The sequence below is a fragment of the Telopea speciosissima genome, chromosome 1 (genome assembly GCF_018873765.1).
Source record: "Telopea speciosissima isolate NSW1024214 ecotype Mountain lineage chromosome 1, Tspe_v1, whole genome shotgun sequence".
Classification (NCBI taxonomy): Eukaryota; Viridiplantae; Streptophyta; class Magnoliopsida; order Proteales; family Proteaceae; genus Telopea; species Telopea speciosissima.
Window position 1 is genome coordinate 5,800,195 of NC_057916.1, and position 53,845 is coordinate 5,854,039.

General features: G+C 38.6%; 3 protein-coding genes across 8 annotated transcripts; 2 read left to right on the plus strand and 1 right to left on the minus strand.

Moving 5' to 3' along the window:
- Positions 1–1,982: 1,982 nt before the first annotated feature.
- Positions 1,983–23,643, minus strand: LOC122648903 (potassium transporter 7-like). Of its 2 annotated transcripts, XM_043842206.1 has the most exons (10): positions 23,253–23,643; positions 19,096–19,324; positions 18,746–18,994; positions 18,530–18,580; positions 12,774–13,034; positions 10,940–10,992; positions 10,503–10,617; positions 7,092–7,346; positions 4,926–5,448; positions 1,983–2,962 (listed from the first exon to the last, which is right to left on the minus strand). In XM_043842206.1, the coding sequence occupies exons 1-10, from the start codon at positions 23,499–23,501 to the stop codon at positions 2,425–2,427; spliced, it is 2,523 nt and encodes an 840-aa protein (XP_043698141.1). In that variant the 5' UTR covers positions 23,502–23,643; the 3' UTR covers positions 1,983–2,424. The 2 variants fall into 2 exon arrangements, with proteins under 2 accessions (XP_043698141.1, XP_043698142.1); XM_043842207.1 differs by lacking the exons at positions 10,503–10,617; positions 10,940–10,992.
- A 4,559-nt stretch (positions 23,644–28,202) lies between these two features.
- On the plus strand, positions 28,203–33,262 carry LOC122648904 (serine/arginine-rich splicing factor SC35-like). Of its 5 annotated transcripts, none has more exons than XR_006331141.1 (10): positions 28,203–28,356; positions 28,443–28,521; positions 28,640–28,719; positions 28,828–28,894; positions 29,556–29,627; positions 31,193–31,402; positions 31,494–31,680; positions 31,764–31,915; positions 32,111–32,614; positions 32,729–33,262. XR_006331141.1 is itself a non-coding variant. In XM_043842208.1 (8 exons), the coding sequence occupies exons 1-8, from the start codon at positions 28,281–28,283 to the stop codon at positions 31,767–31,769; spliced, it is 777 nt and encodes a 258-aa protein (XP_043698143.1). In that variant the 5' UTR covers positions 28,203–28,280; the 3' UTR covers positions 31,770–32,075. The 5 variants fall into 5 exon arrangements, 1 of the variants encoding a protein (XP_043698143.1); XR_006331140.1 differs by having other exon boundaries at positions 32,111–32,335; positions 32,434–33,262; XR_006331142.1 differs by having other exon boundaries at positions 32,106–33,262.
- A 6,577-nt stretch (positions 33,263–39,839) lies between these two features.
- On the plus strand, positions 39,840–52,389 carry LOC122648483 (PRKR-interacting protein 1 homolog). The gene is made up of 2 exons (XM_043841690.1): positions 39,840–40,178; positions 52,065–52,389. Exons 1-2 carry the CDS (start codon positions 39,912–39,914, stop codon positions 52,338–52,340), a joined length of 543 nt encoding a protein of 180 aa, XP_043697625.1. The 5' UTR covers positions 39,840–39,911; the 3' UTR covers positions 52,341–52,389.
- Positions 52,390–53,845: the final 1,456 nt, after the last annotated feature.

The window sequence follows — 53,845 nt, forward strand, 5'->3', positions numbered from 1 at the left end:
ATTTTTTTTTCCATTGAACAAACACATGAGGTGTACCATCACATCAAGAAAGAAGGGTATAGAGGGGAGGAGGGAGAAGAGTAGTACTTTTGGAAGAAAAACAAGTCTTGTCTTATCCCAATTAAATGGGGTCAGCTACATGGATCTTAAAGAAAATAAAATAGTAGAGATAAAAGGATCGCAACAACAACAATAACACATCAGACTCAAACAAACTAACTAGGGTTGGTTACATGGATCCTTTCCCTCCAATCAGCTCTATTCAACATCGTATTTGAAACAAGACCTAAACTATGCATGTCTTTCCTCAGCAAGGATTATTTTAGGCCTACCCTATCTCTTTCAGAACCTTCAATCTGAATCAAGTCACTCCTTCAAACTAGAACATCTGAAGGCCTCCGTTGAACATGGTCATACCACCTTAAATGACTTTCCCATAGCTTGTCTCAAGATCCTCATCTCTCCTTATTTAAGTCAAAATCAGTCCAATCTTCCCAGATGAAAGAATTTTAAATGAGTATAGGAGTGAATTTATATTGGCAGTTTGAATCATTAAGTCGTCTGATATCTCAAATTTTAATCCATACGCTTACCAAAAGAGTTTATTGATCTGAATTCTCACCATTCAGGAATTTTTCAACTCTTGAGAAAGAGGCATGAAAACTATATATGAAAGTTTTTCTAATCAGTAGTTTGTGGATCTAATGACTCTAATATTATTTCAATAGTTTGGAGAGGAAAGACATGCGTATCTTAGGCTTTATATTAAGTATAACCTCGAATAGAGCTGATTGGAGGGCAAGGATCCATATAGCCGAACTTATTTAGTTGAGATAAGAATAAGTTGTTGTTGTCGAAAATCAATTATATGAATTATCCTTTTACAAATTATAAAAGTTGGATTTGATATTTGCACTTATATTATAACTTTGATGATAACATTTCATTACCAATGACAAATATCATTTATAGCCTATCAACATCTTTATAAATTTATATTAAAATCCCAATACAATCTCTCTTTCCTTTCAAAATTCTTGTACTTTAGCTTAATGTAGGATACACTTAAAAGATGACTTGGAGATTTATAAGAACAACTCAATCCATTTAATATATACTGATATCATGGGTAGAATTCCACAAGTACCTAAATTAATTTTTCTTTTTTCAAGCATTCAATTTTTAACTTGATATTAACATATATGAATATATAAAATTTACATATAAATCACACAATTAAAGAATTTCTTAGAAGGGCAATCAAAATGTTGCTAGAAAAGAAATAAAAAATTTAGGTACTTTTATATACAATTAACATAAATTTCCAAAAACCTTGTGTAGGCGGCTAAGAAGAGAACTATATAAAAGAAAAAACAAACTTATTTTATATTAATCCTTGATGAAAACAAATTTTATTAGCCTTACCAGTATTTTTGTACACCCAATAAACTGGAATGAAAAATATTGATGTTCACCACTCTTGCCCAACAGTATTTTATACTCATCCAAGTGAGTCTTGGTATGTATCTCCATTTCCATTTACATACTCTGGAAACCAGTCTTCCATGAGGGAGGATATAAAAGAGAAACAATACTACTCTGCTATCTGATTGTCCACTAAAAAAACTTTAAAAAAAAAAAAACAAAAAACAAAAAAAACCTGTAAATCATCGGGTACCCTCCTCCCTCTTCTTTGTTCCTTTTTTAAATTATATGGTCATTTGGGAAGCAGGGTTAGGCAGAAAACTACCAAAAAATATTAGGAAATAGCTTCATCCTATGATAACAAAACTAGTTTCATAATGTCCTCAAATACCAATAAGCTCATTTGAGAAATCATTAGGAAACAAAGTGGTTTATGTTCCCAACTGCAAAAAGAGGCAAGATGATCAACCACTATGATGATTTTACGATTATTCGCTGTGAACATAGCAAAGGTAACAATATAATCAAAGAGGAGAAGTGTCAACAGCTCATAATGATCAGCTCGCTTGTAACAACTTATGCTTGGATACAAAGGAATTTATTTTACTACAAGAAGAGCTACATTTAGGGTTTGGGATGGGGGGGTGCGGGTGGCTAATTCACATCACCTTAAAAATAGTAATTACAAGGTCTACCTATATTTCTCTTCTTACAGTAAACCCTAAATGAAAAACTACAAATTCCAATTAATAGAGTGAGGAAACTTCAGTGGTTGGCATATCCAAACCCATGTTGCATTCAAGTGGACAAGAATAGCAGTAAAAGATCATTCTATGGCACCACATCTGACCTGGACTCTGTTAATGTTGAGTGCTTCAGCACTGAACCAAACAAATTCATTTTGATCCATGGCCCTTTTGAACTCACCACCACAATCAACCTTTTATGTCCAAAAATAGTTGAAATCTTGCATTGGCCCCCTAAATTCAACCTTAGACATCAGACCATGTAGGTCATGCTGACCTGCATCAGATTTGTGTGAGGCACACTCAAATTTGCAATCCCCCTTCTACAGTTCTTTCTCAAAAATGCATAGAAGTAGTTTATGACCAGTTTCTTGATAAACCATGAGTCTTTCCTTGCTCTAATATCTCCATGTCCAAGAAGATAAACAACCCCAGATTCTTTGGCCTTCCGTATGAAGGAGAGCTCCCATTCAAGACTCTGCTCTGTATCAGATACTGATAGGTCTGAGACATGGACCGGCCTCACCTCAGTTGAGGTGCCTACTTCTGAGAAGGTCCTGTCTGAGCAGTTGAAATCAGCCAAAAGTGGAACATTAAGTGAGTAAACACTACCATTGGGAGCAACTAGAACCCTTGAACTAGATGCCTCATCTTCAGACTCCATGTCATCATCCCCATCAGTCTCCAATGACCTCTCCTGAGCTTCACGACGGATGAACTTCCCGAGGCTCTCAATTAGCAACTGCTCAAAAGTCTGATGATTCTCTTTACGCACATCCTTGTAACCGTACCTGTTCATAATGGAAAATGTGAAACAGAAGTTCAAAGGCATTAGGTTCACCAAGAAAAGTGGGTTAATAAAATGCTCAATAAAATAACATTAAAGAAGTCTGCCCCACCAAGGCTGAGGACAATATGAGTGTGGCATCACAATCACTTGACGTTACTTCCACTCCATATTTTTTAAAACTGAACCAAACTGGCAATCATTTTTTTTTTGGTTTGAACCTCCAATTCAGTAATAAGAACCTATGGTCCACACACACACAGACACCTGATTCATTCTCAATGAATTTTATATATTTAAATTGATTTTTTTTTTTTTCAATTTTAAAGCATTATTCGTTCAGACCCATAGGGTTGGGGAGGGGGTGGGCAAGCATTGTTTAAACTGACCCCAGATGCAAACAAGTGGAAAAGTCCATAGTTGTCATAATCAAATCAATGAATCCCAATAAGGTGTTGTTGAATAGGGATTCGAATCATGAATGGTAGAACTCAAAATTATTCCCCAAAACAATTGGAAGAAAATGCAGGAAATTATAGGAAAATATAAAATAAAGGGCACTATCCATATAAGTTAATGCATATCCAATTATCCATTTACTGAAAAACATAGAAGTGTTGTTTGGAAGCTCGTACAGTGATACGGACATTGTACAAGACACATTATATTCCTACATAAACATCCCAATGAAAAGTAAGAGTAACAACCACAAGAAATTAAGAAAACAAAGGAATTCAAAAATCTCTACTAAAACCTCCTCAAAACACCTCCATCTGAAGGTTCTAAATCGGACGAAATAAAGGAAATAAACAGGATCAAAATCCCCAGACCCCGCAGTGGCGAGAGCCTCGTGCACTGGGTACACCTTTTTTCTAAATGGGATCAAATCCCATTGTGTATTGAAAAAAATATCTCCATTTTGTGTTTTAGGGAAGAAAAAGCTTGACAATCCCCGATTCTGGCTAAAAGGAACTCAAAATAGCACTATTGTGACCAAGTTACAGGGGTTAAAGAAAAGGAAAAGAATCGAAAAAGGAAACCAGATAACCCCCCATGGTTCTGCTCCCTTGTTCTTGTAATTTTCTGCTGTACAGTGAAGTTAATGGACTGAACTACAACTTTCTGGAAGCTGTTCACTAACTGCAGCCCCTAAGATCTGAATGGTATTTATCTCCTAACCTGATCTTTAATTCTCGTTCACCTATTTTTATGCTATAGTTCTCTGTATTGGCAGAGTTGCTGTCTTAACATGAATGTTGGCTGAAATTCTAGCTATGCTTAATCTTACAATTTTGGGGATTCTTGAAGGTTCATGCATTTAGTATTTGAGTAAGTGCTGCCTGAATTTGACCCCATGTAGTATCTCTCTTGCTGTCTATCTCACGTATGCATTCTATGTATGTTGCTGCCAGCCTAACTAGACAATCTCTAGGTGTATTTGGAACCTACCTTAGGCTAGGATTGTTGCCCTTGTAGGAAAACTTAGTCTCTAGGTTTTATCCTACATCAAAAACGTTATCTCCAAAAGAAGGTACCCAAGTAATCTAGTAATAGCATCCCAACCCCCACCCCACCCCCCCACCCCAAAAAAAAGAAAAAAGAGAGAGGCTAATCTACAATGAGAGCTCAATTGGTGTACAACCTATTTTTTGTTCTTTTCTATACATCACCTCTTAGGCATAACCAAATCCTTCAGTAACCCACAAAGAGTTTTGATTGCTTATTTTGATCAATTCAGGCAATACTCATTTCAAGAGTTAGTCCAATCCCAACACAAAATAATACAATGAAAACATATTTTCTATGGATGGTTGGTGATTAAGGACAATGAAGCCCAAATCCTCCATGACCCAAAAATTAATGATGGTAAACTCTAATGATGTTTTGATATATTTTCTATGATGAATCAATTCAAGGATCAAAATCCACAGAAGACCTTTATGACTGACTAGTGTCCAGAACAGTACCTAGCAATGCAGCGGAATATGTGATAGCTCTTTGGGCAGACCCGCCGGAACAGAAATCTTTCACTTTGAGGCACTACAGGAACTGGAACATACTTTATGCACACGAAAATGATCATAGAGTGGATTGCAGGAAGAGTGGTCAAGAAATGGCCAAATATTGCTGGTGTACCCTGAACTAGCTCATTATAAAGCAAGCCAATACCAGGAGCTCTAATTGTCCCAAGGTTGCAACCAAGCTCCCGCAACAGATCCATTGACATCTTTTGTTTGACTTCAGTTTCATACTTGAGCTTGCTCCCATAATTCCAGATGTACATTATCAAAAACAAAATTGCCCCAAAAACCAATATGACCCAACTTCCATCTCCCACACTCCATAAAACTGAAGAGTAGAAAGTCAGTTCCAACCCGAGGAAGAAAACCAGAAAACTCAGCACAATGATGATATTTATCTGCCATATAAGAAGCATAACAATGGGTAACAAGATTGTTGTGGTCATCATCACCCCAAGCTCCGTAATGCCTGTAAAAATGATTCGCATCAGAAGTGGTTTATTCTTTAATTGACAATTTGAAAGGACAAAAATAACAAGAACCAAGAACTTTACATACGACAGCTGTCAAGACAAGCTGATCTCATGACCAGCCATATGGATGGCTAATCTTGGCAAACCGACTGTTGGATGGGTATTACATGATATAGATCAGCAGGATAGGTACTCTAAAAAGTACCAAAGAAGGAACAAAAAATCACTGAGTCAGAAACTCACTGAGTTGACTCAGTTGAAGGGTGATCTGGTTCACCTAAAACCAGAATCGATGGGACTTTGTCTAGGATTAGTTTTTATTGTTTATTTGTATAGGCTGGAATATTCTTTATAAATTTCATTCCTTTTATTAGTTGGTTTTCTTTCAGTTTTAAATTCGTAGTATGATTAGGAGATCTCTTTTCCAACAACCAGAAGCCGGACTCCCAGTTTGTTTTGATCTGTTTCTTTTATTTGGTTGCTTCTTATTGGCTAGTAACCATTTTAAGGCCAATATGATTCAGCCTTTGCTGTTTCTATAAAAGCTTTGCAATAGTTAAACCCTCCCATCAATTTTACTATGAATAAAGCATGGCTTTTTTGGTTCTTCTTCTGTGTGCCTCACAAACTGGTTGTGAGATTCAACTACCCCATTGGTGAGACTCCAATACTGCTGGTGGGATTCTAGTAAGGCTAGGTGAGAATCCTGGTCATGTCTTCTTCTTCTAACCTTCTTCTTCATTGATTAATCTCCGCAACAGGTCAGTAGTTTCTAATTCTATTCTGTTATGTTCCTGCACATACTATAAATCTGGAAGATTTCATTTCCGTGCTTATCACCATTGCTACTTCAATTCTAATCTCAGACTTTACAAAAAAAAAAAACTTCATTCTGAATTTATTCACAGTTTTACTTTCAGAATCTGACATCAAATTATTGGACTCCTACTACCACAAGGATTTCTGATATCTTCATTTACTTCTTTAAATATTCATTTCTCTTTATTGATCTCTGTTATACTTTTTTACTCGGAATATTGTTCTAGTAAAATTGTTGGGTTTCCCTAATGTTACTGCAAATGTGATTATATTTATTTTCTGCTTAATCCTCTCAGTTATTAGTTATTACTGACATTGATTTTGGTTTTAGAAGTCTGATCTCAAGTAGAATTCTTCTGAAACATGAGATCAGACCTTTGGATCAAGTTCCAGAGATAACTAGAGATTGTCCTACCCTTCTTTTGCATCTCCAGATTGGCGAGGTAACTTTATCAGTGTTGATCTGGTACAATTAATAAGGGTTCTATGATTTCCCATACCCTGAAGTTTTCAGGATCTGAAAATATGGGATGTTAACTAGTTATTGGATGCCTCAGTTCTGCATTAGTTCCTTGGAGAGTTGCCCACAGAACCCACAAAAGCAAATGATGAGGAAGACCATCTCATTGAAAGAAGAGTTTCTCGGTTCAGTTGACAGGAAGCCTAGCGGTGCAGCTTGGGTACCTTGGATTAACCCTTTGTTTTAGATACATCAATATAAACAAGCGTACAGACCTATATATATTTAGAAGAAAAAAACACCAAAACCAAGAAAGGAAGGGGCGAAATAGATAGAGTATTATAGTTAACTTTAGATTACCATATGCATTTCCGATCTCATTTATGCTTGAAAAGCTGCAGACAAGCACCACGCAGGATACCAGTAGAAACCAATTAATGACTGGAATGTAAATCTGACCCATCAACTTTCGAGAAGTGTGAATGATTTTAAGGCGAGGAAAACAACCAAGCGCTGTTGATTGTTTTATGCATGAAAATGTGGCTGTTGTCATTGCTCGACTAGCAATCAATGCAGCAATAGTAGCTATGAAAAAGACTGGCCAGAATGCACCACCTGTGAAAGCAAGCACACGATATGAGCATATGAATATTTTTTGGAGACATGCTGGAAATTTGTACAAAAATATATATTATTAAGCGCAGACTACACACTTCAAAAATAGGCCAGGCACCTTTATTTTATGAGAATGAGTAGTTTCGGGTATGAAACATTTCTGTTGAAGTACTGTTCATGTGACACTGTTCACGTGAACAGTGATTTGGTTGATATGTGTATCTTCTATTTTCCTAGTCCTAGTTGGAGACCTAGTTTCTAATTATGTCAAGTCATAATTCTACTGTGAGTTGTTAGTCTTAATTTCAGTTTGAGTTGTTAGTTCTAGTTCTTTTCCTATTGTAACTTGGAATCCTATCATGATTAGGAATTCCTAATCTGATTAGGAGTTCCCCTTTCTATTGTAATTTGAGATTATAAATACAAGCATTATGAGGGAGACTGATAAGTTTAACAGTTTTCTCATCTTCCTCATCTTTTCTTCTCTCTAAAGTTTCTGGTTACAGGTCCTAGGTTTTCTACATGGTATCAGAGCTAGGCAACCAGTGACTGATTCTCTCCAAGATTGCCGTTTTGAGAGTCAGTTTGGGTTTCTGGTTTGAAGAAGAAACCCCTAGTTCAAAGAAGAAGAAGAACTAGGGTTCCATGTTCTGAGTTCGTATGACTTTCGTATACTGCTGGTGCTGAATTATTTGATTTTACTCTGGTTTGCTACTGCTGGTTCCATCATTGATGTGCTACTGCTGGTTCCATCGTTGATGTTTGAATATCTCTATTGAAGATTTATTCAATTCTGAAAACTCTACATCAGATTTCAAATCTGATTTCTGCTCTTCTACTGAGATGCGTTGCAGACTACATACTGATTTGTTGATCGATTAATGAGGAACCTGGTTCTGGGCTGTAGTTGCTTTTGAAGAACCTGCATTCGTTGAAGGTACAAACCCTTTTGTTTTTTCTCTCGATTTGACGGTGATCGAGGGGCTGAAGTTCACGACCTGCCCAATTTTTGCTCAGTTTCTCTTTGCTTGTCGTGAGGAAGACGAAATCTTCTTCACTGTTCTCGTTCGCTGGTTGTTAGAGGTTTCTGATCTCCGCCGGTCTTGAATCTGGTCTCTGACGCCTCCTTTCCCTGGTTTCTCGGTTGCAAGGTTGAAGCCGTTCTTTCCCAGATTTCTCGGTTGCAAGGTTGAAGACGCAACCTTCTTTGTTTTTTTTTTATTTTTTATCTTGGGATTATATGCTGATCGAACTCGTCATTGTCGCTGCTGCTGTGTGGTTCGATTGGCTCAATTGATGGACTTGAAGGTGTCTTCTTGGAATCATGGTATTTCTGTTGGAATAGTAAAAGAATTCTTCATTGCTTCCTCTGATGTGATTGATTTCTTCGCTACTTTCTCTGATGTGATCGAGTCATGAGGTTGAAGACGGTACTGTTGGTTAATTCCTTATCTCCAATTCTGCTGCTTCTTTCATTCACTTTGGTCCTTATTTTATTTCCCCTTTCAAGTCTATCCCTAGTTAATAATTGGTAATTCCTTTTGTATCCTTTTCTTTAATCTATCATGAGACCCTCCTCTGGTTGGTTATTTACAGAACTGCCATTACCTTTTTAATACATTCTCCTATTTGACTACCCAATTGACCCTTGCAAAATTCTGGTTTATTTACGGAACTGCCATTACCTTTTTAATACATTCTCCTATTTGACTACCCAATTGACCCTTGCAAAATTCTGGTTAGTTACGGAACTGCCATTACCTTTTTAATACATTCTCCTATTTGACTACCCAATTGACCCTTGAAAATTCTGGTTTATTACCAGTTTGCCCTTTGGCTTGGATTGTATTTAAAAGTGGATTTCCACCAAATTACAGTCATGCCATCCTTTTTTCCAACACCGTTCCCTTTCAATAATTCTAATTCATATCCCAAAACATACCTTTGGCATATACCCATAACCCCTTTGGAAGTTCATGGTATTTTCTAATTTGCCATTTCTTCCTTTTCCATTACCCTTAGCACCTCTTGGAAAAATTTGGAATATTATGTTTTTGCCTTATCTCTTACATCATCTCTGTTATGTCCACGTGTACTACACGTGAGGGGGGATTATGTACAGTACACCTACAAACATTGCAGAACGCAAAACTTGCAGGAACATTGGTGCAAAACATAGAAGATCAGTGTTTTCCACCATTGCTATTGGGTATCCTTGTTATTGGGTTGAGTTTGCCGTAAGGGGGAGATTGAAGTATTGAAGAGTATTGAAGATATTTGGTTGTTGCCTATTTGAGGACTTTCAGTTGGGTTGATACAGTGTTTTTCCGCTACCTAATTCAGCTCGTTTCCGCTACTTGCTGCTCTAGCTATTTAACTTCAAGATTTTATGTCATTACGACAATCTGAGATTCATCACTGGTTAGCTATTGAAGATCGTTAAAAGCTGCCTTTTTTTGGAAGAAATTCTAGTCCCGGTTTGCTGATCATGTTTGTCCAGGTTTTGAAGATCAATTATTTCAAGTTCTTGAAGGTTTATTTGGGAGCTACATTCATCTGTCAAACTGGATTCTGCTGCAACTTAGTTTCTTCTCATTTTGTTCAAGTTGGGCATTAATACCTTGTATGCGCCAACTTGAGGGGGAATGTTTGCATTATTATGGAGTTCTTTTTTTTTTCCTTTTAGTTCAAGCTGGATCTTCTTTCTTTACTTATTTGTATAATCCAGCTTGAGGGGGAGTGTTGAAGTACTGTTCATGTGACACTGTTCACATGAACAGTGATTTGGTTTATATGTGTATCTTTTATTTTCCTAGTCCTAGTTGGAGTCCTAGTTTCTAATTATGTCAAGTCCTAATTCTACTGTGAGTTGTTAGTCTTAGTTTCAGTTTGAGTTATTAGTTCTAGTTCTTTTCCTATTGTAACTTGGAATCCTATCATGATTAGGAATTCCTAATCTGATTAGGAGTTCCCCTTTCTATTGTAATTTGAGATTATAAATACAAGCATTATGAGGGAGACTGATAAGTTTAACAGTTCTCTCCTCTTCCTCATCTTTTTTTCTCTCTAAAGTTACTGGTTACAGGTCCTAGGTTTTCTGCAATTTCATATTGGTCAGTAGTCAGAAACTCAAAATGCAAGGCATTTCAAGCTTACTTGGAATGGAATAGAAGAAAACTTGATCAGATACAGTTAAGTTCTCCATGAGGTACGCAGCTTGACCTAGGTATCCCAACAGAAGGCAAGGCAGAACCAGAAACACAAATGTGAGCTGCAACAAACATCAACAAAACAATCAACACATGTTTCCTTTTAATACAATTATTGTATACTCATTCCAAAGAGGGAAAAGAACAAGAAAGAACATATTTCTTTTTTTGTCTTCCCCACCCCTCCTTGGGAACCAATCTCACTAATTGTTTGGGGTTCAACCAGAAAAAAAATATGGTCTACAGAACAACAAAAGAAGCCGCCGGAACAAAAAGGCCCCATAAATTGTAATATCAACTACTATATACACCAAATAGATGATCAAGCAACATTTTCCCCCTTTTGCTTGGTAGCAAATGCATATTTATTTTGCACTGCTTTACCTGAACTGATCTGACTGAAAAGTAGCAAAGATCTGCAAACATAGCCTCTGAACCTGAAACATAATTAATTGATCATCAGTCATCCTAAAGGAAAGGGTGCAATGGGAGGAAGAGAACAGTATCTTTCAGTACTTAATAAATTCTATGATGAATTTGACTGCATCTGTTGATTAAAAGACAAATTTGTGAAATTTTACAGGAAAAGCTCCACTATACATTGCCAATGTTATTTTAAAGTAAGAATCCAAGTTTAAACGGCCTGGCATTGAGCCTCTTAAAAAAAATCAACAGAACTAAGATTTTTCAATAGAAAAATAATTTTCAAAGTAGTTGTTCAGTTCCAGTCTGTACGGACCTTATCTTACAGTCAATGCCTTCAACAGGAATTAGAGCACAACTTTGGCATAGATGATTAGCACTGCTTTTTTTTTTATCACACCTCCGATGCAGTACCGGAAGGTACCATAATGTCCAACTTTCAGGAACTTCATGATTTTAAATAGTGACTGTTATCTGAACAACTACTAAACAGTTTCCAATCACAAAATAAACAAATAAATTTGAAAGGACATGGTTTCTATAGAAGAGCATGTGTAGAGAGGTCAACCCTTGAGATGATTTTCTCCACTATTGGAAGTTTACTCACTTTACCCTTGAGTCAAGTGTTAAGTTTCATTGGAGAACTACGACAACACATAGCACAATCAACAGCTCTATTTAATCAAGATTCAAATGGTTGGGAAAAGTTTCAATACATGGTGGGCCATATGTTGTTGCTTTGAAACTCGACAGATAGCCAATCCACATGGTACACTGTCTATGAACTGTTACAAAACAATCGCCACATAAGCAGTGATTTGACAGCTGAAAATACAATGATAGAAAATTTCACCACATGGTCTGATGCAGAATTCCAGCAAGAAGAGATGATGGACTTGTTGATTTGGGTTTGGTTTAGTTTTGGCGTCCAACTGAACCTATGGTTCAAGTTGGATTTGGTTTAGTGTGCTGCCTCATTTTGGAAAAAAGCCCTTGCTATTGCTGGTCCTGCCCCAGATGATCCTAATCCTTTTCCAGGGAGTGGCTTGGATGGACATGTCTTTCTCAGGCAGCTCAATTTGTGACTCAGTGGGCAAGCTTGTGTTTGGTGCTACTATTTATCATATTTGGATGTAGCGGAATCTTTGTAGATGGACCTCCAATTCTCGTTCCTTAGACTCTATTTGGAAAGCCATATTTTTTTATGTGAGCTCCAAGCTTCACTTGTTCCCTCACAGACCAGTAGTTGACTCCCCAAGGAACAGGCATATTGTGCTCTCTCTCTCTTCTTGTTTCTTCTTTCCCCTCCCGATAGGGCTGGGTGTTGTTATATCCCCCCCCCCTCTTTCCCTGTGTATTCTCCTCCCCCCCCCCCACACACACTCTCCCTCTCCTTTTCAGGGTTTTGGTAATGAATTATTTATTCACCAAAAAAAAACTTTGGGGAAATGAAGACCCTCGGGAGACCTATTAAAACTGTTAATTTGGGGCTTATCAGACTTGTTGCTTGTGAAATAACACCAGTTTACTTTGCTGGTTGTGTTCATATGCAATTCTGCTTGTGGGTGGGATATTGTAACCTAGTTGTTATTAGGTTCATCCAATTATGGTTGGTGACATAGCTGAGTTGAACTATGAAATTTGACAATGAACAGCTTTATCGCAAAGCTATGAATATGACACTCAGGCAAAAGAGAGAGATACCATATTAGATCTTTGAAATAATTTCTGGAACAATTACTAATAAATAACAATATGAATCCCCAAATCCGAATCTCCAGATTGGCATTGTTACCTGTTGCACACAGAAGACAACCCCCAAGGGACAACCAAGCATGGGTTGAGTTCCTTTTGAAGAAGTAATAGATGTACACGGGATTAAAAGCCCGAAACACACTTCTACCATATTTTATTAGGTTGTAGACCCCAATTCCCCCAAGGGAACAAAACCATATGAATAAAGCAGGGCCTACAGCAAGTCCTACTTTGCTTGTCCCAAACTTCTGTACGCTGAACAAAATTATCAGAAATGCAACTGAAATCATCACCACCTGATCTGCACAAAATTGGAGGAAACATTTTATTAATATGACCTCCTTGTAGCCAAAGAATTGCAATCAATTAGGAATATAAGTGACTCACATATATGGTTTGGGGAAGGCAGAAGAATAGAAGATTAGCAATCCAACACATCAGAAAACTTCAACAGTGTATAATGAATACAGAGCATTTCAACATATAATCCAGTTAGACAACTTGCCAAATTAAATTGATCCAAACATTTAGATAACAAGACCAACAACTAGGGCCATGACAAATGAATGTCTAGAAACGGTAACCTCATTTCTAGGCCTATTTTGTGTCTCCTAAGAGTGCCAGAAGTTATAACAGCACCAAAGAATATTTTAGCTTAGGGGTGCAACCAGGCTGGGCTGCACCTGTTTTTTTCTAAATCCAGCCCGACCCTAGGCCCCTTTAGCTCAGCCCAGGCCCAGCCCAGTTCCAGCACTGCCGGTCTCAGATCAGCCCAGCCCGACTCTGAAAGCCCAAGGTTGACCAGGTTGGGCCAGGCTTTAGCTGCCCCTGTTTCTACCATTTCCTAAGCTTGTCTACTCCCCCCCCCCCCCCCCCCAAAAAAAAAAAAAAGAAAAAAGAAATGGGACATCACCAATACCAATCATCCTAAACTATGTTGTTAACCGGTTATAACAATTCAGGAAAATATAGACCAATAACAGATCAACATGTAAATATAGACATTAAAATAAAAAATAGCTTTCATAAACAAACTTCGAAGTTTTTTCAAGCAACGTGGATCAGGTTTATGTCTAAGTTACATAAATCTAATTCACTTTATTTAATATTATATCAGTGAAAATAAATCTAACTTAATAAATCTCATCCTAGCATTAATATAGAAGTAGTTCAACTAAGAACCACTCTACAGTAGGATCAGTGATAGGCCAACATTATATTCCAGCAACAATGGTTTCTAGTTGAATGATGAACAAATCAGCAGTATTCTTACAATGAATTAGCACCAGTCAACAGCAGATTCAGCAGCAGTATTATCCAGTTTATAGATCTTCAAACCAGCAACAAAATAAACATTCAAGCAGGTATCGATTGGAGGAAGAAAAAGATTAAAAGGGATAAGGGTTGGATCTAGTCTCTCGCTCTCACCTGAGGTATCTCACCTCTCAGGAATCTCTCCCACTTGACTGCCTCTCACAGGGTTGGAACAAGTTCTCTTTCTAACTCACCGTTGGCTGCTGAATACAGCCTCCTACCTTTATTTATAATATCAATTGATTACAGTCATGGTTTACTTCCGTGGTGGAAGGGAAATCCCACACAAACTAGAATTTTGACAAAGTAAATCTAATTTATGTAGTTAACTGAAATAGAAAGAGTCCAAGGAATAAAAACTACTAATTACATAAACAAATCTAACTAAATAAAGAAACTATATTAAAGCTACTATAAGTCCCTCACGCAAGGACTAGATAAGATATACATTTAAAATCCAAAATTATAGGAAACCATCACATCTCTAAGCAGCTGGGCCCCACCAGAAAATCTCTCACACAATATGGCTTCTTGGCAGCATCTTTCTAACATGCTGGGATAATGGGGGATGAACCTGGACAGGTTATTATTGGTTTCTCTAACCACCATCAATCCACATCAACTCTCCCCATCTTGAAAAAAACTCGTCCACAAGTTTGGTAGGGATGTCGAATCAGACTTGCACAATCATCCTTCAATGGGAAGTAGATTTCAGCAACCGCTGATCTTGTCTACCGCCCCTCCTTAGATCTGATACCAAATAATGTAGAAGTAGTTCAACTAAGAACCACTCTATAGTAGGATCAATGATAGGCCAACAGTAGATTCCAGCAACAATGATTTCTAGTTGAATGCTGAACAAATCAGCAGTATTCTTCCAATGAATTAGCACCAGTCAACAGCAGATTCAGCAGCAGTAGTCTCCAGTTTATAGATCTTCAAACCAGCAGCAAAATAAACACCCAAGCAGGAATCGATTGAAGAAGGAAGAAGAAGATAAAAAGGGATAAGGGTTGGATCAAGTCTCTCACTCTCACCTGAGGTATCTCACTCTCATAAGGTCTCTCACCTCTCAGGAATCTCTCCCACTCAACTGCCACTCACAGCGCTCATGGTCGATAGATCAAGTTCTCTTTTCTTACTCAACGTTGGCTGCTGAATACAGCCTCCTACCTTTAATTATAATACATAATGTAATTCTAGATGGCTGGAATACCAACAAGAACCAATAACCAGGATCTGAGAAGGGTTATGGGAATTGACTAGGTTAAAATAGATGAAATTCTGAAATTGGTTAGGGTTAGATGGGATCTACGGTTTGAAGGTAGGGTTAGGTTAAGTTAATTAAGGGAAGTCTTCCAGTGAAGGTCCTGAGATGTTTTATGGAGGTTGGGTATGTAAACCAAGATGAATATTAAATTAGGGTTTGGATTTCTGGGTTTTGGGAAAATGGAATGTAGGAAAATCTAGGGTTTAAAGTGGTCAGCTAGGGCTAGAACCAGAATCGAGTTTCCCTTATGGTGTGGGGGAAAGATCGATTTTGATAGGTCGGTTAGGCTGGACAGAGTTTAGAGTATGGGGAATGAAGTTCGGGTATGGGGGGGAATGTTAGGGTTAGGTTTAGAAGATTAGAAGAAGAAGGGTTTGGGAATGGGGATGTGAACTTACTTGTTAGCTTAGGGTTCCTTAAACTTGATGCAGAAAATCAGCTACTGAAATCCTAACTTCAACTTTCGGCTATGGCTGAATTTAAACAACTTGAAAGCTTGATTGCAGATTGTAGGAAGATCGTAGGAGAGAGAGGCAGTAAAGGCTATCTCAGCCTGGGTATCTCACCCTCACAGCCTATCTCAGCATTAAATCGTGGGAGGCTCTCAAGAGCTCTTACATATATATAGCCTTATGGCTGGACAAAACTCTAACTCTAACCATGACTCATAACTGAAATAGGAATACTAACTAGGACTTCTAACTAGGATTCAAACTTTCACTACAAATCCTAATTAGAATTACAATTCAATAAAAGACTAAGTTAAAAAAAAAATAACAAATTAAAAATCCTAACTCAACCCACGATTTTAATTGCTGATGTAGGGATTCCCCCACACCTACCCGATGGCTACTCATGCTGGTGTAGGGAAGAATCCCTACACCTGCGGCTGATTTTAGACAGCCAATTTACATCACAACATAACAAATTTATTAAAACTTGAAAATGTACAAAGATGTACAAAGCTCATAGAGCAGAATCCAAACACATTCATAGTTATTAAGGCGACGCCATGGCGTCCAGGCTCCTTGGTCGCCTTGGACGCCTTGCCGCCATGGCAGTGTCGCCTTGACTTTTGCCCCTCTAAAACGCCATGGTCGCTTTCCCGCCTTGATAACTATGAACACAATAGAATGAAAATTCCCCCAAATCATCCAAATTACAGAAACCTTAAAAAACACCCCACCCTATCCCAGCAAAGGAAGAGAATTCCCTGACCGACCCACCCCTATCCACCCCTTCCCAGGAGAATTCATCAGCCATGTCATTTGCTGACCTAAGTTTCCAATTGAACCTTTTCCATCTAGCTTTATAATATTTAAGGTCTCTTCCTCCTTTATTCTACAGATTTCATATTAAATTGGGCAGTTTGAATAGTATAATCAACCTGATAGAAGGATAAACAACTTTGTCCAATAGAGCAATAACGGAAGAAACTCCAATCACTTGCTCAAGAAAAACCTCAATTTTAACCTGTTGCAAAATACCCAAAAGCTCTTGCAAAGGGCCGTACCCAATGCACAAGGCTCCCGCATTTCGCAGGGTTTGGGAGAGGTAGATGGTAGGCAGCCTTACCCCCTTCACGGAGAGGTTGATTCTGAAGACTCAAACCCGCGCCACTGCACTGGCGGTAACGAGACCTTGTGATGCAGATTCATCACCAAAATAGGCTTATTTTATTAGGAATAAGTCTAGGGTTGGGTTCTATACATGTTGGGCCTTTGGTCCCAGGGGTTTTCTATGTAATAAGCCACTTTTATGGGCCTAAAGTAGGGGTACATAGGTTGCATACGGGATTAGCTCTATACTTAGTTTATTTTCATGTTTTGGTGTTTTAAATTGAACGGGTCCAAAGCTAGTTTGAACTGGTGGTTCAATTTAAGCGACTCAAGTCACCTTCTTTTTTATTTAATGTAATTTTGTTTTTCTTTGGGTCCACACCTGCCACGAATTAGTCAAGGGAGGTGATATTAGAGTTAGCCGGCTAGGAGTATTTACACTCCTAGGCTGCATAAGAATTGGGCCTTTGGCCATTATAAATAAAAGGATTCGGTGGGGGAGTTATTCTCACCTCTGAATTTTTTTAAATTGCTATTGCTGCTCTGCAACTTTGTTTCTTCTTTGAAAAATTGCTTTGTATTTGATCAAAGCTGATGGGATTGGTGTTTGATCCAATCGACACCTTGCGGTGTGAAGCCCGGGTGGTTCTTCTGAAGCGCTCTCCTTCAAGTTATTTGAAGATTTCTTTGAAATTCTAGTTAAAGATTCAATTTTTATTCAAGTTTCATCCTCAAACAAGCTGCTGCCAGGAGTAATCTGCAACTACAATAAGTTTGAGACATCCCCATCCCCATCCTTCTTCTTCTAATCCTCTACAACCACAACCCTAGTTTTCCCCTTTGTTATTTTCAGTTTTCCCATACCTTAAATTCCCCACAGACCTAACCAGCCATCAGAACTTCATCAAACTTCAACCACAACACCACCTGCCCATAAGGAGAACTCGATCTCCCTTGCTGCCCATCCCAACCACTGAAACCCTAATTTCCCCCATCTCAAATCAAAACCCAAAACCCTAATTTCTGCCCAGCCCAAACCAACCATCAGAACAGTCTACAAATCTGACTGATTATCCCTCGTACCCTCCTAAGAAAACCATTCAAGTTTGGTTAACTTCTGTCCAGCCAAACCCTAGAAATCCATGTTTTTCGCTTTTCCCAAACACGAAACCCTAACCCTAACTTGTTGCCCATTCAAGTTTACACACTTCCATCCATCAAAACATCTCAGAATTTCACTGATAGACTCCCCTACCTCAACTTGACATAACCCATACATCAAACCCTAACCCTAATTTCACCAAAAACCTTATTTTGACCTAGCCGACTCACCTGTTCATAACAGATCCTGGTTGCCTGGCTCCTAGTTGGTCTCCTACCAATCTAGGACTACATTACCTTGTGCGATGGCCCTCTACCCAAAAGCTCTTGCAAGGACAAAAAAAAGTCCTAAAACATATTCTCCTCCAGAAATTTTTGAAATACTAGAGATAACTGCATAGTTTCAAAGGTGACTACTGCTGCAAACAGTACACCAAAATATGTTTTTGAGCATTAAATTTTTTCTATAACTGAGCACCAGGGAGTGAAAGCAATAAAGGCGATGCAGAATTTTTGCAGACTCATAGATATAATCAATAGATATGGCATCACCTTGCTTAATTCCAGGTATTCCAACCTTTAGACCACCCACAGCTGACATCACTGCATTCAGAAGCAAATAACTTGGAAGATCAAAGGAAAAGTCTTAATTAAGAACGCATGCAAAAGAATAAACCTAAGCACACCTAACATTTGCAGTTATAACATCAATATTTTCCCATGACTCCATAAAACAACTTGAACATGAGGGAGAACAGCTATGAGAACCTGACATTGCTGGAGTAACAACTCCATTGGCTATCACCATAGAAGTACCCAGAAGCACTAACATCAGAAGAAGTTTTTTCAGTGTTAGCGAAGACTCAAGCTTCTCCTTAATTTTCAGTGACCTCTCAAGTTCTGGAGATGGAACTTTTAGCCTGAAACTTGAAATGCGAGCATCAGATGGTTGCTGATTTGGGAGAAGACTGACATTTGCATGCCTACAAATCAATGAATATAAAGCAAATGTACCACCTGCACAAGTCACATACAAAAAAATTAGCTTCACTGGAAGCAACTATTTAAGAGAGAATTTATAAACGAGAAAGCTGATATAAAATGGCATGGTTTCGTACCTTCACCATCATCATTGGCCCAAAGAACAACAAGAATATACTTGATCAGTGATATCAAGATTAAAGTATATAAAACCAGCGACAAGGCTCCAAGAACATCTTCCTCCCCATGAATTGGAGACTTGTTGAACATAACACTGAAGGTATATAATGGACTTGTTCCAACATCACCATATACAACTCCGAGTGTCTGAAAAGCCAGCACGATCTTCCTGCCTATGGTAAAGTCCTGCATTCCGAAACCATTCAGATGGCTCTTCACCCAAAAAGAAAAAGATAGCATATTGCAATATTTCTTTCTCAGCTTATCTCCAACAGAGATTCTCAACCTTGCATTTCCTACGACACAATTTGACAATATCACATTATATACTTAATTTGAAAGGAGTCAGAATATCGATCAAAATTGACAAATTTTGGTGAAATATTCCAGTTTCACCAAGGGTCATAATTGGAAGAATTGGGTCAGAATCAGCAAAATTTGACAAAAGATTTCAGTTTCGCTAGGAGTTGAAATCACACCTTGGATCAACTCCAGTCCACCCATCCTAGGTCCTGTGAAAGCAGGACTTCTACCAGATTATGGCCTTTTCTCATACTTAATTGGATTTCCGGTCACTTGTTTATCAGTGTCATTAAGGCAATACAGGGTCCTTGCCTCCACTTGGTCCAGGCACACCATCACGCCTTGGTCTAGGCACACCAATTCACAAAGGCACTCACATTCTGCGCCTCTGTGCACCTTTTGTTATGCACAAAATACCGGAGAAGCATGCCTCAATGAAGTTGACTCCAGGGACCTTATCATTTTTCTTTTTCTTGTGTAATGCAGGTGTCATATAATTCTTATAAATGGGCTTTTCTGTGAATATGCTCCAAGCTGCATATTTCTTGTTATTCTAACCTTGAATTTGAGTAATACCCTAAATTGCAAGAAGAGAAGAAAACCTCCATGTCTATGACTCTCTCGGTCTTCAATCTCTCATCATCCAGCCAAAGGCAGGTATTTATATAGTTTTCTACCTCCTCTCTTCACTTCTTTTTCTTCTCTTCTTCTTCAACCTCTTCTTTCCCTCCTCCCAGCTGCATATCTGACATCCCTCTACTATTTTTTTTTCCTCCTTTTTATTTTCTCTTTTCTTTCTCTTCTTCTTCCTCCCCTAGTCTTCGGCCAAGACCAGCCCAGGTGCCCTGTTTTAGTTTTTGCATTTTCCCTTTTCTTCCTCATAATTCACACCCTCCGTTTTCTGGCTTAGAGTTAGTTCTACCACACCCCCCCCCACCCCTTTTGTCTCCCTTTCATCAAATCCAAAACAAAGAAGCTGTAACTTTGAAGTTCTTAACCAATCCTAATAGGGTTTTCAAGCCTAGAGAACATAATTGAGGAGCTCTAGCTCAGCTCTGGCTTCCGACTATTACAATATCAAATATTGTTTCGTTTTTGTTTCAATTGTCCTGTTAATTTAATTAGGACTTCTACATGTCCCAGCTCAGGTGAGCCACCTCGCCTTGCATCCTCACTTCATTCAAGCATGCATCTTGCCTTGCACCCTCAATAACACCAAGTTTTATAAAGTACCTTCGACAGAAACACAAAAGAGAGCACAACTCTCTGTTCAAAAAGAGGGGGGGGGGGGGAAGACTCATGAACACAAGAAAATCCAAGAAATAGGTCAATCAAGAGGATCAAAAATTTTAACCCACTACATGTTAGGGTCAATTAGAGCCCAAAATTGTCACCAAATTGTTCCATCCTTGCACAAGAACATCAAGCCTAATGAGGGTAAGAGCACTACAAGTATAGCTGTTACCCAGTTCTGTTGATGAACTCAAAATCATTAAAGTCCAATTTACTTTTCTTCTCCTGCCTCCAAATAGAAAAGCCAATTCCAATAGCAAAAATATCAACTCATATCAAGGATCAGGTTAAGTCCCAATAAAGAAAAACTGCCAAAGTTGAGAGTGATACAGAAAGATGTGATTCATATGGAAAGGATTAAGGAAACCATTTAAAAATACTGCAGGTATTGCAATTGAAAAACTAAACCAAGTCAACAAGTCTCCCAAGGAGTCTTTTCCTGTTTAGGCATCCATCTGATATAATTGTTGTTTCCTTCTTGGAAAGGAGAAAGGTTCACCAATAAAGCCAGAAGATGAACTGGAAAGCAGGGGAGTAAGTTAGAAATGAAGATAACCAATATCTGTGTGGCAAATTGGGTTTTTTTTTTTTTTTTTTTTTGGGGGGGGGGGGGGGGAGGGGGGAGCAGATGAACAGGACACAAGTTTGGCGTGTTAGAAAGGACTTATCAGAGAAAGGCATGGTGAATATCATGATGCTACAGATACTGGAAAATCAATTGAGAGAAGGCCCTACAAACAATTACAAAATTTCCAATTACCACAAAGAAAAATTCACTACAAATGCCACCAGTGACAGCTTAATGGGGCATCAACCCATCTAACAGAGAACTTCAAATGTCACCAAAATTAAATAGAATATAACCAAGCAGATAAAAATTTGACCTATTTTTTCCTTTTTTTAATGACCAAGCGAGATAGAGAGAGAGGGAAGAAAAGAAGAAAATGGTACAAGAAATACAAAAACCAAGAGGAGTGGAAGAAAAGGTCAGAACACTAGAGCAAAAAACATTCCGGAAAAAAAAAAAAAGCGACTAGCATAATCACTCCCTTCCCAACAAGCTCCACAACATCATGAGCTGACAAGTTCATGGAATAACCCAGAGGACGGTTCTGCCAAATAAAGAGTGAGCATGAGAGCCTCCACATACCCCTTACCCGGCTGCATCCATCCAGCGAAACTGTTGGAGTCACTTTCCCCTTTCAACTGACTAATATGTCTATGAGCCAAGCTTGATCGAAAGAAGAGTATAGAAGCTCAGCCCTCATAGAGTCTCCATCATCCACTGGTCCCAAGAATGTAATAACACTCACCCATTACGATCTCTGAGTAAGCATAATACACTCCTCTTATAAGCACATGTCTGAATGACTCAATCCGATCATAGCGTAAAACAAACAATGTAAATCGCCATATGTCAAATGTGGAGACAATGACGAGTGGAAGATGAGTGAGGGGGTTGGGAAGCAGACTACAATGTACAAATTGAAACAGCAAATCCCAGTCCTGTGGTATGGTATTTCATCAATTCACATTCGGCATAATTGTGCAAGTATTACACATAAGAACATGAAACTAATATTGGAAACACAAATTGACCAATATAGAAGAAGGCCAGAGATAGTTTATAAGAGTTTGAATCATGTTTTGCAGTTTCCTCAACATTACAAGTTAATAGACACTGACCATACTGTTAATAATGTAGCTAGATATGTGAACTCCATGGTGCACAAGCCTCTGAGTAAGTTAATTTGAAGTCAATCTATATTCAAAACGTAGACCACTAGTAGAATGGAACCTTTTCGAACATTTAGTATTAGAAGTATTCATGTGTATAAACACAACATAATATAGTCTATCTCATGCAATTCTAGATTCAGCACCAATCAAAAATTTTCAGCAACGTGGATTTCAATCAGTATTTAACTTCTTCGATTGCCATGGAGATGAACCAAAATATTCAAGCAAAGCAATTGGAGACTTCATATGCAAAAGGAACAAATTTGGAACCAGAGCCCAATAACTAGATTATTCTCTCCTGAACTAGAAAAATCTGTCATTGAACCCTTCCCCGTGCACACCAAGTAACATTCCAGTATACTCATTAACACTCACTATCGCAGGTAGCTCTCATGAAGGGAACAGGGTTCAAGCCAACCAGACTTCAGATAAACTACAGGCGATGAATAGAATCAAATGTTCATAAATTTGATGGGGCATAGAAAGAATTAGATCTTACTGCATTCAGTTGTATCAATTCTGCCCCGTCACATGTGGACATGAAAGAGTTGGACAACTAATTCTTTTTTCCACAAGGAAAAACAATTGAGAGACAACAAGTTTCAATCGAATTAACTAGCACATAGCTACCACATTCACAATGAATATTTAAAAACTAAATTCTGTCGTAAGAAATACCAAAGTGAATATTTAAATATCGTGGAGCATAGAGCCACAGACGTAGCAGATCGAAGCCAGAAAATAGGAATGAGCCCCAAAGAGAGAATTTTAGACGTACATCGTCGTCGTTTCTCTGAGCGCCATGGACCTCGAGGGCCTCAACATCGAAGGAATCAATCCGGGGACCCGTCCTGATGAGCCTTTGCTCCGCATTTTCTTCTTCTTCGGAATCGAAACTCATTTGGGGATGTAAATCCTCTTGGTCTTCAGCATCCGAATCGTCTTCATCCTGAAAAACCCATCTCGATTCGGACGAATCCGTGGCAATTAATCCAGCTCTACGCCTCACTGAACCTTCTTCCGCCATTAATTCTTCACTTGCAAGACTTTCACCCAACAGAGAAGCTCAACATGAACTTTAAAACCCTAAACAAGCCCACGTCATACGATTCGGAAATGAAAAACTATGGAGAGATCAGCCACTGAGAAAACCAATCCAGAAATAAAAAATTCCCTGAACCTGACAATTCAGGAACAGAGAATGTGGGATTACGGAACCGAATCTTGCATTAATCAAAGCAATAGTAAGCTATACACGTTTGTTTCCTTCATAAATGCTCCTCCAGTTCGTTATTTTGTTTCTTTGCTTCCGTTATTTCTACATTCCATTCTTCAGACCTGACTAGAGATCGCCAATCTCGGTAATGGTCAAACTCACGGCCCACACAGAAACCACAATCGAGAAAATCCAAGCGAAAAAAATAAATCATTCATAAATGACTTTCTTTTTTCTTTTTTGTTTTGGTAAAGGATTCATAAATGACTTTCTATGTTTGCTATATCGATCGTAATTCTTATATGGATCAAATCTAGAAAGAGACAACATGAACAGTGGCTACGTGATTATCAGAGGCTCTAGTAGCCATGTGAGCCTTCCATCTAGGGGTGTCAAACGGTGTTTTTTTTTTTTTTTTTTTTTTTTAATAGAAATATGTTAGAGAGAGGGAGTTCAGGTTCATCTTAGCTCCAGTCTCTATCATTGATGTTGCCACATCATCAAAGTTCTAACTTTTTTTTTTCTCTATTTAACTATTTTTTGAGAAAATAAGCTTAAGATTCTAGAGGAAAAAATTTCTTTCCCTTAAAATAAGAACCCTTGAAAAAAAGAACCCGTTGACAAAGCTTAAAACGGACTTAAAAAAAATGAAAAATTATTAATGTAACAAGGGTTTCTTATTTATCCAAACATAAGAAGACGTCAACTACCCTTTTGAAACTATAGTAAATGACATAATTGAAAATAACTTTGTAAAGATAATTGTGTAAAATCACATGCACTACTAAAAATAATAAAAATCTAGAACTTTTAACTAGATTTTTTAACAAGGGCTTAAAACGTAATTCAACACAACCCATCTTCCCCAAAATCATCTATCCAACACCTTTTGTCTCCAACCATCAACCAAGCCAACGTCATTCCCTTCCGGCAAAGCTTCAAGTGACCGGCGAATTCTGGAAAGAACGCCACAACAGCATTCTAGGTCGTTGGACGGCAAATCATCTATTTCCTTGATAATTGAAACTTGGGGACTTAGCCATTGATCGAGCAGAAAGAGAGAGAATGAGACTAAAAGAGACGGAGAAGCAAAGGAACCATATGAGATTTTTGTTGTCACCGTTTCTGTCCACCAGCCACCAATGGTCGTTGCTCGCAGGTAATCTCTGCCTATTTTCCCTTCCCTTCTCTTCTTTACCACCAGTTCTACAGTCCTCGTTCAAACAGCTGCATTTCATGATTGTATGGAGCCCTTTGTGATCAGATCCATTTGATTAATTAACACATTTAATCAATCACAGTTGCTTGGCTTTGAAAATCTGCACTCTAGTATTCAATTTTAATGTGTTCTGATCATGTTCTAAAGTAGGAAACCGATTTGGGTTCCCTGTTGGCCTGTTTGATGCCTGCTGCTTAATTTTGGTTGGATGATCAATTGAATGTTTTCTTTGGCCATTATAGCATTTTACAAAGCTGAACAAAAAGCAAAAAGGTTAAAAAAATGAGTGGAGGCAAAATATGATGGAGTCAAAGTCCAGGGATCATATCATCACACTCTTTTCATTTTGAACAGAAATTAAGTTGTAGTCTTGCAGAGGGATTGAAGAACCGGGGGAGAAAATATCAAAAGACGAGACCTCAGAGGATTCTCCGCCGGATCATACGTTGCAGCGGTGGCTGGAGCAGCCAAACAGGAAAGCAGGGTTATCGTCTCCCTCAAGTTCTCGTCTCGACCCTGAGTTGGTCCTCCCTAAGCCTTTAAATAAAGGTTAACTGGAAATTGAAACAGTGAAACCACTAAGCTACGTCGCTGCCAGAACGAGAAAGAGAAATAGGGTGCCTTCAAGGAGAGCTCGGTCCCTGTCGCTGCCGGAACGAGAAAGAGATATAGGGTTCTACCAAACAAAAAAAACAGAGTACGCAGTGAATATTATGAAATGACAAAAATGCCATTTTAAATACCAATTTATAATATAAAATCTTGAGATTTTAATAAAAACATGAAATGTCTAGTTTACCCAACTTATTTGATCCATAAAAATATGAAATGTCTAATTTACCCCACTTATTTGATCCTTTAATGTCCCATTGCTCATTACATATTGATCTTTTCATCATTTTGTTATTTTTCCAAATGTAACCCACCCTTGTTACATGAATAACAACACTAAAAAAATATATTGGAGTAATTATAGTTATTTGAAACATATCTAAATATTCTTCCCCTTTTCTAATTGATCTTATAGACTTATACTCCAAAAAACTAAAAAACATATTTTTAATTTTTTTTTAATAATATTGTATAAACTTATAAGGCAATTCACGATTTGAATTAAATGCACTCATATTGACATAAATACCAATTTGAAATGACATAACAGCCTCTGCACCTCTTATCTGATGGAGTTGATGGGAGAAATAAAATCTCCTGTTTAGGAACACCTTTCCCAAATTATAATCAATCTATCACAATTTGGGTTACTGTTTGCAACCATCCCATTTTACTTGCTAGCCACCACTACATGATACTTTCATTTGGGATTGAAAATTGACATGTAAGTAGAGACCTTGGGGTTTTTGGTTGTCCACTAATTTTTGGATGCATCTAAATTTCCACGGTATAGGAATTATGTGGATACTAGATAACTTTTTGTTTCATGTAAAGAAAAGCAACGTTTGTAGTATCCCGAAGGGTGCAACGATCATTTCACGTGGCCTTGTATCTAGGCATAGGGGCCACATGTCGTATGGAACAAGATAGTGTTCTCTTTCCCTTTTTAATAAAAGTAAGAGTAAATCTTTTCTACATGCTCCACTTAAGAAACCTTACCTAGTTGGGCCCACCATGTGAAAGTCTGAAAGATTAGATTGGGCACAAAGTGGATAGATATAATTAAGGATATCAAAATCAAATCGAAACCGTTTATCGAAATCAAACTGAACCGTTTAATTAAAATAAACCCATTCATCCTCTGCTCACATGGAGAATAAAAGATTTGAAAACTTAGAACTATAGGAGAAAGCAATGTCGTAATGCATTAGGATGCATGTTGATACACATGATGATATTAGATTAAATTAGGGTGTGAAATCTGAGATATGACAAGTCTCTCTCTATCTAACAAACCACATAATATATCCATGAGGTGTATAATGGTGACACAATTTCAAGAATCGCGATAAGATTGGCGGATCGGCTAATCCCGATTCAGTTGATCAACTTGTTCAATAGTTGTACGAAAGAATCCTAAATGCCATGAATATAATGATTTCAATCTAATCTAAGCCTCCTTGTACTCTCTTTAGTTTAGTCGCTCTTCAGTCAACACCAACTTATCAATAAGAAACAAGGTCATTGATCTCCAACTCAATCTCGGATTCAACCACCCCATCCAACAGGAAGGGATCTTTCAATCTCAATTGATCAACATTGAGGACGAGGTGCCAAACAATTCTAATTTGTACGCATTCTTCCCAACCTTTTCACAAGTTTTATCCACGAGTTAGAATTCCCATCATTATAACTATAGGCGGACCTCTTTTAAAAAAAGTAATATATATATATATATATAGGAAAAATATTACTACAATACTCTTGTAAAGATTGCTAAAATATATATAGGCTTTGGCCAATTTCTCTTAAGAAAAACCTAATTTCAATACTGAATTTCCTTGACTTGGGTCCATTTGTTAAAAAATATTATAAAAATTATTTACGCTACCAAACTTAATTTTCATTATGCAATCTATTTTGTTTAGTAGTTATCAAACAATTTTATTATTTGATCAAAATGATTTTTAATGATAATTTTTTTAAAACATGTCAAAATGAAAATAAAATGTGATACCAAAGAGACCCTTAATAGTAACTATTATCTTTTCTAATTTTACCCCACAACTAATGGCTTTTGACGAATGTCAAATAGGGACCTTATAGTAAAATCATCACGACAAGGTCCGAACAATATCCACACAATTTTCCTTCAGTCGGACAACCTAGGTATCCCTGGAATTTTCACCCATACTCAGTATTTACGGAAAAGGAAGTCACTAGGGGAGTGACAATAATATCCTAGGTTACATATCCACTAATTAGAGTCGTTGAAACGGTATGTTAACGTTGAAGATCACCTGCTTTCATTTGATCAGACGGTTCCATCCCTATTTCGATAGGATGTTTGGCCTATCTCTTACAAAGAACTGCTGTATCGTTAAGCATCGGAACACTAAAAAATCTAAGGATATGTTAGGATGTCAAGAAAAGAAAAGACAAGATAAAATAGTATAAGATAAAAAATAACGATGTTGGATTTATGTGTATCTCTTCTCATATTCAAATTTTTTTTTGAATATTTTTTATTCTCTTTGTTTGGCATCCAAACATAGTGTACAGAAAGAAGGGTACTAGTGTAATTTACGTGGAATTTAGGGGTTTATTCCCAAGGAAGCACCTCGTCAGTCTATCTCCTATCTGTCAATACATGGTAGGGAGACGCTATTAAAGAAGCTATTTTGTGAGTCTGTGTTGAAAGGGCCTCAAATCGAAACCCTAACCCTTATCGCTCAAACATCGTCTGTTCAGTCGCAGGAATGTCTCATTTCGGGAGATCTGGTCCTCCGGATATCAAAGATACATACTCTCTTCTCGTTCTCAACATCACTTTCAGTAAGTAACTAATCAATTTTTCTTATTGGGTTTTAATGCGTTCTTTTCAGATTCATTTTTTTTCGCGTTTTGTTGTTCTTCATCAGGAACCTCTGCAGATGATCTCTTCCCGCTGTTCGATAAGTATGGGAAGGTGGTTGATATCTTTATACCGAGAGATAGAAGGTTTGAAGAGGCTAGAACGCTTTCTTGTCGATTTTGTCTTCTAAGACTACACACTTGCAAAGTCTATACGTTAATCATATTTTCGTGTTGTTTATGCTTTATTTTATCGTGTTATCAGAACTGGGGATTCACGTGGGTTCGCTTTTGTTCGATATAAGTATGCCGAGGAGGCACAGAAGGCGGTGGAAAAGCTCGACGGTAAGTACTGTTGCTCCAAGGCGGGTTTTTTCTTTTCAAGTGCGAACTATGGAAAGGGTTTGTGTTTAATTGACGAACTAATTTACCCTTTACAATTTCCTTTTGTAGGAAGGAATGTTGATGGCAGAGAGATTATGGTTCAGTTCGCTAAGTATGGGCCAAATGCTGAGCCAATGTAAGTAGTCAGTTTGTTTCTATTATTCTCACATAGGAATACTAAGTAGTCAGTTTGTTTCTTTTCTTGATGCATGTGGTATTGAAAATGTCAGATGTAGTTTAGCATGTAGAAAGATTTTATGTTGCTTATTAGTGATTGTGCTGGCAGCTTGGTTTAAATGAACTCGTAGTATTCTAGTTTATTTGGACCAGGAATGAGTGTGTTTATTCTTTCCCTAAAAAAGAAAGGATCTCGATGGCTTTGAATATTTGATTGTAAAAATACAATTGTCATTGTTTGCTGTATATGTTTCCTCTTTGTCTCGCATTTCAAAGTAAACCGATTCTGTACTAACACTTAACTAAGCATAACACAACCTACTATGCTTTGGCTCCATGAATTGTCTTTCATTTGTCTACCTCTACATGTAGGATGATGTTGTCCATGGATCCTAATTCCATATGATTGTTGGAATCTTTGATGATTTAAATAATATCTGTCGAGATCAGATCCTTTGGTTTTGTTCTTCACTTAGCAGTCCAAGCTAATTTTCTCAACCAAGTGATAGCGTTATTATTATTATTTTTTTCTGAGTGGGATGTAACTTATACTGCCTGTTATTTTTCTTTTAAAATATTGAGTTTAACCACAAGACTGAATGTGTGGTTTTTACTTTCAGTCGCAAAGGAAGGATAGTGGAAGTATTTCCAAAGACGAGAGGCAGGTCTAGAAGCCGAAGCCCCCGCCCAAGGTAACGAATGCTTGTGTGATTGCTATGTCATCTGAATTGCAGCATGGTGGTGGAATTGTTTGGTATGGCAATGATATTTTGTTGACAAACCCTTATTCTTTGTGTAAACCTTGGAACTTTGGAAGAATGTCCACTATTCAGTAATAAAGTTTCTGATTGAAATGCAAAGTAAATGCATCTGCATGTAGAAAAATATGTTGCTTGTGTGGTGTATTATGTCATAATTAAATGGATGTGAAATTGTTGTATTAGTAGTTGATTTTTTTCCTACTTGTTCCCTTTGTTTCGCAAGGGTTCCTTTGAAATTTTGTTTACACATTGTGAACATGGGGTTGTGCAGTGGAATCCAAATGGGCCCTTCTACAGGCCTTCTTTTGGGTGCAAAACGTTCTGTTTAATATATGGTAATATTTTGTCTGTATTCCTAACAAATATTTGAACTGCTAATTAAAACGGAAGTAATTATGATGATCTGAAGCTGATCAACTCACTCCCTTTTTGTTTATATTAATTTTGATAGTAATAAAATTTCTTCATGCCTGTCCTTAGGCTTTTTAACGACATTAGAAGATATGCTATTGATTTGTTAACTCGGACTGATTATATGTTATTTCAATGCTAGCATAAATGTCTTGACCGGTGCTTTATAATTATGTACTGTTTCATTGTGTGAGACTGATGATGGTACAGATGGTATTAAAGAAAGTGTGGTTAGGCATTCACAATGTAGGAATAATGTAATAAAAATGCAGATGTAAAGTTGCTCTTAGTAGAACATTGTTTTAGTGGTAGTTCAGTTTAGACGGGAATGTTTAATTGTGGCTGTGCTAGGTTTACCAACATCAGTAAACAGTCATTGAAATCAGGGAGGGCTGCAACTACTTGTATTAGGAAGTATGAAGTCTGTATTCTTATTCTTTACCTGTAGTGCAATATGATGTCTTTTTGTAGAGAACTATTGCAGGAGCTGTATTGCAAGGTGAACCTGATTGGTCTCATTGACACCAGAGAAAAGCTTATAGTAGATATTTTCTGAGCCATTATGGTATTATGTACTAATACAAATTTATTCATCAAACCGACAGCGTGAGTGCTGCGTTGAAAGTTGAATTTGGTCTCATTGACTCTTAGAAAGTTCTTATATAAATTCTGGAGGCAGCTGAAAAGCATCATGGAGTATCTTGTGTTTCATTTTTTGGGAAAAGAACTGTCGGGAAGTGTGCCCTACACCATTACTCCCATGTGGCTCTCTCTCTCCTCACCATGTAAAAAAACAACTCTGCTCCCTTGTTTGAGGGAGAAGAGATATAGACACACGGTGCACTGGCATAGGCCACTCTCCCGGACAGAGAACCACTTTCTTTCATTTTGATTTCATATGAAACTAAAGCTGGATATACCAAAAAATTTCCCTAATTTAATTTTTATATGGCTGGTATGTCTTAACCTAGAGATCTGTGCCAGAAGTTTCAATGTTGTGAATCTGATCAGTTCTCTTGCAGAATCTATGTTGGCAACTTGTTGATTCTCATATAACATGCAGAAGCTGATTATAAACATTTCAGGTACCGGGATGATTACAGGGATAGGGATGTCAAGAGGAGAAGTCGTAGTAGAAGTAAAGGTAGAAATGATCGTGACAGGTACCGTCACAAGGAGAGGGATTATCGCCATCGAAGCAGGAGTCGCAGTTTAAGTCCTGATTACAACCGAGGTCGTGGCAAAGGCAGAAATGATGATGAGGGACGAAGAAGCCGCAGCCGGTCTTATGAAAGGTTTGGTTTTTTCCTAACTCATGCTTCTAATTTTTTAATTGGTTTACCTTGCACCCTATTTTTTTTTATACAATCTCTATTTATTTTGTAGTGCTTCCCCTGCTCGACGTAGTCCTAGTCCTAAACGTAGTCCATCTCCGAGGAAGACACCTCCATCTAGGGATGGAAGTCCTGATCGACGCAGCCAAGATGAACGTTCTCCATCTCCTAGAAGTGTTTCTCCGCGAGGTCGTCCTGCTGCTTCTTTGAGTCCATCTCCTCGTAATTCAGATGCAGATGTGAGTTCTTTCACCAATTTCATTATTTTCCTTTAAACCTGGATCTGATTATCTGTATTAAGTGTTCTTGAATTGTCTTGCAGGAATAATGGAGTAGTATGGCTTGCTATGGTTCTGAATGTTGGTGAGTGTACCATCTGTAGCTGTATTGCTACTAGAAAAGAGCATTGTGGGCGTGCTTGTCCTGGTCAAAGTACTAGATGCTAGTTATGGTAGTCCTGGACTTCATTTGAAGGTTAACTATTTTGTTGAACTTGATGCATCCTTTTATTTAGCCGAGTTAATGGGCACTTTGATGACTCATGTACTTTTTAGGTTTGCTTAGGTTCTGTTGTGTTTGCAAGAGATTCCATGATGTTTATTATTTTCTTATAGTTCTCTCTCCATTTTCTTCTGAAGCATGCACACTTTAATTTCTCTTCTAGTACAGTCATGGGAGTTGAGACTCGGATGAATCAAATACCTGGGGTTTTATAATTATGATCGTGAAAAGAATTAATGTGGCTGATTGGCGAGATCGTGATTTTGTAGCTGTTGATGCTGTTTTGTACTTGATGGATGATGTTCGTTTTGATGATCGTTGCAAACAACAGTAATCTGGTGGTTTTCACCTCCTAAAATGTTAAAATAATTTGCTATGATGATCTCATGATTGGTAAGATCCATGATTATATTTTCTTCTGAATAGTCTTTATCCATCCGGATTCTGGCATTTTACCTGACCACAATCCATGGTCTTCAATGGTTGTAAAGTTTTGGGCCCTGAAAGGACTAGTCGTAGCTGTGACGGCCTGAAAGATGGTCGGAAGGGGAACATAATTTACCTGTAGCTGATGCAGCAAGTGGCTGAACCTCATATTCAAACGTTGATGCTGAGTTAAGATGAGGCCTATTTGCTGAGCTGTCCCTTCTATTATAACCTAGTCAAGACAGGGTAACAGATCCATAGTTGCTTATTTTGTTTAGGGTCTTGGTTAGACCTCAAGTCATTTAATGTCTAGCTTTTAGGGTATTGACTTCTGTTGCATCCTGTACTGAGATGTGATAGAATATGGAGATGTGGCTGTAGCTGTGAAGCTGTAGCGGATATTGGCATCATGTACTGCAATGTTATAGCACATGAAGTTGTGGCTGTACCTGTGAAGTGGTAGCCGATATCCACATAATGCTGCTGTTGATTGCCTTCCTAGTTGCTGGGGTCGGGTTGAATCTGGTACTACTGATTTTGGTGCTGATCGGCGATGACTATTTGGTATGTCTGGTTGCAATCTGCTCTAGTAGATGTGCTGGTATGCCTGCATTTATCTTATGCAGATTGGTGTTGGAGCTTTTGTTACTCTGACCGCACTTTATATGTATGGCAACCTTAGAAGCGAAATTGAAAATTATGCTGCTGTTTTCATTTGAACTGATGTACAATCCTTGATTAGATGTTTATACTGCTTGTGTCAAAACAATTACATAACCTATCGTATTGGATGTGACACAAATTAAAATTATTTAGTCACACACTTCCTGATGGTCCAATGTAGTTGTGTTGCCATAATAAATTGAATTAATGAAAAATGATTATTCCATATGCTTCAAACATTTCTGAGTTCTAAATTCTTTATTTTCTCCCCCTAGGGGGTGGCTACTAAACACTTTCTTGACATCCTAGGTGTTTGGGGCAAGAATATTGTTAATAGTGTGCCAAATTGAATTTTGGTTGCTTTTCTCTTGATGTGCATTGTTATTTACATTTTCTTTTTCTCCAAGTCTTGGTCAGTTGAGTGATAAGTTGATGTTAGTCTCTTTTTAGATGGGGGTTATTCTCTAGCAAGGATTGAGGTTTTGGTTTGGAGGACGGTTTCGGCCTTCGGCTGGGATTTTTCTTACCAGTTTTTTTCCATCTGGTGGTGCCTATTTTTATCATTTTACACATTCCATGAATTAGTTTCACAAAATAATCACCCAAAATGGTACTAGTGGTTTAGACCCATTTGCTAGTGATGTTTCTTTGTACACTAGCCTTATTATAAACACTGACTACATATAATTTAGCTACTGGAATGTAAATATGCAAGTAAAACAATCAAAACATACACTTGGTTAGGGAAATATAAGTGTAAAACACTAACCCCTCACTACAACATGGAGTTTCTTGGTGGGTCTAATCCATGAGCTGCGTACCACTGAAAATGTCGGTGATGCTCTTCCAAATGCACATCACATATGTATCCCATGACATTTTGTGCCCAACACTATTTCTATGTACTAATTCTTCCAAAAATTAGATTTGAGGAAAAAACCATTACCTTCAAGCTACAATAACGCAAGCCCAAACTGGAGAAGGGTTGAATGAGTAGTAGAATGCCAAAATGTAGTATGAAATCATGTTTCTTATGAAACCTGGTACAAATCAATTTTTGGCACTTTGTTTCGTCTTGGACTTTGTCATAACCGAGATTAAGAACCATATTTTCTAGGCCTTCAAGAGCTGAATGATTAAGCATTAGCCTTGGTATTTCTAGGTTTTGTCTGCTGCACATTGTATATGTTGATATGGTTTTCTGCCAATGTCTATTAATTTCTTATGGCAAATGTTGCCAAGACAATCTCTTTATTGACATGGTTGAATTACCTATTGTTGAATGCTGAGTCGCTGACCCTTATCCGGAATTATAGTGGTCTCCCTCGAATATCACTCATGTACATTTTAATGAGATGATATCTTGCAAAAGTTGTCCATATGTAGTAATTTATTCAACTTGCTTCAAGAAGGCTTTGCTATTTGTTTATGTGTGTTTTGACTATTCTTGTGCCCTGTGAATTTTTGGAGCAATTGCTAATTAAAGCATAGGTAGATGTTTTATGTACGCTGTCTGCAAATTTGATATGCGGATTGGTGTATCTAGGTATGCTTGTGAAATTTCCATGTTTCCAAGTTTGCCTATTAGTGGGATGATTTTTAATGGCAATACACTGAAACTTGTTGTATAGGTTTGAAAGTTATATTGCGTTGCCATCGTAGGCTGTAGGTAGAAAGAGCTCTTGATTCAACTTTCTCAATGCCACATTATGGAATTATTTCTTTATATTCTGACTTAGACTGTAAGATCAATTAGGTTTTATTGTACTTTGTCAGCATAGTTGGCTGCCTTTTTGAAAGCTGTGTTTGGTGGTGGTAGACCTTATCATGGATGTTCACAACCGTAACATGTAGGTTGTGATAGATGGGTTTAACTCATCTGCCTTCATCTGCTATCAAGGTTTTAAAACTTGGACTGGGCAGTGTGATCTGCTTCCATTGATTCCAATCCAATTTCAGTTTGGACCAGCCAGAAATCAGATAGAATTGGCTGGATTGGTGATAAGAAATGTTAGTTTGCGGCATGTGATATTGATGAGATGGCCATTGTGTGGTAAATTCATTGTGGTTATGATCAATCATTATATTTGTGGAGGATCAGAATTGTGCTGTTGGCTATTAGATTGCTGTGGAAGTAACGTGTTATGGCTGTCATCAATTTTAGTAGGAAGTATGTGAGGGTACTCTGCTTTATGGACAAAAACTTGGAGGCCCTGGAGAACAAGATCTACTAAAATACTAAGATTGATGAAGTTGGAGCATGGATCTGGTGGATGATTTCCAATTAGAATCCTGGATTTTTACAGTGGATGGGTTGGATCATTGTGGGAGGTATAGGTGTGATAATTACTACCGATTCTTGTATTGGAAATAATATTGATAACAATTCTAATTCTTTTGAGGGTGGACCTCAGCGCAACTGTAAGGTTGCTTCGTTGTGACCTAGTGGTCGCAGGTTCGAGTTGGGAAACAGCCTCTCCGCTAAGCGGGGGGGTTAAGGCTGCGTACATTATCACCCTCCCCAGACCCTGCAGTGACAGGAGCCTCTTGCACTGGGTATGCCCCACTTAACAATTCTAATTGTTTTTGAGCCTGAATATAGATTAGTATTTTAATGTAGTGGTTGTACATTGGTGTATTGATCTTCTTTTAACAAATGTTATTATTGCGTGCTCTTTTATTTGGTAGCAACAAGCATATCTTGTCAAATTTTGTTAAAAGTGGCTAAATTAATTACATGAAACAAAAGGTAGAGGGTACTACTTGCTGGATAATTTGTTGGGAAAGAAAATTCAGTTGAGAGTAGGACTAGGGGAATGGGTGCTACATGTGGGACATGGATTGAGAGAAGGAATCTACAGGCTTGGTAGTTGCAATGCAAAATTCATTGTGTGTGGAGGCCGTCCTAAAGGTGTCACATTGATGTTTATGGTTGAATTTGATTGGAATTGTGTTTGAATCATTCATTCCTTGCTTGGAGTAGGCCGCATTGAAGATTGAGGTGAATGACTGTCCCAATTCATGCATGTTTATTGAATCCCTTGTTTTGTCCTAGTTGAAAGTAAGTAATTCAAATTTTCTGGAATGACATTCTGTCCTGTGAGGAAAATCATGGATCTGTTCTCCCAAATGCCAAACACTTTTGTAGTTTTGTTTGTTGTTGCAACAGTATTTGGGTTATCACTTCTATAATCATATTCAGAAAATAAGTGATGAATAATTGGATGAGTCGGTTTTTTGTAATTCAAAGAGGTGGACTCCTTGAGGGTTCAATATTGCAATAGGGTTCTTTAATTGCATTGGGCAGAGAATTGTGAATCATGTGGTTTAAGAATATGATGCGTGTCATAAAGATTGTATTGACATGATTAGGGACCCATTCGGTCAAATTTTTAGGGGTCAGATCTTGTGGGTTGATTGGGTATGTTTGATGGAGACCGGTGTTGTAGTTGAAGTATTCTTCTGGCATGTTTTGAATGAATGAATGGTCATAGTATGCTTTTGCTGTTGACAATAGAAAACTTACACCCAAAAAGAATAACAGGAGAAAAATCGAACTGTGGCAGCAGTTTTTTTTACAGATGATTGCAATCAGCTGCTGCAGCCATCTTCATTGTTGAAAAAAGACAGGTGCAAGGCTTTGTTAGATATGATACAGAGGGTCTATGAATGTATTTGTGTGGGTTACTTAATAGAAAAGACATAGTTTGGTTTAGGGTTTAAAATTTTACAGCACATCTTGACTGAATAACAATTAAGACAGTGGTGTTCTTTGTTAGATTGGTTCTCCCATTATGTTTTCTGGTTATTATGGTCTATGCAAAATTATTTTGGGGATGAGGGAAATGACATCAACTGGCTTGTGTTGCTGCTTTCTAACAGTCAAGTTTGGGTGTTTAACAGCGCCTAATTTTTTGCTCAAGTTCTAAAATTTCAGAATTATTGATTTTACTTTATAGCAAGGTTTTAGATCTGAGATTTGGATAGTGTCCATTCAATCTCGGGTATTAAAAAAAATGATAGATATCCATAACAGATGGGACCCTTTTTGCATCAATAAATTACCAAACGTATTATATGCAACCTGTCAATCTCTCTAAGCGCGCAATAGAGCAAACATCCGTATGGTTTTGAATCACGTACAATCCAGTGTGATTTACTGCGGCTCAACTTCTCGGTAAATACAAAATGAGACGGTAGTTTGACTCCCATCTTGTTGCTCTTTAGAGGAGCGCATCCGGGTTTTTGGTGCAACAGTAAATCCAAAGCACGTGGTACAATAACCAATGAAGAAGCCAAACTTTTTTGTAGGGGTTTCCCTTTACAAGACGCATATCGTAAACTGTCTCATGGGTAATGTGATGGTTTTGACAAAGTTAGATTGATGCGGAGAAATAAAATGACCTAACATCGCCTAAAGTTGCCGAACTAGGAGTTTAGAGATTATCTTATAGGAAAAAAGATCTCTGTCTGGGAGTATGGTCTACACTAACATTTTCATGAGTCTCTCTCTTTCCTCCCCATGTGAAAAGATATATCTGTCCTCTTGTTTTAATGAGGAGAGAGAGACACACATGGGAGTGTTGGCTTACGCCAGCACTCCTGGACAGAAAACTACTTCCCTTATCTTATATACTATAGTACATAGGCTTATGGGTTGAAAAATGTCCGGAGAAACGGTATTATTTCTTTCTACCAAAAAAAAAAGAAAAAGAAGGTATGGGTGGGGTTGGTTGGTATTTGTTTTTTGTTGACTAGGAATGAACAGCTTTATTAAAAGAAATCTGAGAAAAAAAATGTCCTCAATGTAGTACAGGATACAAGAAAAGGGGGAGGGTGACCCCCCAAACAAAAGAAAATCCTAAAGCAGACGAACCCTTACCAAGAAAATGAGCTTCTCTATTGGAATAACGGGGAATAAAGCTAAACCTAATAAAGACAAAAGAAGGAACTAACAAGAGGAAATCCTCAATTACAGCCTTAGAAGCCCAATCAACAGAGCGTGGAATATTATTACATGCATTAACTAAAGACAAGCAATCGTTAAAGATTACCACAAACTTCAAACCCAGGGCCTGGGCAAGGACAAGATTATCCCGCACAGCTTTAGCTGCTAACATAAGAGCAGATGAACCATGGTTGGTTATACACTTTGCCGCGAAGAAAGCCCTCGAAGGGTACTTAATGATAACCCCACGGCTGCCTTTACAATTGGAAGCAGACCAAGCCCCATCAGTGTAGATAGCAAAGCAATTGAAAGGGAGAGGTGGAAGTCCATAGCTCGGAGTACCTGGAGGAGACGCTGGAGCCAAGGAAGCACACAAGTGGCTTCTTCCACAGAGGAGAGAATAGCCGATGTTCTGCGCAGATCAGGGGCGGAGTGATAAAAAACAACAGCATTTCGACTCTTCCAGACCTGCCAAGTAATGGAAGACCATAAGAGTTGGTTGGTACCTCATAGAGTGCAAATCATTCCCTATGGAGGGTATTCGGCCCTCCTCCAGCCGTGGCAGCCCGCCTGTGAAATGACCCAAACATCACCTGTTTTTGCTGGGCTGGAGGAGAGCCAGGTCCCCATGGAGGTCATGTATTCGACCTCTTGTCTGAATTTTAATGCACTCCCATTCCCCCCCCCCCCTCTCTCTCTTTTTCTAATAGTTATAGTCAATGTCCCATAGGGCATTATTAGAAAGGAAGACCGAATAAGGAAAAAAAAAAAAAAAAAACTTTTTTCAATAACTGGAATCCGGTGAAAAGTAAAAACTTTCACTTGGTAGTGAGACTCTTTGTGTTGGTAAAGATCTCAATCAAAATTAGAGAAATTTTCACATGGCACTGACACCTTCGTCTTGTGGTTTGGATTAGATTCAACCCTAGACCTTAGTATGTTAAGGTTAAGCTTTTCACGGGTTTCTTCTTGAAGTGGGGGCAACTCCAATCCCAATATTGGTTTCTAAGCTACAAGACACTTCCCATTGTGCTTTTGATTCCACCTCCTTTCAAGAGCTTGTAAAGGTATAGATAGGTTGACAACCCCCTCCCCCCTTAAAAAAAAAAAAAAAGGGTAAAAGAGCGTTGCACTACAATGCCCCAAACGTCCTCTCACATAGGACAATGAAATGACCAACATGCGCCTCTCCTTGGATGTTGTGCACACGTTCCCATTGGCTACAGAGGTCACGTAGTTCAGGCACAAAAGGGTTTTAAGAATTGAGAATCAAAGTTGGAATCCGTCATGATCGATCTTGATTTCAACCTATCCGATATGCCGATTGACACCTAATAACAAAGAAATTCCTTGTTTTTTAATCTGAGGACCAATTCATATCCGATCCGGAATCCATGATTGCACATCTTAAAACCTTTTTAGGCACAAGCGATGGCTAGTTGCAGTTGGCAACCTTATAAGCTTATACATATGGAATTAAATCTCAATCTCGATAAAAACCGAGACAAAACTTTTGACATGTTTTTTCTGACCCCCACCCCGTCGGACTTGGATCTTGTGCATCGGGTCGGCCGGCCTGCATGTGCAGTGCCAAACTCAAGGTGGCGTGCTTTGACCGGCTTACCCCTACCCAAGAGCCTTGCCTGAGCAGGGGTAAAGCAATCAAAGCGCGCTGCCTTGAGTCTGGTGCAGCGCGGCTGCGCAAATGCACAAGATGTTTTTCAAACCACCCCTCAAAAAAAAAAAAAAAAAAACCAAATACTGAGTTTCGACCAGAAAACATTGAGTTTGAGGCAGTTTCAAGCAGACAAAAGAATTTGATTGAAAAATACACATACGCGACTCGAGTTATATTGTAAGAAAGGGAAACGCCTCTATCATCAAGGAGATCTCGGATTCGTACAGATTCAGGTTTTAGGGTTTTCCAGAGATATGTCATCTGGTCGACTGAAAGACTCGACGGAGGGGGATTTGCATATCGTCCCAGTGCCGGAGAGACCGAAAACGGTTATTCCGGCTATCCCGCCTCTCCCACCAGCTGCGGTATCCAACGCACTCGTAGAGTATACGAAACCCTTACCGAACGAGGAAGAAGAAGATCTCGAAGTCAAGCTCCGCAGGATAATTGATCATGTTCCTGTCCGTGTCAGCAACACCTCTGGCAGTTCCGCCGGTTCTGGCTCCGGTGACTTCCACCAGGTCTGGTAAGATTTTTCATGGCCTCATACCTTGGAGGTCATTTTTTTTTTTGGTTCCCATTCACACTCGAAGTTGAAATTGTTCGTTTTCTTTACTGGTTGAGTTGGTTATCCAAGTGTAGAGTCATTCAATTCACTTCGATTTTGAATGCTTTCGCCTATGTTACTCAAATGTTGGTTATTTTAACCACGTCTACAGCTTCCGGTGCCATTGTTTCTAAGTTACCTTCCTCGACTTTTATACACAGTCGTTTTGCTCCATGTACCCTATTATAACTCAGCTCATCTTCAATCATTTTCCGTTAAAAAAAAAGGGGTAACGTTCTAAGTTGGCATGTTTCTCCTCTCTAGGCTTGTCAACCAATGCCATATCAATTGTTAACAACGAACATCATGATTATAAAGGGATAAAGGGCCCAATACAGCCCAATGAAACTCAATTTCATTGGAACTATGAGTAATGAGGGAGTGGCTTAGTTGGTGACGATGAGATTTGTCATTTTTCGTTTATTGGTTCAATCATCCATAAGGATAGAGATTGAAAATGTTGTTGCTTATAGAATTAAAGAGGAGTGGATGAAGTGGTTGCACGAAGAACCGATGAAGTAGAATAAAAAATTCGCATAAAATGAGAGAGGGAGCTAAAGAATAATAAACACTAGATGGTGTTTTTATGGTTCAACATTCCATAAGGACATATTGATGTGGGGTAGGTAGGCAATTGCCCAAGTTGAAGATGCTGAAATACCAACTTCTCTTTGATTTCTAGATGATAGCTAAAAAAATTCACTACACAGATGTAGAAAGTAAAAAAAGGGAAAAGAAGAAGAAGAGAAAATAGGGGTAGGGGGTAATAGGCTCGGCTACGGAGCGTTTATGAATGTTCCCATTGTCGATGAGCTTTTTCACTTGTCCCAAATCACCTTTTGAACGAAGGAGATAAAAGTCCGTTAGCTGCCTTTGATCTGATAGATGGAAGAGTGCTTTCTGTCGGAGTTTTCCCTGTTGGTTCAGAGCTCTCTGGAGGATCTTGATTCATCGAATAACACTCAATGTAAACTTGTCTCCAGATGGGTTGTTCGCCTATGAAGGATTCTTTGATGCTTCTCCTTTTGTCCCTCTATCCGAGGTTGATTGAGATAATCAATGAACCGATCCACTAGCAGATAGCAGCCTTGGATCATCTTTGACTCACTTTCCTTTTACACTTCTAGCTGCCTTAGCAGTTGATATCTTTCTTACATATGGAATGTCTTTGGTTGGAACAACTCCTCAACTTGCCCCTTCGATTGATGGTTTGGGTAGGATAGTTTGCCCCATTGGCCTCCATCCAACAACAACCGGGGATTTACTTGGATATAGAGGTGGAAAGTGTTCTGATTCTAGAGAACTGGAAGTGGGGATATTTTGATGTTAATTCGTAGATAATGGATGGAAAGACTCTTTCATAGAGATAAATTCATCGGCTTGTCAAGTGGATTCTTCGTAACTTGACTCCATTGGGTATTAAGGATTGAAAGTAACGGATAAAAGGTTTGCATCACACACCGGCACGCCTTGAATCACTCACAGTCTATACTATGTCTGAAATTTAGCTAAAATATGGTTTTTGAACCTTAAGCCGGCTACTAGGCTGTCTCACCTTTAATCCATTGAGCAAGAGCCCTTCCACGCGGACTCCTTAGTCATTATGGCCGACTTTCATTTCTGTTCAACCAATTGGTCCCACCGTCAGGCTGGAATGCCATTACGTTCACTAGTAGAATCTGACCTTGAGCCTACCTTCGCACATCTCCATTACTCTTTAGGAGGCATTTGCCCTATATAAACTGCCCACCTCGCAGTGTCCCCCTGGGTTCGCCATGGCCGCAGATGTAGACCAAAAATGAGTGAGAAATTGGGAGATTGACTATTTGTATCAGTTCCACTCTGGCTTTATAGATGGAAAAGTCATATTCTGAAAAACTGTTAATCCATGAACAAGGATCCATACATCTTGGTTGGAAAAGAATCAATAGAAAAAGAAAGAATCGGAATTAATTGATATCTTTCTCGAATTAAATAAACTACGACTTCCTTTGGGTTTAGTATATGTTGCAACTAGCACTAAGATTTAGGGACAAAATCATTAGAGATGCAAAGTAAACAACAACTCAACTTCAGTTTAATAAAGCAAATAAATCCAACTGCTTAAGTTGTAGTTTACGATTATTTGAAATAGAAACCCATTTACTAACTAATTCCCAAACTCATTATTAGTCATATAGTGACTATAAAAAGAAGAGTTTAGAAATTCTTTTACTATTTTAAAATCAAAGTTAGAAGCTTCTAACTCTTGAGACTTGAAGCTAAATCCGACAAGTTTCACATGATTCGGTCAAAAACACCGAGTTAGTGGAAATGTGGATTGACTCGGACAGGGTCTGGTTGTTTCTTAAGCCTTGTCAAGTCATCATGACTCTTGACCAGGTTTCATTTTTTGAAGCTAAGACTCTCACTTAATTTGATTCAAATTAGAAATTTAACAACACTTACTAGTGCTCCCCCCCCCCCCCCAACCCAACTATATATATATATATATAAAGGGAGCCTCCAGTGCACGAGGCTCCTGCCACTGTGGGGTCTGGGGAGGGTCATAATGTACGTAGCCTTACCCCCACTTTGTAGAGAGCCTGTTTCCCGCAACAATGTATATATATATACATTGCTCTGGCAGGTTAACTTTATTCGGCATTTCATTGCTAATTGTGCGGGAAAACCCAGGTCTTCTCACTGTTCAAACTGAAGTCCGAAGGGGAATTTCAGTGGGAAGAAGTTCACCAGGAGGTGTTTATTGACATAAACGGTTAAACTTCTGAAGGTAGAATCCTGTTGAAGTATGGTATCCTAATAGTAAATCCCAATACAACTTGGAGTTGTGTGATCTTGGACTTGTTGGAAAGCTAGCTGAATTAAGTTTCATATGGCCTATAAATTATGCCAAAAGGAAAAGGCGCGACCTTCATTGGATTGCGACTGCTTTATATGTACATGTTGGAACCGATAAGTGATCAGAGGGACCTGCAACTTAACAGCATGGGGAGTTGCGATGGATGCCAAGATGAAGACTCCTCTGTGCTTCTGTCTGTTTCTGTCTTTGATGTAGCCTTTTGTTGCGCTATCCCCCTTATAAGTAAGTTGAAGTCATTATCAGCCCTACAAAGGTGCATTCCAACTAGTGACTTAGAAATTCATTTGTGACTGAAGGAAGTAGGCCTCCTATTGACTAAGGCTATGTCTGGAAGCCAAGAAAAGAATAGAAAAGAAAATAAAAAATTCAAAAATTTTGAATTTGGGGAGAGAGATAGACACCTAAATCAATCATTGTATCATCATGATTTTTGGCATTTTTGTTTTTTCTTTTCTTGGCTACCAAACATAGCCTAAAGGTTGGTTCTTCAGTTTACCCCTAGGATTGTCCCAAAGAAAAGTGTCAGAATGAAGCCATATAACAGTTCAAAAATCAAACAGAAAATTGCACATGCTTATCCACACATGCATGATCTCCTTTGAGTTGAATGTGGACATTCCAAGGAAGAGACCCCATTGTTTGAAGCTTGAGATGCTTCTGCAACACATAGCACTAATCAGTAATGACTAGCCATGTTATATTGTTCTGTGCGAGCATCAAATGGATGCTCCTCCATCAAGTGAAGAGGTGCTTCTGAATTTCTATGTGATTTAAAGGATACTGATAGAATTAAGGGAAAAATTTATAAGAAACTTTATGAGACTAATCATGATTTGTGTAGTGGAACATGATCAATATGGTGTCATTTTTTATGTGGAATTGTTGATGAAAGATGTGTAGAACCCTGTTCTGGGATCAGCGCATGGGAAGTCAATTGGTGGAAACAATATCTAAGATGACCTGCATTTGGTTAGACTTCTTGTTAAAGAAGGAATTCAATTGAGATTTTTGTTGTTTATGTTACCATGGTATTATTTGTCTTATTCAAATAAAAGGCCATTACCCAATGCTGATCCTGCCTATGCGGGGTCCTGGGAGGGGTGAGTTTGGAGTCGGTCTTAATATTTGGCATTTTTGCACAAAGTGGCCACTCTCAGACTTGAACCCGGGCATTTACCCTGGCAACCTGAACCTTTTACCATTGCTCTAAGCAATGACCCAATTTGTCTTATTCAATTGGTGAATGATTATTGAATATTTCCTAAAACATGAAACAGGTTGTGAGTTCGAGGTGAATGTCAAAAGGAAAGAGGCTAGCCTAACTTGGTGAAGTCTATATCTGTTGAGATCATGATTCTGGGGTTGAAGCATGTATCCGCACCCTTACCAGTCCGTTGGCCTTATAAGGGCCAGAACAAGGCTGGATAATATGTTGATCTGTGATGCAGATCCAAGCATCCACGAGCTGAAGAAGCCACCCTAATCATAGGGCCATAGTTAGGAGCCTTAGTTCAGTTTTATACTTAGTTTATGTTAGCTTTAGTTTATTCTATACTTATTTTTTTTTTCAGTTTAATTGTAAACTTAGATTGAAACGGTTCATACTTGGTTCAATTTAAGTGAAATGATCCTATTGGCTGATAGGCTCTTATATCCTTTTAATTACTTAGGAATCTTTTTAAATTCAGGTGTTTTAATTGTTTTAAGTTGCTTAATCAGACCCCCTCCATGATTTCTGAAGAGGGAGGAATTGTAATAGCTTTAGGACTTAGGCCTTAGGCCTATTATATTAATAAAATCGTGGGAAGGCTCCCCCACATTATTCAGACTTCAAAAAATCGATTCTGGTTGCTGCTATGAATGCTGCTGCCATGCTCCTTTGAGAGTAATATCAAGGCTACCTTGTAAGTAATATTAAGGTGGAAGGGATTGGTGGACTCCGATCGACTCCTTGCATCTTGTGGATCGGGAGGTCCTGCTTCTAAGTGTCTTCAAGCTACTGCCATTAAAGATCTGTTCATCCGGTAAGTTATTTTACTGTTTTAGCATTCCCCTTCTTCTTCTTCTTAGCTTCCAACCTAAGCCATACTTATTCCCAATCGATCCCCATTAAACCCTAGGTTGTCTAAAGACTGTCCAGCCCTATTCTACTATCCAAATCCTTTCAAACTTCAAGCATAACACCCCGACAGTAGCCCCTCCACTCGATCCTAAGTTCTGCCCCGATTCCTATCTCAAACCCTAAATTCCCCCCAATCTCCATTAAGCCCAAAACCCTAGAACCTTCAGATCCATCACTTCCAGCCATTATCACAGCCTCATACCTTGGCCGAGTGGTGTTCCTTGTCAGTACAGAACTTGACCTTAGCCCCTTGCCTTAATTCCCAGTCTAAACCCTAGATCCCATCAGTCTCATCTTTCCCAAAACCCGAAACCCGAAACCCTAACCCTAATTTTCTGATTTTTGTTTTCTCATTCAAACAACATTAAACCTTCATTGTTAGCTTCCCCTAGACCTGCCTAGCTTTACCATCTATCACACACCTTCATTACCCTAACCCTAACCCTAAAATTGACCTAAAACCTCAATTCTGCCCCCACTGAACCAGCAGCTGAACAGGTCCTAGTTGTCTGGCTCCTAGTAGGTCTCCTACATTAATATGCTGATGGGTATCTGGTGAGAAATTCTATCTTGAATAAAAGAGGTAAGTAAGAATCTCCAAATCTCTAAACTTATATACTATAAATGATAAAAGACGGCTATTGATGTAATATCCTGGGGAGGGAACCGATTATTATAATCTGCAGTTGGAAAACATCAGAAGAGAAAAGAGGAGAGATGAACAATCTATCGGGTCTATAATATCTTGGTTACAAAAAGCTTAGGAGCAGCACAAAGGGTCCCAAATACATGACCACTTGTATTTGTGAAAAGTAAAGAACACTACTTGGAGTAGGACTTTCTCTTACTTCATTTCTCCCTTGGCCTTGAATCTTCCTCAACTTTGGCTTCCACAGAGGTTTGTACTTCTCTAACTAATTAACAGCACATGCGTCACCATCTCTATAATATCCACTGATCAATCTGCTTACACAGCTCAAGTTCCTTCTCTAAGTTCCTTTGCTAGTATCTTACCTTGCCCTTCTAAAATAATGTCGTTGTTCAAGTTTTTCCATATCCTAATATTCTCTAGACCCTCGTTTGCAACTCAATCTGTTACTTCTATGGTTCCATTATTTATGAAAAGTTGAAAACCTTTCCATTATCTTGTGAGAAGATCATGCTATTTACTATGTAGCAACACCTAGGTACACTAGAAAGAACCCTTTTGGAGTGGGGTTAAGTCACATTTAGTCAACTTTAATAATCCACTTTATTCTCTTATCCGGTCTGTGGATAAATTTGTAGAGATTGGATACATAGTTGTACAAGTTTACGTGATTTGGTGCCTTGGTGGTGGAGAATTTTGGCAATTCATGGCTTTTTGTGGAAGTGGTACTGAATAGAAGTGAAGGAACATCAAGAATTTCCTACAACAACAACAACAACAACTCAGCCTTATCCCCACTAAATGGGGTTGGATGGATCCTTGAGAAAAAAAAGGGGAGAAAAGCTAACTGGGGTCGCGTACCCTGATCCTTGCCCTCCAATAAGCTCTATTCGAAGACATACTAGAAACAATACCTAAACTATGCATGTCTTTTCTCATCAGTTCACCTAGGGTCATTTTAGGCCTGCCCCTAGCTCTTCTAGTACCTTCAATCCTAATCAAGTCACTCCTCCGAACTGGAGCATCCAAAGACCTCTGTTGAACATGGCCATACCACCTCAGAAAACTTTCTCAAAGCTTATCTTGAATAGGGGCTACTCCCAAATCGACTCTAATATGATCATTCCTGGTTTTGCCACTCATCCATCTCAACATCCTCATCTCCGCTACACTTAGCTTATCTATATGATGCTTCATAGCTGCCCAACACTCAGCACCATACATCATAGCTGTTTTGTAAAATTTGCCTTTAAGCTTTAAAGGGATCCGTCAACCATATAACACTCCAGATGCACCTCTCCATTTTATTCATCTTACTTTAATTTTCTGTGAGACGTCATCTTCTATATCACCTTCCTTACTGATGATAGATCCTAGATACCTAAAATGATCACTTTGCAAGATCTCCACCTCATCAACTTTCATCCCCTCATTATCTGTCCCAGAGTTACTAAAGGTACACACCATATGCTCCGTCTTCGTTCTACTTATCTTAAAACCTTTTGCTTCCAAGGCTGATTTCCATAACTCCAGTTTGGCGTTAATTCCAGCTTTTGTCTCTTCCATCAAAACAATGTCATCAGCAAAAGGCATGCACCATGGAACCTGCATAAGTTGTGGTTGATGTTCCTCAGATGTATTTAACTTTGATAGTCTCAGAAAAGCCATAAGAAATTGCGATCTAGTTGATGAACCAAAAAAAAGGTGCCTCTGTTTCATAATCTTGATTGTAAGCAATTTATTATCATATCAAAGAACAGCTGAAGCCAAGAATTGAATGCCTTCGGCAATGGAGAGCATGCTGTCAATTAGAGTATGTCATAGTTGTCAGGGTGTCTAGGCAATCCTAAGCGTTGGAGGTAGGAAAAAACGAACCGACACCAACAAGGCGCAGGCAATGCCTTGATAATTATGGAGTATGTTATCACCTTTGGTTTGTGTGGCAGAAAAGTCAAAATTTCCAAGAAGTGCACGTATATGGTCACTATATATATATATATATATATATATATATATATATATATGGGAAAGAGAATGCCACCCAGTCATGCAGCGCACGCCTCCCTGCTCCCAGAACCCAGACACAGGGCGCGTGAAATGACCGCCACACCCCTGGTCATTTCCATCTTTCCAGGGGGGTGTGGCGGTCATTACGCGTGCCCTTGTGTCTGGGCACAGGGGCGACTTGCGCTGCGCGACCAAGTGGCATTCGTTCTCCATATATATATATATATAAAAGGAATGAATGCATTGAAACAAGTAATTGAATTTAATTTGAAATAGAAGTAGCACTATAGAGTTTTCAATTGTGAACAGAAGATATTATGAAAAAGAACTAAACCATTGGAGTCAAGTTCCATATAATGTCAGGAAGAATGATCTGTAGCCAAACGGTACCTGTCTGGATTTCTTAATTTGAGTTTTTATTTATATTTTACAGTTTTTTAGTTCTTATTTGGATTCATTTTTTTAAGGACTTTTAGTTTCAGTGGGGACAAAGTTGAGAAAGCTAAACTTGCAATTCTGCTACTTCTCTTTCAAAGTTTCAATCATATGAATAGATGTGTGTATTGTTTGGCTTGATTTGGTGATATGGAAATGGTTTCTTAATTTTGTATGCAACAAGTCATAGTCACGGATTCAATGTGGTTTGGAAGAATTGTGACCAAAATGTTTATAGGGTATCAAATTTTATAGGCTCTCTGTTTTAGGACTTTTACTTTAGTAAGTGATATATCAGCCTTTTGCTTTGAGCTCTGATTTTGGTGCAAATTTGAGTGTCCTTGGCTTCTTGTTTTGTTGGGGTTGTCTAAAAGAGTACAAATTATCCTTGTCTTGTTTTGTTGGGATTGTCTACTAGAGTACAAATTATCTTTTTCCAAATTCAAAGATACATTTCATCAATCCTGTGGGATTTCTATGTTCAGCCTGCTGCCCATTTCTCTTTGGTGGGACATGCGGAAGGGGAGATGTCAGCTGATGGTTTGAGGATTATAGGCTATGGGTACAGGTCATTTGCAATATCAACACAGGATCAATCCCCATTCCCCCTTTTCCTTTTCTTGTTGGTTGGTCTTCTACTTGGTAGGGGTTTAATAGAATCAGCTTGTGTGCTTCAATGAAGATTGGTATAACATCTTGAATGATCCAGGTGGAGTTGTATGGCTGAACCAATATCTCCTTTTGTGGAGTTTGGACTCTCCCCCCCCCCCCCTCTCTCTCTCTCTCTCTCTTTAAATAGTGATTGTTACTAGCCGAGAAGGACATGGTTACCTGGACAATCCATGCCATCTGTTCCAAATATGGAGAGGTCTCTGTTGTCCATTTCAGGGAGAAATGCTTCTCACATATCTCTTGTGACCTCTCTCCTCTACTTCAATTCTCTAGTGATCCCTCCCTTTGTCTTCCAGCAAACCCTGTCTGTTTGCAGCTCTCTCTCTCCACAATGCTGATTATCTCTCCATGCTTTCTTGTGACCTGGTTCCCCAGAGGGATTCATCTGTGTGTGTGACCTAGTTCACAGGGTGGTTCATCTCTGGTAAACAGTTTCATGGCGGAGTTTAATACTTTCAGGTTACGGTTCAAGAGTTTAAAGCTTTCAGGTTCAGGTTTAATGCTGTTATCTAGCAATCTCTCCACTCTCTGCGTTTTTGGGTAGTGCTGTTGAGGAGCGCTGACAGTTGCATGACAGGGGTTTTGCTTTCTTAGGGTTATTTTGTAATTGTTCCTTTTTTGGGAAGTAGACAGTAGGATATTTGATTGACTTTCTTAGTTGAAAAGAGGTATTTTTTGTACTTTCTATTTTTAGAAGTCTTCTCCTCTTTATATTCAAGCATGTAATCAAGGATTAAGCAGATTGGTTTGCATAAAGTTTACCTTTGGGTTCTTGCGCTGTGTACTGAGGCTTTGAGGCCGTATTCTTCCTCTCTTCTCTGTTCTACCCAGATTCTCAGGTCTGATCTCTTTCATACTCCCTTTCTTTGTTGTTCTTATTTATTCGTTGTTCCTCTTCCTTTTATTTTCTATTATTGCTTTCCTTTCAATTGTGGGGATACTCTGTTCAAACGTTAAGTTGGGTTCAGCAAGAGAGTGTGATTTCTCGGTTTCTGGATTTTGGGGGGGGGGGGGGTTGAATCACTACCCTAGAGCTACTAAACTCCAGAATTCTACCGTCCAGAGTAGCCCGTACTGTGAGATATCCTCCAGAAAACAAATCTGGTTCCTGCTATACCACCAAACCTAACCTGCAGAACCTTTCTCCATTATTCCTTGTTCCTTGGGACTGTTATTGGTTTGGGTTTGATGGGGGCAGGAGTTGCGAACCTGCTATTAAGTTATCCTGTTATTTGGGCTCCCTGGTAGAGAAGTTGGATCGATCTAATTGAGTTCCTCCATCACTGGTCTGTTCTTTCTATAGTGAGGAAGAAGGACCTTCTTCTCACTTACGAATGTGGGATTGAAAATAACTTACAAGTCCTTATTTGTGATGTTTGTGCTGTTTTACCCCTATATTCGTTAGAAATCCCGTATGCATCTTCCCTACCAAATTTAAATTACTGCCTTGCCCCATACTTTTTTTGTCCTTTTCAATGGGGTCCTAATTTTGCTGGAAATTTGCAGAATTGCAACTGGTTCTTATATTTGGAATTTTATCTACTTGGGTAGGCCCATAGTGACCTATAATAAGGTTATTGAACGTTAGGTTGCATCAAGTACCATTTGGATTGATAGTGGGTGCACAGAAGTGGAATGTCTTCTTCAATCTCAGCGCCAAGGGAACCTCTTCCATTGTTCCTTGTTAAAATAAGGAGAAGGATATTTAGAAATTTTATATTGTGAAGAAACTAGGTTTTTTATTTTTTATTTTTTATAAACAGAGAAAATAATTTTAACTAGAGGAGAGAAATATCAAGCAAATACATAGTCTTCTTAGATGATCTGGCTTTGATGGCCAAATCATTAGCAAGCTGAACAAAACATCTATTCTGTTTAGATATACATAAATTAGGAAAAGCTTTCAAAAAGTTGTTTATATCCCACAAAACAGTAAAGACCTCCCATGGCCATTGCATCGTATGCTGAGTGAGCCATTGAATCAAGTCCAAGCAGTCAGTCCAGACGTTGAGGGTAGCGTCGTGCCATGATCCTATTTGCTGAAGGCCAATTAGCAATCCTTTCGCTTCTGCTTCCTGAGCTGAGCCTGCATGACCAAAACCAGAACAAGCACATAAAAACTGTTTATTGGGAATTATGATTGCTGCCCATCCTGCTTCCCCTGTATCTTTTTTGAAACTGCCATCATAGATAATAGTCAAAGAATTAGAATTGGCAAGGTTAAGGATTTCCTTAATTGTGGGTGTGGCCTGAGGAATATTAAGATGAAGGTCAAGGTCATTCTGGGATGCATTGAAAAGCTTTAGATCTGCTTCCTGAGCTGGCCTGAGCAGTATTAAGATGAAGGTCAAGGTCATTCTGGGATGCATTGAAAAGCTTTAGATCTGCAATCCATCGTTGGACATTTTTAATTATATAACAAGGATTTTTTTTTTTTTTTTTTTGGGGGGGGGGGGGTTGGGATTGAGAAACCTAACAGCGATTCCTTTCAGACCAAAGGAAATAACAGGTAATAGAGAAGATGGACAGAGCGAGTTTGGGATCAAAGGATGGCCAAGGGGGGGTGATATGGAAAGAGTAGAAGAGTTTAAGAAAACTAGGTTTGTTAGACAAAACAAACTGATAGTTTTAAGCAAGGGAAAAGGCTCTCTGAGCCTAAGCATACACTATGTCTTCTCACTTGAATTACTATATATATATTTTTTTAAGAAAGAGAAATAATGATTAAAATAATCAATATGAGAGGGTGTAGAGTACCCTGCTTGGTTAGAGAACCCTCTACCTTTAAGAAAATACTCAATCATTCATTTTTATAATGGTTCGATGATCGTGTTACTTGGTTCGACTTCTTTGTTGGATGGTCCAGATTCTTCGCATATTTGTAATTTGGATTCCAGATGGAAATATGAAAATTTTATAGTATTCCAGTATGCTAGTACTGATTTTATGTGCAACATTTCTCATATCATGTAAGAATTTTTTTTTTTATGAACCCGTAATCCAAGTTTGATTAATCTTGGTTTTAACCGTTCTCAAATTCTGGGTGCAACAGTATCGGCAAATGAGACGGAAAGAGCAAGATCGCCTTACCAGGATGGATGTAGATTACCAGAAAAGAAAGGAACTGTCTGAGTTTAATATGAGGAGGGAAGAAAGAATGAAAGCTGCAGAAGAACGGACTGCAAAGAAGCGCTTGAAACGCCTAAAGAAGAAACAAAGGAAGAAAATGAAGAAGAACAAATTGAACTCTGGTGGGGAAGAGGAACAGAAAGAAGGTTCTTCTGATGATGATGACAATGATTCAGAGACTGGTGAAGATGTAAAATGACTAAATTTCTGCTCATTGCCATTCAGTTCAAGCTGGTTTCTCAGCAGACATCTTGCGCATGCGCTTTTCAACTACAATATGATGTAACCTTGACTTAGGGGGGGGGGGTGGAAGATGGGGGTGGAGAAGGGGGGTTGGTGCTGGGGTGTTAAGAATTGTTATTATTGTTTTTGATGAAAGGGGGGTTTTTAGAAAATTGAAAGAGCCTAAATTGAGATAACTTTTGTGTACCATGAAATAGAGCCACTAGCACGTTGATTTGGTCAGATAGATCTGCTTGCCTCTTGAATAGTTTGGGTGCTAATTCACTCATGATTTAAATATGTTTTGGCACCAGATGTTTTTTTATGAGGGGAAAAAATAAGGAGAAAGTTTTCCTTCACCACGGGTCTGCACTCACCATCCTAGGGTTCACAAATCCCTATAGGTTTTTAGTATGTTCCTTAACATACCTTCCCGATACCTTCCTGTGTGCCATCTAAAGCCCTGCGGTGAATGAAATTCACCGTGGCTTAAGGAAAACTTATAGGTTTTTAGTATGTTCCCTAACATACCTTCCCGATACCTTCCTATGTGCCATCTAAAGCCCTGCGGTGAATGAAATTCACCGTGGCTTAAGGAAAACTTATTCAAAAAGTAATTTCAAATAGAAGAGAAATCATCTACAATTGTTTTGGGTATCAGTAAAATGGTATTGGATTGGATGATGGTGTCACTAGTATCAAATGTATTGGATAGTTTTACCCTCAAAAGATGTTGATACCGTAGGGTGTTTTGACCATTATATCCCATGTTTATACCAGACAGCGATCCAGTATTGGTCGATACGATTGCCTGATACAACCGATCCGAGGCAGATACATAAAACCATCATCTATAGATACTTGTACCCTGTACCCTACACGGTTTTTGTTTCTTTCTCCCTTTTAATGAAAAAGAAAAAAAATAAACATTAATAAACTTACAAACGAAGTCAGAGTTTGAGAGACATACAAAATAAGAGAACAGGCAGTCCATGGCCAGGTTTTATGGTTAGTATCATCAAACCAGTGACCAACCTCAAGGGAAACCCCATTTGCATTGCCTCCTGTAATCCCTGCCTGATTCTTGGATTGCTGTCTCTTCCCTACATCCTGTAGTCACCCCTGAATCGTTATCCTCTTCTGTTATAGTTCGGTGTTGTACTGCATCGTGCGGTGTTACAGAGGCCATGTGACACAGTGAGCCCCACATAGTGCACATGGCCTCTGCAACCGCCGCATGATGCGTTATAGCACCGTGCTGTAACAGGAGAGGATAAAAATTCAATCATCCCTATGAAATGAAAAATCCCACCCGTGTTGGCTGCTTTCATGCATACTCTCGTTAGCCCCCACATTAATGCAGGAGCCATGCAGTCGGGCAGCGATCCTCCTCCCACTAACTAATTCCTTGGTTCACATTTTAGTAAAACAAGATGTGCATAACCTCCCCGGCTTACATGTCAAGTCTCAATTGGCAGCGGT

Bases quoted from the DNA above. Each gene is read 5' to 3' on its own strand.
- LOC122648903 (XM_043842206.1), bottom strand. From the start codon at position 23,501: ATGGCGGAAGAAGGTTCAGTGAGGCGTAGAGCTGGATTAATTGCCACG. The intron at 18,995-19,095 runs GTACGAAACCAT...TGACTTGTGCAG, and splicing joins GGCCAATGATGATGGTGAAG to GTGGTACATTTGCTTTATAT. The intron at 13,035-18,529 runs GTGATGCCATAT...AATTTTGTGCAG, and splicing joins AATACCTGGAATTAAGCAAG to ATCAGGTGGTGATGATTTCA.
- LOC122648483 (XM_043841690.1), top strand. From the start codon at position 39,912: ATGTCATCTGGTCGACTGAAAGACTCGACGGAGGGGGATTTGCATATC. The intron at 40,179-52,064 runs GTCTGGTAAGAT...TGGGTGCAACAG, and splicing joins GCTCCGGTGACTTCCACCAG to TATCGGCAAATGAGACGGAA.
- LOC122648904 (XM_043842208.1), top strand. From the start codon at position 28,281: ATGTCTCATTTCGGGAGATCTGGTCCTCCGGATATCAAAGATACATAC. The intron at 28,522-28,639 runs GTTTGAAGAGGC...TCGTGTTATCAG, and splicing joins TTTATACCGAGAGATAGAAG to AACTGGGGATTCACGTGGGT. The intron at 29,628-31,192 runs GTAACGAATGCT...TAAACATTTCAG, and splicing joins AGCCGAAGCCCCCGCCCAAG to GTACCGGGATGATTACAGGG.